The sequence below is a fragment of the Engystomops pustulosus genome, chromosome 1, assembly GCF_040894005.1.
Source record: "Engystomops pustulosus chromosome 1, aEngPut4.maternal, whole genome shotgun sequence".
Taxonomy (NCBI): domain Eukaryota; kingdom Metazoa; phylum Chordata; class Amphibia; order Anura; family Leptodactylidae; genus Engystomops; species Engystomops pustulosus.
The window spans coordinates 88,062,403-88,134,491 of NC_092411.1; positions in this window are offsets into that span (position 1 = coordinate 88,062,403).

A 72,089-nucleotide genomic window follows, 5' to 3' on the forward strand; every position below is an offset into this window, starting at 1 on the left:
TCCACAGCTCTGAGCCCTGTCGTGTCAAAGTTAATTCCAGGATGGCCCAAAAAGTCAGGGACCTGAGGGGTATAATTATCTGGGGCTACCCATGTGGGGTCAGTGGAAGCCCCAGACGCTTCTCCTGCAGAAGTCCCAGAAACTTCTCCTGCAGAAGTCCCAGGCACTTCTCCTGCAGAAGTCCCAGGCACTTCTCCTGCAGAAGTCCCAGGCACTTCTCCTGCAGAAGTCCCAGGCACTTCTCCTGCAGAAGTCCCTGGAACCCTACGGCGCCTTCTTGGGGGTCCTTCCAGGTCACTGGAAGATGAGCAGGAGGATGATGATAGGTAAAAGGGACCATCATCCCCACTAGCTGACTCGGTGTCAGAGGCAAGCATGTTATATGCCTCCAACACGGTGTACGTCTTCTGAGACATTGCACACAAAAAAAATAGAGAACTAGAAAAATTAGATAATGTGCACCAAACTACACGGATAAACCGTCTAGCAGGCACACAAAAAAAAAAATATAATGCACACCAAACTACACGGACAAGCCGCACAGATGGCACACACAAAAAATAATGTGCACTAAACTACACGGACAAGCCGCACAGATAGCACACAAAAAAAAAAAAAAGATAATGCACACCAAACTACACGGACAAGCCGCACAGATGGCACACACAAAAAATAATGTGCACTAAACTACACGGACAAGCCGCACAGATAGCACACAAAAAAAAAAAAGATAATGCGCACCAAACTACACGGACAAGCCGCACAGATGGCACACACCAAAAATAATGCGCACTAAACTACACGGACAAGCCGCACAGATAGCACACAAAAAATAATGCGCACTAAACTACACGGACAAGCCGCACAGATAGCACACAAAAAAAAAAAAGATAATGCACACCAAACCACACGGACCAGCCGCACAGATGGCACACAAAAAATAATGCGCACTAAACTACACGGACAAGCCGCGCAGATAGCACACAAAAAAAAATAATGCGCACTAAACTACACGGAGAAGCCGCACAGATAGCACACAAAAAAAATAATGCGCACTAAACTACACGGACAAGCCGCACAGATAGCACACAAAAAAAAAGATAATGCACACCAAACCACACGGACCAGCCGCACAGATGGCACACACAAAAAGTAGCTACGTACGGGCGCTCTGGAAAAAAATATTACCAGGCACCGAAAAAAAACCTATGTGCACCGCGCAAAAAGGCGCTACAAATGCACCTAGCTTGCCCTAAGACAAACTAACTACCGCTAAGACTGCTAAAGATTCTGTGCAGCGCTATTCACACGGCGCACTGAAAAGTGCGTCCAGTGCAGAACAACGCTAACACAGCGCACTGAAAAGTGCGTTTGGGTTCAGAAGGGACAGACAGGGAAAAACGGAAGACACGTGGGATCACACAAGGCGATCACACAGGGAACACACAGGACACAGGAAAAAACAGATAGGGATGGGAATTTGTAGGGAACAATAGGGATCAGATAAGGATCAGAACACTATTTATAGTGTAAAAGTGTATTTTGGTGCACACAGTAACGCTCTCTCCTCTCTCCAGCGATACCAAACCAAAATGGTGCCGCTGGAGGAAGAGGAAGGGGCTAAAACCACGTTTTTTAGCCCAAAATCGCTGTAATTGGCCAGTCAGGTTTGACTGGCCAATCACGGCGATCGGCGGGCGGGACCGATTTGATTGGTCGGGTGACGGAGACAGGAACTCCTCCTGCCTCTGTCACCCAATTCTCGTCCCGATGTCACCACGTCGCGAGACGTGGTGACAATTCTAAAATCCTATGCGCTCGCGCCGTAGCTGTACTGCGCTGAGCGCTAATCGTCGGAAGCTGCGCAGTACAGCTACGGCGCGGAGCGCTAAGGGGTTAAAGGGCATTAACCACCTGGATAAAAGACTGTATGCAAATAGGCCTGAGGGGCTCCATTAACAGAACCCCTCAGGCTTATTTGCATACCTGTTCTTCATCCTGGTGGTAGATGCCCTTTAAATCAGTGGATTTCATGAGTAGAACTCACAGATCTAAGGCACAGACAGAGTTTGAAATTCGTTTTTGAAAAGCAGTTTAAAAGCTGTGGGGGAGGAGCTTGACCCCATCACACATGCATTTACAATGAAACGCTTGTGATCAGAAACGAGGACCACATGTTTTGTATTGATTGCAAGTGTTTCATTGTAAACCTATGTATTCTTGGGCCAAGCTCCTCCCCTACAGCCCTTAAATTCCTTTTCAAAAGCTGCGTGTGAATTCAGTCCATAACAAGGAGATGTGTTGCACTATGTGTGAAAACAGTGGTCGCAGCAGCAGAGGGGTGATTATGAGTTTCTGTAGCAACTAAGGTGTCTATTATGATGTTCTGCAGCAGCAGAGGTGTGTAATTATGAGGTTCTGCAGTACCTGAAGTTTGTATTGTGACATTTTGCAGTAGCTGAGATCTGTATTATAAGGTACTGCAGCTAGTGAGGTGTATATTATAAGGTTCTGCAGCAGCTGAAATATGTGTTCGGGGGGGGGGTCTTTTCTTAAATCTTCTCTTTTGAGCAAACAGCCTAGAAACTGTCCTGATTATACAGCACGTAAACACCTGAATGCTATGTCATACACATATAAAAATCACTATTATTACAGATGTTGTAACACAGCGTGCTCAAAGGGCTTGAAAGAGCTACTATAGACTTACAGTAATTTGAAAAATTGTGACTATGGTTTCTGTAGCAAGTAAATGATATACAGTAAGTAAAACCGCTGATGGAGGCCACAAGAGGCAAGAGCAGCAGGGAAAAGAACACTTGACCATCTCCATTTACACCAATAAAAGGCACTCACAATTGTCCCTCAGGATGAAATTGATGGTACATTAAAATGCAATTGGCTTTCCAAGGGCATGACCATGCCACATACCTACTACTACAAACTGGTTAATATGTCCTTGTGGTTTGCTCTAGTCAATCTCCCTGCCTCAAACATTTTGTCCACAGCTATTAACTCTTTATATTTTCTTGTTAAATTGACTCAGTAATGTCTTATTTTACTGGCCATTGATCTTATACATTGACAGATGAAGAGTGCAAGTCATAAAAATATCTGCCGCATGTTGTTGTATACAGCCTTCATTTTGCTGCTATGATAAGTGTAAATAGAGCCTATATATATATATACACACTACAGGGGGTAGGCTGGCTATATACTAGAGGGGGGGCAGGCTGGCTATATACTACACGGGGGCAGGCTGGCTATATACTACAGTGGGGGGCTGCCTCTATACTACAAGGGAGCAGGTTGGCTATATAATATAGGGGGACAGGCTGGCTATATACTACAGGGAGACTGGCTGGCTATATACTATAGGGGGCAGATTGGCTGTATACTACAGCTGGTTGGCTGGCTATATACTACAGAGGGGGCTGTCAATATACCACAGGAGGGGCAAGCTGGCTATATACTACAGGGGGGCTTGCTGGCTATATACTACAGAGTAGGATGGCTGGCTAAATACTACAGGGAGGTGGCAGGCCATATACTATGGGGCTGGCTATACACTGACTAGCTATATACTAATGGAGGCTGCCTGAATAGCTATATAGTACTGAGGGCTGGCTGACAAGCTATATACTACTGGGGACTTGCTGGCTATATACTATTGGCAGCTGGCTAACTAGCTATATACTACTGGGGACTGGATAGCTATTTTCTATTGGGGGCTGGCTGGCTATATATGGGGGGGTAGGGTCCTAGCTGGTTATATACTATGGGGCTGGCTATATACTACTGAAGGCTGGCTGGCTATATACTGGGGGCAGGGGACTGGCTTGCTATATACTATGGGGCTGGCTATATACTTGGGACATATGCTGGCTATATACTGAGGGCATGGGCTACCGATATACTAGGGAAGTGTGCTGGGGCTACCAGATTAATGAGAGGGAAATTATATGGCACTATATATTATAGTACAGTGATGGCTAACCTATGGCACGGGTGCCAGAGGTGGCACTCAGAGCCCTTTCTGTGGGCACTCAGGCCATCACCAGAAATGACTCCAGGTATCTTCCTACAGTCCCAGACAGCCCAGGACTTGCTGTGCACAGAGCTATTTTAAAGTGACAGCGCTACCTGGGACTATTTTCTGCTTTATTGGTGTCCTCGGGCTGTTATCAATGAAAACTGTGACAGAGAAGGGAGTATAAATCGCAAATTAAATTTCTGTGTTGGCACTTTGCGATAAATAAGTGGGTCTTTGTTGGAGTTTGGGCACTCGGTCTCTAAAAGGTTTGCCATCACTGTTATAGTATATTGATGGGTCGCAGGGTATTATGTCTATATGCAGGGGCCCTAGCTATTATCTAAGGGACATTATATTAATACATTTTTTTTTAGGGGCGGTGTGTGGAGAGGTTCTCCAGAGGCCACAGTCACCAGGGTGGCAAATTCTGCAGAGATAAATCACGACTGGGACAAGTTGCCATGATGTTCTTTACCTGATGGACAAGAATTGTCAAAAGTAAAAACGGCAGCACTCCATTGTAGTAAAACAAATGATGTTTATTCCACCCTCTGCAACGTTTCAGCTATATCCCAGCCTTTGTCCAGCAATTTTTGATGTGTTACCTTCAAGTATAAATAGGTACAACATAGTGACATCAGATGAGCAGTTAACATATAAATACAAAAAAGCACAATCGCCATTTGTACACAGTTATTTCATATGTACTACAAAGACGTGCTTCAATTATCAGTGTCCATGGAAAATTTACAGATCATATAGTGACTTAGTACAGTGTAAAAACATCTTTATGTGTTGATTAGGCTATATAATCACCACTGGGAACCTGTGTGAAGACCTCCTCCTGGCCGAGGAACATGAAGAGATGCTAATCGCGTCTCCATGGCGTGAATGCGCATGCCGGTGAATGATCAGAGGTTCTACTGCGTATGTAGAACCTTCAAAGGGGCATCCAAAGGGGCCATCTTGGAAAAGGTGTGCCCTCTCTATTTGTAGACATCTAAGAAGGTGCCAAAGTAACGATCGGCAAAAAGGAAATGTAGTGATTTCTTTGTTTCGCTAGAAAGACTCCTGTCATGGATAATTCAATGTAGAAGGAAGCTAATGAGGAGGTGAAAAAAACAGCGTCACTTAGGGAAGATATCCAGGGTATGAGATACCAAAAGTAACTTAATAGTCACAAATAATGGGCCAAGCCTAAATAAAGAAAAGAGAAATCAATATAGGTATAGAGACAAACCCTATCATACATCATAATGGAATTCCACCAAACTGCATAGAGTGGTCACTCCCCCACTAGTGGAACTAACCGCAAATAAGCCCTAGTAACTAGTAAATACAGTTTAGCAAAGACAACTAGTTATAAAAGCCAATGCTGTATACTGCCTCAACTCTCTCGAACGCTTAAGCCACTTTTCACCTTCCTGACACGGCCCATTTTTTTTCAAATCTGCCCTGTGTCACTATACGTGGTTATAACTTCGGAACGCTTTAACATATCCAAGTGATTTTAAAATTGTTTTCTCGTGACACTTTGTACTTCATGTTAGTTGAAAAATTTTGGTGGTATTTTTTGCATTTATTTATGAGAAAATCAGATATTTGGTGAAAATTTGGAAAAATTCTTGATTTTCGAAATTCAAAGTGTTCTACTTTTTCCATACATAGTCATAACCGCAAAACTACTTAATAACTAACATTCACAGAATGTCTACTTTATGTGGACATGGTTTTTTATGCATTCTCTTATTTTTGTAGGATGTTATGGGGCTTTGATCGTTAGATGCGATTTTTCACATTTTCATAAAAAACGCAAAATCCTTCTATTGAGGGACCTGCTCAGGTTATAAATCACTTTGAAAGGCCTAAATAAAAGTAAAACCCCATAAATTCCCCCATTATAGAAACTACACCCCTCAACTTACGTAAAACAACTTTTATGAAGTTTGTTAACCCTTTTTACAGGGGTTAAAACAAATCGGATGCAATTTTGAAAGTAAAATTTTTTTGGCTAAATGAATGTGCTTTTCAAAAAATGTACAAATTTTCAGTGGATAAAATACCACAACGCTCCACAAAATTTGATTCCCAATCCCTTCCGCATATAGCAATACCCCATATGTGGTGGTAACCTGCTGTATGGGCACACGCCAGGGCATCGAAGGGAAGCTGCGCCATTCAGAGCAGATTATGCATTGTCACTTTTTATTGGCTATACAATCTTTATTTTTTTTTGGCAATTTGGACATATAAGGGCTTCTTTTTTGCAACATGAGATGCACTTTACAAATACTTCATTTTAGTCTGTCATCAGCTTATTGATGAGATTTTATTAACTCTTGAATGTATGGGTGAAAAGAAAATTGTCAATTTTGGTTTACTTTCTTTTCGTATTTTCTGGGGGTCGTACACCGTACACTAAAAAATCTATATTATCTTTATTCTACAGATCACTACGATTACGGTGATACCTCATTTATATAGTTTTTCATTTATTTTTTACAATTTTACTGGATAAAAACGAATACAGAGGAAATCTCATTTGTTTTTGCATTGCCATCTTTTCAGAGACGTAATTTTAATATTTTTTGGTTGACAGAGCTAGTTTAGGGCTTATTTTTTACTTGTTGAGTTGTTCTTTTCAATGGTACCATTTTGGTACATATAACTTTTTTTGATAACATTTTAGAACATTTTTGTGTAGAGATTTTATGAAAAATGTACATTTTTGGTGTGTTTTTCGGGTTTTGTTTTTACGGCGTTTACCGAGCGGGTCCAATAATGTTTCTGAGTTGTTGTATGGATTGTTACGGACGCGGCTTTATCAAATATGTGGGGTTTTTTTCACTTTATTGCATGTGTATAGGGAATATTTGTGTTTGGGGAACTTTACCTTTATTTAATTAATTATTTTTATTAAAAAATGTTTTTATGTAATGTTTTTAACTTTTTTTATTTACTTTTACAAGTTAGCTTGAACAAGCGATCCGCTGATCTCTTGTTCAAGCTCTTCTTCGCCTTACACAGTGTAATACAGATTTACATGTGTTACAGCCAGGTCCTGTCAGAAGGCAGGACCTGGCTCCCGGAGGAGGATCGTGTGCAAGCCCAGGGCTGCGATCGGAGCAGCGGTCCCCCGTATGACCCCAGTATGACCGCGGCATGTTAGGTGTTAACACCCGCGATCTGAGAAATCTCCGATCCCGGGTGTGAAAGGCAGATGTCGGCTATAATATATAGCCGACACCCGCAGCTTCAGGAGCCGGGGCCAAAATTTTGACGTAATAGTACTGCATTTTGCGGGAACGCACCTCCCGCGATGCAGTACTATTACGTCAAATGTCAGGAAGGGGTTAAAAAATAGATAAGAAAAATACATATCGAAAATGTCTTACAGAAATCAAACTTTTATTCAAAAAACAAAGAATGTATACAAAAGGGTCAGGAGGGGTCCATCACACAGTTTCCAAAGTGTATTTATAGTGACTTGGTGACACAGTGGCGTAAGTGATCTAAAAAGAAAAAGAAACATATGTTAATATCTTATGGTATCATTATAACACCAACACCTTCCAAACAAAGTAACAACAGGAGAAAGGAGAGACATTAGTAGTAAACATGTCTTCTAAAATTTTGACACCCCTCTTAAATAGAGGATTATCCTTTTGTCCTACTATACCGACTGATTGGTTTGGGACGAAATTGATATTGAGAATTTTTTCAGAAACATTAAACTAAAGATTTGGTTCTCTGAGAGACCGAACTTACCATGTGTAAGTAATGTTACAACTTCTACTATGTTAAAGTTAAACGATTTTGATTTGTATTTAAAGAGCAACTTCTCACCAATGGTTACTAATACTGCTATTGATGCATCCATAAAAGGTGTAAAGACAGGAGTGAGGAAATTAAAGCAGACGAATGAGAAACACATACTTAAACATGCTAACATTACCAGCCAAGAATGGCAGGCACTACAGAAACTTATACATGACGACGGCCTCACAATCAAACCCACTGATAAGGGGGGTGCAGTCGTCGTCATGGATACACAGACCTATCTGAGGCAGGTGGAGAGACAGTTGCAGGACACGCTGGTATATAGAAAAATTGGAAGTGATCCCAAATTTGGATAAAGCTAATGACACGGTTCTCATTGATGATTCTCTATATCCGGTTACACCAGTTCTTTATTTATTACCAAAAATTCATAAATGTTTGTCCAACCCACGTGGGAGACCCATAGTGGCAGGTATGGGCTCCATTTTGAATTCAATTGCCATTTTTATTGATAAGTTCCTCAGACCCTATGCTGTCAGTACTCCATCATACATTCGTGACACATCAGACTTTCTGATTAAACTTATAGACATTGGTACATTCTCTTGTGAGGATATTGTTTTGGCTTCTTTTGATATCACCAGCCTCTATACATCTATCAGTCATAAGAAAGGTCTGGCGGCAGTCAAGAAAAAACTTGATAAAACTAATCATTTGGAAGCTATTATTGCTTTGATCTTGGAACTACTTGGATTGGTGTTGACCTGTAATTATTTTCTTTTTCAGGACATATTATGTTCAGTTAAGAGGGAGAGCAATATTTTTATGAGTGACTTTGAGGAGATGTCGGTCTATGTGTACCACCACTTTGGGAATGTCCTACAGTGGTGGCGAAACATAGACGACAGCTTCCTCATTTGGAAAAGTACAGTTGATGAACTATTGCTATTTCAGATGGTTCTGAATTATATTGTTCACAATGTACAGTTTACACTGGTTTGGTCTAAAGAGTTGGTACAATTTTTGGATATAAATGTTAGGCTGGTAGATGGCTGTATTCAGACAGATCTTTTTTTAAAACCAACGGATAAAAATAATCTGGTGCATTTTAAGAGTAACCATCCTAGAAAAATAGTAAGGTCCCTGCCATACAGTCAATTTGTTAGGGTGAGGCGTATTGTATTGGAAGAAGCCTTACTAACAGCAAATTTTGATGCTCTTATGGGGAAATTTAGAACATGGGGTTACCCAGAGACTCTTAAGAGCATAAAACTAGAGCAGTGGGTCTTGAGAGGACTACACTTTTACACTCTAAAAACTCAGAAAATTGATGTAAAACATATCCGTTTGTCTCTATATACACAGAGTTAAGTGGTGAGTAAAATCATTTCATGAAATTGGCACATTTTAAAGGACGCTTTTCTGAATATTTCGGAGTTTAATTCTCCACCGCTATACTCATACCGATGCACATCTAGCCTTAAAGATAAAATGTTAGGGCAGATGTAGGGAAGTGTAAAAAATCAAGACAGACATTTCTTGCCCCCCAAAAGAAAGGTTGCTTCCCGTGCTTGAAGTGCATTCAGACCATGTCATTTACTTACTACAATGCCCTTGTAATCTTTGGTAGATAGGGGAAACAACACTAAACTTTAAAACCTGCATAAACCAACACTGGTACACCATTGGAGCTGGTAGAAAAGACCTTCCAGTTCCTAAACATTTTAAGGAATGTAAACATAGGGAAGGTCAACTGAGATTTCGTTTGATTGATAGAATTCCACCCTTAAGAATCGCAAAAAAAGTGGTGATCGCATAAAAATGCTCAAAAAGAGAGAATTGGAATGGATATATAGGTTGAATATCCTGAAACCCAATGGGTTGAATGTAGATTTCAAAACTAGTGGCGTTTTGTATGGACTGACTTGCCTTTTTGTTCTGCTCATAGCTTGCATTTTCTACTACTTGTAAGGTGTTGATGTTATAATGATACCATAAGATATTAATTAGAGATGAGCGAGTATACTCGTCCGAGCTTGATGCTCGTTCGAGTATTAAGGTACTCGAAACTGCTCGTTGCTCGGACGAGTATTTCCCCTGCTCGAGATCGAGCATTTAATTAAAAAAACACAGTGAAGAACAATGAAGAATAGAATAAAAACAGTGAACACAGTGAACACAGGATCATTTAAGTGAAAAACACAGTGAAAAACACAGTGAAGAATAGATTACAGATGTTCGGCACATCTGCTTACTTGTCGGGAGATACGCGCGGAACGGTGCGAACAAAATAGCATGTGAAGAACAATATATATGTGTGAAGAATACATTGCAGAACACGGTGAGCAGGACAGAGACAACGAGGAACAGCACAGAGACACCGGGGAGCAGCACAGAGACACCGGGGAGCAGCACGGAGACATGGGGCAGCGGCAGCATGAAGACATGGGGCAGCGGCAGCACGGAGACATGGGGCAGCGGCAGCATGGAGACATCAGGCAGCGGCACGGAGACATCGGGGCACGGAGACATCGGGGCACGGAGACATCGGGGAGCGGCGGGGAGCCGCACGGAGACATCGTTGCACGGAGACATCGGGGAGCGGCACGGAGCGGCACGGAGACATCAGGGCACGGAGACAGCGGGGCATGGAGACATCAGGGCACAGAGACAGCGGGGCACGGAGACAGCAGGGCACGGAGACATCGGGGCACGGAGACAGCGGGGCACGGAGACAGCGGGGCACGGAGACAGCGGGGCACGGAGACATCGGGGCACGGAGACAGCGGGGCACGGAGACAGCGGGGCACGGAGACATCGGGGCACGGAGACAGCGGGGCACAGAGACAGCGGGGCACGGAGACAGCGGGGCACAGAGACAGCGGGGCACGGAGACAGCGGGGCACGGAGACAGCGGGGCACGGAGACAGCGTATCTCCCGACAAGTAAGCAGATGTGCCGAACATCTGCAATCTATTCTTCACTGTGTTTTTCACTTAAATGATCCTATTCTTCACTGTTCTTCACATCTGCTAACTTGTCGGGAGATAATATACGCGCGGAACAGTGAAGAATAGATTGCAGATGTTTGCATACATCTGCTAACTTATCAGAAGACATTCTCTTTCAATTAATTAACACATTTTATTCCCGAACCATGGTCCCTTTGAAAAATGCTCGAGTCTCCCATTGACTTCAATGGGGCTCGTTATTCGAGACGAGCACTCGAGCATCTGGAAAAGTTCGTCTCGAATAACGAGCACTCGAGCATTTTAGTGCTCGCTCATCTCTAATATTAATATATGTTTCTTTTTCTTTTTAGATCACTTGTGCCACTGTGTCACCAAGTCAATAATAATAATACAAATTGAAATATTAGGAAACCATGTGATGGACCCCTCCTGACCGTTTTGTATACATTCTTTGTTTTTTGAATAAAAGTTTGTTTTCTTTAAGAAATTCTTTAAGAAATTTTTATTTGTGGTTAGTTCCACTAGTGGGGGAGAGACCACTCTATGCAGTCAGGTGGAATTCCATTATAACTGTACGATGAGGTTTGTCTCTATACCTATATCAATCTCAGTATACTATGGTAAGTCCTTTATTTGGTTACCCCCTTAATTTGTGGATTCTGATCCATTTTTTCTCTTTTCTTTATTTAGGCTTAGACCATTATTTGTGACTATTAAGTTACTTTTGGTATCTCATACCCTGGATATCTTCCCTAAGTGACGCTGTTTTTTCACCTCCTTATTAGTTTCCTTATACATTGAATTATCCATGACAGCATTCTTTCTAGCAATACATAAAATAAATGGCAACATTTCCTTTTTAGCGATTGTTAATTTATCACCTACTTAGATGTCTATGAATAGAGAGGGCATACCTTTTCCAAGATGGCCCCTTTGGATGTCTGTTAGCTAGTGCGCATGCTCTACATGTGCAGTAGAACCTCTGCTTGTGACGATAGTCACTGACATGCGCATTCGCGCCATGGAGACGCATTTAGCCTCTCTTCATGTTACTTGGCCAGGAAGAGGTCTCCACAAAGGTTCCCACACCGGTGATTATATAGCCTAATGAATACATAAAGATGTGCTTACACTTTAATATCTCACTATTCGATCTGTAAATTTTCCATGGATAATTGAAGCACGTCTTTGTAGTACATATGAAATAACTGTGTACAGATGGCAATTGTGCGTTTTTGTATTTATATGTTAACTGCTCATTTGATGATGTCACTATGTTGTTCCTATTTATACTTTAAGGTAACACCTCACAAATTGACAAAGGCTGGGATACAGTTCAAATGTTGCAAAGGGTAGAATAAACATCATTTGTTTCACTACAATGGAGTGTTCCGTTTTCTTCTGTTTTAACCTAAGGATTGTGCTGCTGTTTATTCCAATTCTTAGTTTATATATAGGCCCTATTTCCTTCATGGTAAGACTTTTTAGAGCTTGTTTGAAAAGATTTCCTCTGGTGTCGCAGTGTTCCCCTATGCAGTCCTTCCTACATACTTCCTCTATGCAGCATGCAGGAAATGGACAGGAAATCAGACCCTGGCGTGAGAAGGGATTATTCAGTTTTGCAGACATCGTAGACTATCAAGAAGATTTTGCTCTTTGACACCTTACAAGAAAAATTTCACCTCCTGCTCTCTGCCAACCTCCACTATATACACATTAGACACTTGTTGGAATCCTTGAATAGTACAGAGAAGGACTCAATACCCACTATGTTTGAACGTATTTGCAAAACTGCTACTCATACCTCAGGTATGACATACCTTTACATACCTTACGTTGTAATATCATAGGAATATTTTAATGCTTAATGGTTAGGTTTGATGCCTTTTACTATGTGACTAGAAAACACCAATGTCAAAGGCATACCCAACAATTCTTTATTGTTTTATTATTGTTCTATTAATAAATGAATAATTGATGTTTGATAACCCTTGTTATGTTTTTGGAAAAACTATAATAAAAATACAATTATAGAAAAAAAGAAAATATTGGGTTTACTACTATCATACAATTTACATTTAACAGTTTAAAGGTCAGTGACATTAGGTGTTTTTTTCAACTTGCACTGAGAAAAGTCCTCTTAATAAAATAAAGTAAAATATTAGTGTTGACCACGTATTTGCTCTATAAGTTTGTAAAGTAGTAAGATTGGCTATGTTACCCAAAAAGAATGAGGCTGCCTGCACATGCAACCATTTTGCAAGTTATTCCTAACTTCAAGGTATTCCAAGTCAGAAAATATTGGGTTTCCTACTGACAATTTACATTTAACAGTTTAAACGTAAGTGACATTGGGTGTTTTTTTTTAACTTGCACTGAGAACTTCATCGGCTGCTGAAACAAAGAAGTGGTAACATCTTTCTAAGTGCTTTCTGCTGTGAAATGTGCATTACTGTGCTTACTGACTTCTGTAGCTGGCCCATCAATATTTTATAGGGGCACAGGGTGCAGAGGTAGAGCGATTTCTTTAGGATCCTTGTTTATTCTTATAAAATTCTCTTATCTCTCTGCTACATTTCAAAATTTATTGTAATCCTTGGTAACATATTAAAGGTGCTTTTAATAATAATTATTTACATGAATATAATATATATATATAAGTAGTGATGGGTTTGTTAAGTAGGTCCAAATATCAGGGGGAAATTTAGTTCCTGACCCTGACTTGATCCCAAATATGAACCCCATCGGAATCAATGGGGAACTGAATTTTAACACCCAAAAATAGCAGTAAAATGGGGGGGAAGTAAGTCAGGGCCGGATTATAAGCTGGGCTCCTAGGGTGCACACCTCAAAGACCGGCCAAGCCTAGGTGTGCCTCACAGTGGAGCCCGCCAAGATCTTTCTGCATGCAGCACTCTTTTTAGGAGCTCCCCTGCAGGCACCAGCTGGATCTGGACTAATAGTAAGTATCCTTGACTACCAATGTTACTGGATAGCATGTGATTTTTATGATGTTTAACTTCTCACATGGCCTGTTATTTAGCCAATTTTAGGGCTGCAATTCTATTGTTTATTCAGCAGCTGTATATAGATGTACTACTGGGGGGGTTGGTGACAGTATATAGGGTGAGGGTGCTGTATATAGATGTATTACGGAGCAGGGTGAAGCGGCTATACATAGATGCATTATTGCGCTAGAAGACAGTATGGGTAGTGATGAGTGGACCCGACCAGCACTGTTCCTGGGAAAGGAAGCAGCTAGAATGGTATCGAAAGGCAGATAGAAATTTTAAATAATTTTACTTTTCAAGGCAGTGTGAAGAACTGTGTGTATAATCCCAGTATGGAGAGGCCAGGTAAAGTTAAAGTATTGGTCAATTACTTTGCAAAGAGTACCTCATGTTCCAACAGATTGTCTTCAACGTGCTCCACCTCTTTTGTGCAAAGCCCATCACCTGACCCCTGTTCAAAACAGCAAGGACATCTCAGCCACGGGTCATGGAGCTTTCACTAATACTCTCAGATAATAGGTGATATTTCTTGGTAATCCACCTACCCCTGCCCAAGTTGCAGGCATAGAGTTCCCAAATGCCCAAAAACATGTGTTGGAGGATGAAGACATGGGCAGTGGACCATCACAGGGCATCTACCATGATGAAGATGAAACAAAAGTGCCAACTTCAGCGGCTTTCTGCAATGTGGTGACTTACAGGGAGCATCAACAGAAAGCAGGACACAATAGCACTCTGTACACTCTGGATGTGCATAGTGCTATTGTGTCCTTGTTTCCTATATTATAGGACTACTTTGTGCCCCTGCTGTGTGCTCACTTTCTAAGGTTTGATATTGACAAGAATGGCAATTCTGAGGGATTGGTGGATGAAGATCTGAGGGATGACATTCTAGAGCCAACATGGATCAAAGCAATAATAATTCAGAGGAAGAGGTGGGGTGGTGGTCAGAAAAGTATCCAGCAGAAGTTGCAGAAAGGTGCAAAGGCATATCGGGCAGACCACACCCAAAGCATGGCCTGCTAGCACTCACCAGGGTCAGACTGGGGTACCTAGGGCCCACCAGTGAAATTGATTTTGGGGCCCTACCTACAAATATTTTGGGATCAGGAAATTTGTAGGCACTAGCGGGGTGGGGGATTGGGAAATAAAGGATAAATTAATTTCTCCTTCCCTCTTTGCTAGCGCTCGGTTTGTGTATAAAGTCTGCAGAGGTCACATCACGTCAGGTCATTAATGTTAGAGATAGTATTAGAATTTGCCAGGCTTTCTGCTGGTGGCTGGGCTTTGAGTAGGGATGTAAGTGTGTGGTCAAACATACCACTGGTTTAGAAGTGTAATCAAAGCGCATGGGGGCGTGCCATGGTCGATCGCATAAGTATTTCTATAAAAACAAATTCAATCAGTAACAAGCACTAGGTGTCTCGTGTTGTTTAAATGTTTTTGCATAGAAAAGCTGTGGCCATGATTCAGCCTCTAAACGTCCAAGCGGTACGTGTGACTGTACCTGAAGTGTTAACATACCAAACCAATCTACCAATTAGAAAATTTTAAAAACCTTTACATTCACTGATGACAATAACCTCACACTCCGGTGTCCCCATACCAAATAGACAAGTCACGCCGAGCTCTCAGCTTATGTAGTATTATATCCATAGGGGCAATGAGCCTCTAACACTAGAATGTCACTCAACAAAATACGGATTTGACATAGGCATAAGTGGGATCTTGTAACTCACACGTGACATGTTTCCCTCCTTTAAATCCAGAACCACCGTAAAATCTGGCAGCAGAATTTTCAGGCAGATGTCTTCAGCTCTTGGCAGCACATCCCTAACACTGCACTCCTAAAAATATTACTGTTACTTAAGGTATAATGTCACCCTGGATAACAGAAATGTTCCACACTTTGATGCTAAAGAATGTACAAAGGAAAACTCACTGTTCGCCTGCCTCCCCATAATAAAACCACTCTGTGCCTCATCCATATATATTAAAAAATTATATTGTGACCCCCAAATACATATCAATATTACTATAATATTATATACAGTGCCCCCTATAAAGAATGTGTTATGTAACACTCCCCTTATTCTTTTTATACACTGCCGCCACATCAATTATTTTTTTCAAAATGTACTACTAAATTTGAATATCGTGTCCTTATTATTATTATTAACACACAGATTAAAGGTATTTTTTTCCATGCTGCAGCAGCACAGGAAAAAGGATCACAAACATTTTATATACCGGTAGTATAATTTTTTTGCATTTTTCAAACTAGGCTCCTCCCAATTATACACACTCAGCCCCCTCAATTATATACACTTAACTCCCTCAATTATACATACTGGGGCCCCTCACTGAGCCCCCCATTGCATACACTGAGGACCCTGTTATATACACTGAGCCACCTTATTCCATACACTGAAGCCCCCCATTATATACACTGAACCTCCTAATAACATACACTGTGAGGCCCCCATTATATACACAAAGCCTCCCATTACATAAACCGAGCCCCCACATTATATGCACAGAGCCCCCTCATTATAAGCACAAAGCCCCCTCATTATATGCACTGAGCCCCCTCATTATATACACTGAGCCCCCTATTTATATACACTGAGCCTCTTCATTATATACACTGAGCCCCCTATTTATATACACTGAGCCCCCTATTTATATACACTGAGCCACCTTATTCCATACACTGAAGCCCCCCATTATATACACTGAACCTCCTAATAACATACACTGTGAGGCCCCCATTATATACACAAAGCCTCCCATTACATAAACCGAGCCCCCACATTATATGCACAGAGCCCCCTCATTATAAGCACAAAGCCCCCTCATTATATGCACTGAGCCCCCTCATTATATACACTGAGCCCCCTATTTATATACACTGAGCCTCTTCATTATATACACTGAGCCCTCTCTTTATATACACTGAGCCCCCCATTACATACTAGAAGCCCCCATCATATACTGTCTGAGCTCCTCATTAACCAAACATAATGGACCCCCACGGATTTCACACAATGACACCCTTTCTTTCTCCCCTCTCTGAACTATGGCTTAGAAAAAAAAACTGCCTACTCACCTGGGTCCTGTCTTCTGGCTGCTGCAGTCGGACAGGTAAGGGATGCGTGGCCGCACGGTGACGTCATGACACGGCCACGCATCGGGGGATGGTTCACATTGCACACACATAGTTGTGGCCTATTTTGGTTGGGCATGCCCAGGGCTGAGCACACAAAGGTTGGTCCAGAGGATCTCCCTGGCATGGCATCTTTCAAAAAATTTTCAGAAGGCAAAACATGTGTCAATTGCAAACAGTCCCTGAACTGAACAACAATTAACAACCACTTTTTTGACCAGACCACCGACAATCAAAACGTCTTGCAGTGGAAGAAACACCCGAGGCTCCATCTGCTGGTTTGATTGTTTAAGCTTCTCTTCCGGAGTGACAAGGCCACCTTTCCCACTACAAATGGAGGTTGTGAAACTTGCACCACTACAACCTTCACCAAGCCTGCCTACCCCATGCCAAGGTAGTGATCAGCTTTTTATCCTGCAAACAATGAAGAAAAAGCAGAAATTTGGCTCATCTCACCCACGAGCCCTGGTCCTGACTGGGACAGGTGCAAAATTGCTGGCCTTTGAAAAGCTACTATTACTGACAGCTTTAAAATTCTTATAGCGGTGGCTGTCCCAAAATATGTCATTTCCAGCCACCACTACTTTTCTGGGCACGCTATTTCTTGTGAGGAGGCTGCTACTGGACATTTTATTAAAGAGTAGTGGCTGAATTTTTCTCTCTAGGCTTATACTCGAGTCAATAGGTTTGCCCATTTTTTTTGTGGCAAACATTGGTACCTCGGCTTATACTCAAGTATATACGGCAATAAATGTTTCAGTAAATAAAAAGAAATGCAGCTACTGTCACTGCGATTTTGGACAATATGGGTATAGATATGCAGGTGCACTTAATACTGTAAGAGGCTATAAATAAAATCAGTACTGTGACTGACCTGTATCATAGCAACATATCAATATACACATGCTCGGGGCAAATATTAATTATCTCTGACTAGCATCCTCTCCCTAGCTCTGTCCTGACCATATGATGATAATGATGTATTTAGTACTGTCACCGCACTATAGGGATAAACGGATCCAGTGAACATGGACACTGCAATAAAGAAATACAGGGATATTGTATCATGATGGAAATGCAAATAGTAATAACAATGTTATGATATTGCAGTATGATGCTGGATATGCAAATTGTACTAACACTGCTCCTATAACACAGTAAGGAAACAAACTCCAAGGAAGGAAGCACTCCAAGATAAATAGTGAATATTTACTCCACCAGTGGTAAGTGCTACATTTCGGCTGACTCTATGCAGCCATTCTCAAGCATAGAGTCAGCCGAAACATAGCACTTACCACTGGTGGAGTAAATATTCACCATTTATCTTGGAGTGCTGCCTCCTTCCTTGGAGTTTGTATGCATATGGGATCCTGAGTCAGTTCCTTGAAGCCTGCATCCACATTGGACTTAATCCGATTATCCACAGTGCTGCTCCTTCTACCTATTTATATAACACAATATGGTATTATGCAGATATAAAAAAAAACTGGTACAATACAGCTAGAATGTATGTATGATGCAAAGAGTATGACCACTGGTAATATAACGGAGTACAGTATGATGAAGCTATTATAAATAATTGTACTACAGAGCTGGAAGGTATATACAGTGGGTAGGGAAAGTTTGCAGGCCTCTTCAAAACTTTCACTCTTTGTTTTATTGCAGCCAATTGCTAAAAACAAAAACATTCTTCTTTTTAGCTCCTTAAATGGGTTGCCCCATTTCAACAAGTAAATGCTATTGTTTGAGTAATGAAAAGTTATATGAATTTCCAATATACTTTCTGTATCAATCCCTCACATTTTTCTATTGCTGTCATTCGAAAGCTTCTATGTTTAACACCAGAGGACAGAAATCTGACCATGGTCACACAGGTGCGCGGCTCGTAAGTTTCATAGAGGGTAGAAATGTGTGAAGTAACAAGCCGTGCACCTGTGTGACCAGGGTCATATTTCTATCCACTGGAAGTAAACAATGAAGACTTCTATAGACACAGCAATCAGAGATTTAGAAAACCATATTATTATTCTTCATCATATAAACAATACATTAATTTTCCAAAGTGGGAACACCCCGTTAATGTACACCCTGCACTCCTCCTTGAGAGCAAAAAACATGAATGTAGATAGTTTTGCTAATTTATTAAACAAGAAAAACAGAAATATCACATGGTCAAAAGTATAAAAAACCCTTTGCTGTGACACTCATATTTAACTCACATGCTGCCCATTTCCTTCTGATCCACCTTGAGATGGTTCTACTCTTTTATTGGAGTCTAACTGTGTTTAATAAAGCTGATTGGATTTCATTAGGAAAGGCCTGTGTATACCTGTGTAAATAAGTGTGTATATAAGACCTTACAGCTCACAGTACATGTCGGAGCGCATGGAAATCATGAGTTTGAAGAAACTGCCCAAAATTGTGGCAAGGCAAAGATTTGGTCAATGTTGCAAAAGAATTTCTGAAGCACTCAAGGTTCCTGAGAGCACAGTGGCCTCCATAATCCTTAATTGGAAGAAGTTTGGGACGACCACAACCTGGCCTGGCCATTCAGCCACACTAAGAAATTTTGGGAGAAGAACCTTGGTGTGAGAGGTAAAGAAAAACCCCTAGATCACTGTGGCTGAGCTTCAGAGATGCAGTAGGGAGATGGGAATTCCACAAAGTCAACTATTACTGCAGCCCTCCACCAGTCAGGTCTTTATGGCAGAGTCTCCCTATTGAAATCTCTCTTCAGTGCAAGACATATGAAAGCCCGTATACATTAAAAAAAAAAAAAATCAGATGAAGGATTCCCAGACTATTGCAGGTACCTCCTTGCAAGTCGTTATGCCCGATAAAGAAACCAGAACTGAAAAATCAGGCACAGAGCCCTTCAGCTCATCTGAACCTCCATATGACTTGATTCAGTTAGAGAGAAAGGCACCTCCACGTGCTGCACTAGGGGAAAGAAGAGGCAGCCACCTTCTCCTCTTCTAATGACAGGTCCAGAAAAGTGCTTGAAAAGGGGAAGATCTTCCATTTGCTTCTTACTCTGCTGCTACAGCAAAGATGGTCGCCAAATATTCACTTCCGGTGGAGAACAGCCATCAAGCAATACCTCCAGCTGCGCAGCAGCTCGATCCACAGACACCCTGCTGGCTCTGGCCATATAGGACAATCTCTTGCATAGCACCCTGCAGCTCCCCTCCACACCCACTGCAACTGCAAGAGGAATGGATGGTGAGGGAACTCCCAATTGGAATTTTTCCAACCAGCTGGTACCTTACTGCAAAGTAGTGTTCCTTGCATGGCAAATCCGCTCTTCTAAATGGTCAGCCACATCACAGAACAAACAAAACCGCTTCCAAAGTTCCCCTGTGCTCACATCTGAAAGTGTGGGTGGGCTCCATGCATAATGTAAATATTTCTAAATTCTGAGAACTTCACCTACTATGTGAATGTTCAGTTCAGCTCATGCACAAATCTAAACCTCCTGGTACTAGAAGTAATACTGAAGGATGCTTGTATTATTAACACTGACAATGTAATTTCTATTACTACAACTATTAGCTAGTACTGTGGGATGCAACTACAACTTAAATTGACCCTGAAACTATAGCAACCGATGAGTAGCATGATCCAGTTCTTCACACTGCCCTAAAAAGGGCAATTTATTCTCTCTGTCCTTCACAGCCATCTCTCCTTATTTTCCCTGGAATTGCCAATTGTTATAATATTACAGATCTACTTTTTTTCCCTGCAGCAAACTTTCCCTAGCTCTCTCGTGGCTGTAATGGCTTATACAGCAGGATCACATGTCCCACTGGGCCAATGACAGCCATGCTCTGTGCGGGCAAAGCTGTGGTTGTTAAAGCACTAAAAACTGCTTGGTTGGCTGCTCAGCTTGGTACATTTCCCAAAGGCCCTCATGATTTATGACATTTTGACTTTGAATCCATGATTGCCGGACTCGTCCAACATGGTACAGACCCGAATTTGAATGGTCACTATTTATTAGGCATATTGAATAATATCATGTCACTAAGTGTTAGGCCATGCCTATGGTACTTACAGTGCACTTGTGAATTTGGAATTAAATTATAGCAATATTAGTGTTTTTTTAGTCAGTTGCATCTTTGGTACACAAAAATGTAAAAATGCACTTATGGCTGATGTGCTCTAACTGTGGGCTCACTCAAGTGATGCTGTGCTATACTGTGAACTAGACTATGTCGTGAAGGGCATATGATAATAAAATAAACTTTTCTTATTATGTGTCTCCAAGTTCCACAGAGCATTCAGAAGGAAACAGTGTATGAATATTTTAATTAAATCAAATTGTAAATGTGATGTTCATTTACATCAACTACTGCCCTATTTCAACCTTTATTAATGAACAGCTATTTTACTGCAGAACACTACTGTAATATAAATGCCATAGCTTTTCTTCATTAACGACTTTACTTATTTATATTCTTCTGTAATTTGGCTGAAAGAGCAACGTGTCATTGGGCACTTCTAGACAAATGAAATTTATCTGGACTTTAGAAATTTTATCAAAAGCATTTTCTACTATTATATGTGTATGTGTGTGTATGTGTGCGTGTGTATGTATGTATGTCCGCTAAAGAAATCTGCACCGTCGCTGTCACTGGAATGAGAGTGCCCGAGACAGACAGTCACTGGAAAGAGAGTGCCCAAGACAGGCAGTCAATGGAATGAGAGTGCCCGAGACAGACAATCACTGGAATGACAGTGCCCGAGACAGACAGTCACTGGAATGAGAGTGGCCAAGACAGACAGTCACTGGAATGAGAGACAGAGACAGTCTATAGATACATACTAAATATTTTTAATAACCCATTCTATTTTGTTACAGCTAAGAGCAGTTATTTACTATCTTGGGTAATGCCGGGAGCTACAGCTTGTAGTATATAATGCTTAAAGGGTTATTCCGGAAATATGAACATCTGACACTAAAACCAATAATGCTATAAATAAATGAATACAACAAAACTGAATGCCATTAATCACCAAAAAACTAGCTTGCTTTTATGCATCACAAAATTTTATGGGTTTTCTAAAGTAGGCAGAGTTATCTCCAAGATGGCCTGCATCTACAACTATAACTCCCATGATCCCTCAGTTCTCAGTAACAGCTCCTCCCTCTTATGCTCTGCTACGGGTGATAATCTAACTCTGTTACCATAGTAATGTTGTGTGTAACTGCCATCACTGCACATTACCCTATTGAGATGATCGTTCACCATAACACTGGCCATACTGGATGCACTGTAAGCAACCGATGACAGCCATATATAGCAACCTGCCCTGGCAGGTGCAAGACATGTGAAGTGGACATGTGACCAGCAGCAATTTTCTGTCCTGTGTCTCCTCTACAGGGACAAAATCAATGGACTGCTTATAGGGCAGTAGCATTACAATTCTTCATTATAGTCAAAGTCCTAGACCGGTTGTCAGGTTAGCAGGATTAAAGAGAGTCCCTGGCAGGGTAGTAGGAATGCAGAGACCCAGAGCTTCTGGAGAGGAATGTAATGTCTCAAAGCTGCTGGCGAGGAATGCAGAGTTCCAGAGCTGGTGGAAGGAAGACAGGAATGCAGGGTTCCAGACTTGCTTGCAGGGTAGCAGAGATACAGAGACCCAGAGCTGCAGGAGAGGAATACAGGGACCCCAAACTGCTGACAAGGAATGCAGAGTCCTAGAGCTGCTGGCAGGATAACAAGAGTGCAGAGTCTCAGAGATTCTCTTGAGGAATGCAGAGTTCCAGTTCACTGGAATGTATGTCCAAGAACCACAGGCAGGCTAGCAGGAATACAGAGACCCAGAGCTGCTGGCGAGAAAGTGTGTGTTATGTGTTGGAGATTTTTTTTCATAATTCTCTTTAAAAAAAAAAAAAAACACAGACGTGTGCAAACAGATACTTGTCAAGTTCTGGGGGCCTGACAATTTCTGGAAATCAAGTTCATACCGAGATCTGAGATGTGATTGGTGACTATAGGCAATGAGCATAAGATTGCATAGGGATACAAAGATAAGGGCAGATTTATCAGAAGTGCCTGAGGTAAAACTGTTGGGAACCTGACAATTTCTGGAAATCAAGTTCATACCAAGATCTACACATTCAGTGAATCGCAAAGTGAGCCCCTCTACAAATCAAGATTCTGTATTGATGACAGTAATAACTTGTACACCATTGATTCAATCTTACAGGGGAGGAAATTGTGCCCTTCTCTTTCTTCTCCATGTATTGTAGCCCACTTCTTCATATGTTGTGCCCCATCCTCTTCCTTCTACATATATTGTGCCCCTCCTTCATATTATCTAAAAAATACAAAGTTACTCACCGTTTCCCCAGTTCTCCTGCCGCAGCCCTACTGAAGCTGGAAGATATGAAGCTGGCAGCAGGTGCAATGTGATTGTATCACATTGCATCTTCTGGCATCTGATGCACACAGATGCAGCAGAGGCTCAATTATGATGTCAGGGGCATTACTACAGAGTTAGCAGCCACAGAAGCTGCTATTGGGTCCCCAGTGTTTAGGGGGCCCCGGCATCTAATCTGACACACTAAAGAATGGAGGAGGTGCAGTGTTGTATGCAGCTGCTTAGATAAGAAATGTCAGGGGAGAGGGAAGGGGCAGCAGAAGGAGAGGACTGGAGATCTCTCATCTGCAATTCCTGCCATGTAGATCCTGATTGTGGTCATCAGCTACTGGGAAAGATCTGTCTAAGTGTATAAATGTATATATCAGTGCATAAGTGTGTGCGCATGAGTGTATAAATATGTGACATATATGTATATTTTCTGAGGGGGTATTTTTACCAATTCTGCTATGGGGCCTTGCTTCTCCTATTCACACTCCTGGATGATGTGCAAAGTGGACAGCTCTCTGCATCATCATTATATGCGACTCTATCTGCATCAAATCTCCAGCTATAGCAAGACAGAGTCACTCCGGATCTGAGATGATTAGGAGATATGGTACACCAGGTGCCACTTGATCGACAGGCTCAGCACTTACCGTATATACTCAAGCCGACCTGAGTATATGCCAAAGTACCTAATTTTAACACAAAAAAATGGGAAAACCTATTGACTCGAGTATAAGCCTAGGGTGGGGAATGTATTGGTCACAGTCTCCAGTCAGTATAAAGCCAACCAGCCCATACCCCCCAGTATATAGCCTGTCAGCTCCTGCCCCCCACCCCAGTATATAGCCTGGTAGTCCCTGCCCCCCTGCCAGCCTGTTAGCCTGCCAGCCCCTGTAGTATATTGGTAGCTAGCCCCGAGTATATAGCCTGCCAGCCCCTGTTCCCCAGTATATAGCCTGCCAATCCCTGCCCCCCTGAAGTATATAGCCTGCCAGCCCCTGCCCCCAGTATATAGCCTGCAAGGCCCTGCAGTATATTACTAGCCAGCTTCCAGAGTATATGGCTTTCCAGCCCCGTAGTATATAGCCGCCAGCCCCTACAGTCTATAGACATCCAGCCCTATAGCCAGTCTTTAGCCTGCTAGCCCATGTATTATGTAGTCTGCCCATTCCCCAGTATATAGCCTGCCAGCCCCATAGTATATAGCCAGCCAGCCCCTGTATTATAAATCCTGCCAGCCCCTGTAGTATATAGCTTGCCAGCCCCTGTAGTATATAGCCTGCCCATCCCACCAGTATATAGCCTGCCAGCCCCCTAGTATATAGCCAGCCAGCTCATGTAGTATATCGCCTGCCCACCCCCCACCCCAGTATATACCCAGCCCATGCCCCCCAGTATCTAAAAAAATTAACACTCTATTCACCTAAAGGTCCTCTTCTTGCTTTTGATGCTCCGGGTCCTCTTCGGGTCCTTCCGCTCCTCTTCAGCTCCTTTTCATTCGGGTTGTTCAGCTCCTCTTCGGGTCTTCATGATCAGCCAGCACACAGAATGACATCAGCAGCTTGCCAATGTCATTGTTTGTGAGCCGCTGGCTACGCGAGGGGACCCAAAGAGGATCCAAACGAGAAGTGGAAGGACCCAAAGAGACAGTGAAGCATCGGAAGCAAGAAGAGGACCTTCGTAGGGCGTCAGAAAGGTAAGTACAGTGTTAATTTTTTTATATAAGTATAATCCGAGTTATTTACACATTTCCGTAACTACCTTTGCTCACAGAAATAATTATAAAATACTGCATATGATAGTGCCCATAGACTTCTGAAAAAAATAGTACAAGTTTTAAAAACGGTAAATGGATCAGTTAAAAATAAAGGTAATGTGAAAAAGTATGTATACAGGAATGTTTCAGAAAGGAATGAGTGAAAATCACTAAAGCCAGGAAGTGAAAAATATGGAGTTGTGTGCATAAGCTCTAATTATCAGCAGACAATGGAATAGAAGCATTGTCTGTGACAGAGAAGAGAAATCTTGGGAAATGTAGTCCTTTACACTTGCATTTCTACTTGCAGCAGTCCCTGGTAGCATTAATTCATTTGTGCTCCACAGAGGCTTGCAAGATAATAAATGGTTTTTCAGGTTTGATTTTGTAAAAAAAAAAATTAAGTCCATTTTGGATCTTAAGGGGTTTATATAGAAAATGATTGTTATCCGAGTCTTACTTATTCTAGCATTCTGTTGCATTTTTTCATTCCTATTGCTTATTAAAGAAATGATAACTCACAATATACATATTTTTCAGCTTTCCTACATAAATGTTTTCTATCATCACTATTTTTACTGTGGTCATATTGTTTTGGGGTTTTTTTAGGCTTCTGAATAATCAATAAAATATCTGGCAAGTTTCTTCAGATCCACAAGCCTCATATAAATAATATAGCAGTAACAGCAGATATAGTGAATAAAGCATGAGAACACTTACTTTAAAGCTGAATCAGTCAAACAAACAAAGTGCTCTTCAAATCACACAAATTTAAGGACTTGTCCAACTTTCTGTGAACCCCCTTAAAATCGAAATCCAAAGGAAGTAGCAAAATTGAAGAAGCTCTTATAAACATACAGTGCCACTTAGATTCTGCTCAGATCCCATATTATTCTTCTCTGACAGAGAGCACTGTATGCTGAAGTCCTCAGGGAAGCTACCTCCATATTAATGTTATGTCATGTGACTCAGTTATCAAGATATGTGAACAAATGGCAAAAAATATAGCTTTCAATAGTCCAAGCACAGAACTGGAAGCAGAACACATATGCATTGACATAACACATATGCATTCTTTTTATGTTTGTCCGTCTGTCTGTTTGTCTAAGTCTCGCACCCACAGATAACTGGTGTTAGCCATTGCAGCATCAATATATAATGTCTACTACTATCTGCCTGGAAATTCCCAGCAGAAAAAAGAACCAATTATTTGATTTAGGTTTTTTTGCTTTCAAAGTCTACAAAATAAATTTATACCATGGAGCACAGGCATTAGCTGATTTCGGGGAATGAGAAAGCTGAGTCCTTGGTTGCCCTTCCGGAGATCTCGGAAATTTTTTTTTTTATCCTACTTCCGCCATCTCAGTTTCTCTGTATCCAGCTCCGCTGCCTCTGTTAGTCCAGGTGGTTAAATTATTTATCACAATACATAGAGGATGCCAGTGTTGGAAGGCAGCTCCTAGATCTAGCTCGATCTAGCACAGCATAAACACAGCATAAACAAGTGTCTACGAAAGAGTGAAAATATCCCCAAATGCTGAATTTGCACAAAAATATCATTTAAAATAAAATAATAAAATGGTCTTCTAAACTGCAAGATACATTAAATTACAAAATACCCAAAAATAACAAAATAACACCCCACAAATAAGGTCACCCCATGAATAACCCAGAAGAGATATACAGTATAATATATTCAGCAATAACACATTTGGAATAAAAAATAATCAAAACAGAACCCTACATTTCTTACTAAAAAAACAAGATTAAAGTCTAAAGCAGTTAAAATCCATCAAGGAACCTCTGTAGATTTTTTTCTCTAACACAATTACGTGACAGAAAATTGGCAGTGGGAAAACATGTGAAAACAATTTTCTAGCTATGACCATTGGCTTGTAGTAGGGCATGTTAATTGTGTTTTTCATGGATTTGGGGGGCACTTTTATCTTTCCAGTAAAAAGACAATTTAATAAGGGTTTCAGCTACAACAAAGCAACTCCACCCTAATGAAAGCAATTAATAAGAACAACCTTTAAGCACCCCTAATTTATTTAAATACTAAGCTTCAGATTTATATTGTGGCTTTCCCAAAACACACATGCAATGGCCTTATTATTTTCTGTTTTTATTTCCTAAGAACATTTTTTATGCTAAAAAACATTGTTTCACCACTGACAGATCTATTAGCAGATCCTACTCATTTCCATTGGACTCATATTGATGCCAAAGGACAGGAAAAAAAATCAATACCGATCACCCTGTCGTTGCTCATGTGTAGACAGAAAGTCCCTGGAGTTCACAATGTTCTCCTGATCAGGCATCCTCAGGATCCGGATCCCATGTGTAGGGCACAGATAAAGACGGCTAAACTACAGTAATGGTAACATAACAGAATATAAAGGAATTGAGCACCAAACTTTTATGGGGACTATTAAAACCACATGTACTGATGAGTACTGCGTTGCTTCCTTCACTAGCCCTTGTAACAAATGGGAGTTGTAAGGTACGGCTAAGGATGTGCTGATATCTCCTCCTGGTTCTATCCCTCTGCTTTTATTAGCTTGTCTTTGGGGCACATGTAGCTTTCTTTGGGCGTGGCTTTTCCTTCTTCCTCCTTTAAAGTTTGTCATTGTCCAGTTTCCTGCAGTGTTCTCTGAGTTGCAAAAAATTGCAAAAAAGTCACAAATCATTACCAGCCTTTGGCAAACATAGGAAAGCTGTTTGGGACTTTTTGGTGACTTTTTTGCTACTTTTTTTTAAAAATCACTAAAGACCTTAATGCAGATGTTAAAAAGAAAAACTCCTAAGACAAATCTTACGAGTAGAAAATTAGAAAAACAAAGAAGAAAAAAACGAATTAGAAGCAAGGAGCTCAAATAATAATAAAAAAAATATACCCGTATATACTCGAGTATAAGCCGACCCAAGAATAAGCCGAGGCCCCCAATTTTATCACAAAAACCTGGGAAAACCTATTGACTCGAGTATAAGCCGAGGGTGGAAAATGCATTAGTCACAGCCTCCCCAGTATATAGCCTGCGGGACCCTGCCCCATAGTATATAGCAAGCACCTGCCCCACAGTATATAGCCTGCCGGACCCTGTCCCATAGTTTATAGCCAGCCCCCTGCCCCAGTATATAGCCAGCCCCCTACCCCAGTATATTATATCCAGCAGCGGGGGAAGCCAGAAAGGTGAGTTTTGATATATATATTTTTTACTCGAGTATAAGCCGAGTTTGGGTTTTCAGCACATTTTTTTGTGCTGAAAAACTAGGCTTATACTCGAGTATATATGGTACTTGTCTCCCTGTTTGCACATTGGGTAACAAAGGCAACATCAACCAGTTGTCTCCTATCACTATAGGTAAGTAGGGCAATTAGGCATGGACAGCTGGGATTTGGTTTAGTGTTAGGGCCCATTATCTTTATCTATCCATTACCAGGCCCTGCGAAACAATAGTAGCCCTTAACATGTAGTGCCATGTAATATAACCATCATTGTACTCTTTTTGTTTTTACTGTTGTAATTGGATGTCAGATATTGATGGATAGATTGATTCTAATAAAACCAAAAAATAAATTCTAGTTTTTCATATAATTTATATTTGGAATTGTGTTATTTTTAATTACTGAACTACATTTCGATTTCCATTTAAATGTTGTTAAATCTTATAATACTTCTTACTTTCTGCACTAGGTTTTTATGTTCCATGTTGTTATTTGAAAGAATCTGCCAAGTTTAACTTTGTATGATTTCCTATGAGACTTCATTAAGCTTCAGTTGGAGGACGGAGCTAGTGTTATTGCAGCACAATATATTAAAGTTCATTCTGGCATTGTATTTGCAATGTACAACGATTTTGAAAGCAGCAGAACAATTTTGTCGAGCCGTTCATTTGATAGAGAATTTAATTTGTAGTTATTTCTAGGCTTTCTAATCATTTTGTATACAAATTAGAACTAGTGAAGCCAGTTATTAAGAACCCTTGACCTTAATTTCCATAGGTTTTCCCAAAATATTTTTTGACATGTCAATAATGGGAATTTAACATGTGCAGGTGCAGCCAATGGTATCCCTACTGATTACAAGAAAGGGACAAATCTGGTGCCAATTATTAAAGTGGCCACACAACTCTTTGGAACCCAATTTATGTTGAAAATAGCAATTACATAAATGTTATGTATGCTGTACCTCCAATGAGGCAATGTAGTATTATTTTCTAAGGGGTAACCTCTGCTCTACTATTCTCAATAACATATAATGCTTTAGCCTTTCTTGTGTCAGAGAACTAAAAGAAACTTAAAGCTAAAAAAAAAAGATGGCAATGGTAAAAGAATTGTAGTGTAGCATGTGACACAGCCTAAAAATGATAGTGAGGCACAAGGTGCATCTCAGACTACCTTAGATTCCTAGGAGGCACAGTAGCTAAGCTGATGTCATAGATCGCAAACCCTGTTCTAAGGCGGTTGTGGCTAAAAGTCTAATTTAAAAAGGCCTGCAATGATTCAAGCTAAAATTAACTTCACATAGTAAGTCCTGATGTCCCTGACACTTTCAGGTAGTCAAAAATTGTACAGATTCTTTACCTAAGCATAAAAATTATGTATAAAACATGTATTGTTACATGTTTATGTGAAAACATCAATGCACACAAAATCTTAGATACAATGTAGTGATGGTGTTACAATATGGTCATCAGTACATATAAACAACATGTTTCCCTCTCTTATACTCTCACCTCCCATGAGGCAGTGTGATATTTTCTTCCCAGGATGTGCTGCTACCACCTCATTTCCCACAGCGATTGCTTGCCCTGTGTGCTGAAATCCATTAATCATCCCTTGAATATTGATTGTAGAAGAGAGTGTAAGGTAACAACAATCGATAATGTTCTGGTAACTAACAGTATAGAGGAGAGAACACTGCGAAATAAAGGATACAGCTGCATTTTAAAGCAGGCAAATACCTGAGATATTTATTTCCCCTTAAGCACATCCAATGTGCAGAGTAGAATAGAAAATGCTGAGATGTTTACTGTAACAGGAGATCTGCAGTCACTACGGTTCCTTATGGGGAGTCAGCTTTGAAAACCAACTCACTTACAAGCCAGACAACATCAAATTCTCTACCCCTCCTCAAGAATAACCTAAGAGATAGAATCCAGATCACATACTGTATGTAGCACTGACAACCAAGGCTTTGCAGAATACAGTATTTTCATAAATGGCGAAGTCATGCCTAAACATTAGCACAAGGTACTAGACACATTTTATTGTATGTGTACAAATATAGATATATCCCTCAACTAATCAGACTTCAATTAAAAAAAAATCTATAAAATATCATAACATGCTAACAAAACCTATAATAAACCCCTTCATGCCCAGGCCCTTTTTCAATTTAGCGGTTTTATTTTTCACTCCCCACATTCAAAAATCTGCTACTTTTTTATGTTTCTATGTAAACAGCTTCATATGGATTTGTTTTCTGGGTAATAAATTGCAATTCGCTGTGACCGTATTTAATTTTCCATGGCATGTATTGGGAACTGGGAAAAAAATTCCAAATGCAGTGAAATTGGTGAAAAAATGCTTTGCACCATTTTCTTGTGGAATTGTTTTTTTTTACACCTTTCACATTGCACCCCAATGACACATCTCCTTTATTATTTGTTACGATTACGTTGATACTAAATGTATATAGGTTTACTGTGTTTTAATACATTAAATACATATATACATATTAAATACATATTCTGGCGCTAATAACTTTTTATTGCTACCATTTTGAGGACTCTATGGCCTTTTGAAGACTTTTTAGAAGATTTTTTATATGTTGCAAAATGGCGAAAAAGTGCTGTTTCGGACATTCAGATGCTATTTTACAATACAGGAATAACTCATAACTTATTATAAGGCAATATCTAACATGCTTATAATTTTCACTGTTTATAATTATCAGATCTAGGGAAACAAATGATTTTGCATCATATTGATGTAAAATCTTGATTAAAGAATTGGCACTGTTGTATGTTTGGGGAGGAGGAACTCCATGCATCTTATATCAATATGATTCAAAGAATCCCATTCTCAGTAGTGAGGTTGGTCCCTGACACAGGACTTATCTTGGTTTGTGATAATGGATGGCCACAGGAAATGTGAATCTGGCCTAAGACAGAAACCACATACACATTAATGAATAATCATAAATATCATAAAGTCTACTAACATCCCCAGCCTTGTGTATAATTCCATAGAAGTAAATGAGGATGTGTGCTAGTTGCTGAAATAACAGCAAGCACATTGCCCCATTTACTTCCATGGACTCATACTCAAGGCTGTGGATGTTTGTCTTTTTTTATTGTAATCAGCATGTGAGTGGGACTAAGTCCCCAATGACAGACGGTCACAAACAAGGGACCATGTGCCTGCCTATCTCCCCTGCGAAGCAGACAGGGGAGATATGCTGCACATATGGTGGACATGACAGGCAATATCTCTCTTCTGGGACCAGGTGTTTGAGATGGCATCCGATGTGAGTAAAATTGCACTGCTCTCTATCCTCCCCGGCACCATACAGAAACAAAAAGCATTCTACTGAAGTTCTTTCTTATAGCAGCACGTGCAGTGATCCCTCACAGATGGTTCTCCGCATACCTCCCTCAATCTCAGAATGGACGCAGGAACTGATGCACATTTATTTTTCGCTGTCCATGGGATATCTGAATGTATTTGTCTGCTAATATTATAATGATTGTAATCCATCTCCATGTGATAGAATCACCAGGCTCTTTCCGTTCTGAATACTCCCACTATCCAGGGAACCCTGCTATTCCCCTGATTTCCTATATATGCCTTTTCTTTCTGCCAGGATGGACTCTGAAGCCTTATGGGCACTCAACATTTTCAAAATTCAATAAAATGGAATTAAATAAACAGACAGTTTTTATAGGTTCTTGGGACAAAGGAACCTACTGAGCATACCCTCATTCCAATAGCCATCAAGAGGATGTAACAAAAAGATGATCTGTGTACACGGGGGATGGTGCTATTCACAGGGATCTTTGTATAGTAAAACATATGGTATGCGAACACAATAGAAAATGGATTCTATTCCCTCACAATTCCTCCCTTTTGTGAATAATTTCAGGTACTGCTCAGGTGGTACATTGACATATGCTAATCACACATCCAGGACTTATCTGACCTCTTCACCTGCTTCCCTCATGAGCATCCTGAACATTATATCACAACACAATTCATGTAAATCCATTGTAAAGGGTAGAATCTCTACATCCTATTGGTGTATTTCCTTATACATGTCAGCCTACCAACCCCTGAGTACTATTAGACATGGTATGCGGCGCTCACACTGTAGTAGGAGTGGTAGGAGTGATAATGTCCATAGCAGCATCAAGCTACACAGATTCATGTTCAACAGTCTCTGGGTCCTGCGCCCTTCTTCAGCTGTCGCTGTCTCGTTGTAGTTTCTACACGTTTATATGTCACAGGTATTTTGGGATGACTCTTCAAAATATGACTCTTCAGGTTAGTCCCATCAGGACCATCTCATCACCTGGGTGCAGGTCCTCTGCTCTAGCTACTTTAGGTTCTGGAACTGAAACAGATACTTGGTTATGCACCTAAGAAAAAAAAATGTTTCTGCAGGTTTTGGACATCCCACCAATTCTCTATGACACCTCTGGACAACCTTAGGGAAGTATATGTTCATCCATGGAGAAATTCTAAACAACTATATTACTACCCCAACAGAAGTGGACTAACATATTCCTCAATCCCTGGCTGTGGTCTTTACAGTTGCTTTAGTTACAGGATAGGGTTCAGATTACCCAGAAAAGAGGTCCACACACATAAGTACATGTTCATAGCTACTTACCTTTGGTAGCTGTACTTAGCCAATCTGCAACCTCTGGAAGGGGTAAAGCGGCTTCGGCGTGTATATATGAGGGTTTTCACTACTCTCCCTACATTGTACTAAGCACATATAAACATACTTGTGTAAATGGACAGTAGCAAAAGTGAATGTAAGTGATACTCAATACTTATCCACCACGGAGCATATAGAGTCTTAGACTGGTGTCTCACCCTGTGGGTGCACTGAACCATCATAGGGTAAAGGGCCCTTGGCAGACATTGCTTGTCACCTTTTTGCCATAGTCCAGTGTTACTCCAGTCTTGCTTCCTCACCTGTGAAGCCTGTTTCTATATAGACAGGAGTATAGATAACCGTACTAGGACAGTGAGGGTCACGGACTGTACTGATCCAGGCTCCTTTCCCTAGGCTTTCTAGTAACCAGTATGGTCACTTCATGTGTTAGAGCTTTATAGGTTTTACCTTCTAGGATGGACCTTTATTGTAACACTAAGGCCTCTATCAGCTATTTCAAAGTCTCATAGTTGTTTATATACTTACTAGATCATGTCAGGAATCATAAGGAATCCCAAAAGACTCACATTCTTCCCCTCTGCCACTTTACACCCCTCCATCAGTGCCTTCACCTCCGCCACCTGTACAGACAGGTAGGTTAGGAGTAGTTCTGCTTTTGTTACCTCATGTTGTGTGACCACTGCATCTCTGATGTAGAATTAACCTCATTCCTGGTTTCTAAAGCCATCTACAAAATACTCAAAATGCAGATCAATGATATATTCAGTTTTGACATTACAAAAAGGTAACTGGTTCATTAATCATTAAGATAATAGAAAATTTTAAATACAACCGATCTACCTCATGTCTCCCCCCTTTGAATCTAGCGAAAGTAGTGGAGCTGGATTCAATGTAATACATCATAAAGAGGGCACATTATAACCAAGGTTTCTAGTCATGAAGAGGTGAAATAGTAACAGGATAATCCAAAACTACTACAGAAGCTTTTTATACGTAGGCAGCAGTAGGATACAAAACCAAGAAGGATCCAGGTTGTCATGTGACACACGATCAGCAGAGCTTCCGGCCTGTGTCCTCTCCTCTGAGGTGCTTGGCTTAAACTTAAATGAGAACAATAGAAAGTGAACAAAATACTCCAGAAAAACACAGTTTTGGGACCAATGCCGATGTATCAATGCTGTATTATTTTAAAACTATACAGTCATCCTGGGGGCACATACTGGGCAGAAACATCACTAGAGACAGTGACGTAGGAGGCTTCTAGGAGTGTTATAACTTCTGCCTAAAAAGCTCCTAATAATAATCTCCGTCATAGCTGCTGAATAGGACTAATAGTATGGGATCATAGGGAGGTTTTACTCCTGGTTAAAACAATAAAATTACAGATGTTGCACCGAATCAAACCCAAAATCTGCTTAGGGCCATGAGGGTTATCAGTCCTCAGTAATGAACACACATTCTCTTTGTTCCTTTCTTCTCTTAACATTCCATCACTTGTCTACCTCCTCCCCCCCCCCCCCCGCGTTCACTAAGACAAGGGGGGGGAGGCAGCCCCCTCCTTCTCCCTGTGGTGTCTGTAGTACTACGTGTCCAAGCATACCAGGAGAACAAAGAAAGAATCTAACACACCATTGTAACATCTAGTTCACTCCATCATCCTACACAGATTGCAAAAACTTTTGACCACACCCTTCAAACTTTAGGTGTATTATAAAGTTTTACACTACATGTCTGATGTTTTTAAACATACATCACAAGATTTCTCAGGTCCAAGCCTGCAATGAACAATGTCCACAATTGTGTGCTGTGCTTTCCTCACATCTGGTAACTCTGATGAAATACCATTAGCACTATACATCATATAGACAAAACACATATTTATACATTTGCCATAATCTGCAGGACTGTATAAAGGAATAAACTCATAGAACATCTACAGTATCTGGCAAGGGTCAGCTCAGGGAATCCAATTGGGACTGCACAACCGTCCAGGACCTCTCCCCACAGAAGACCAAAATCCGTAACAAATATGTTACTACCCGGGTTTTTGGACTTTGTAGTTCTGAGAGGTGACTCTTAGATAAGCAGGCACAGTCTCCCACATATATTCCCTTGGTACTATATCTTAGTTGTCTTCTAAAGTTACAATAATACAGCTAAATACAGCTAAATACAGCTGAGCGGACTGTGGGTGCAAATCCAAAGATCTTTAGGCAATACATCATTACCCATACCACTGCTCTATTAAAGTATATCCCTACAGGAGAAACATCTGAAGACTACGTCTTTGTTCTGTGCAGAGCCCGCACTTTTTCTAATCCAGTCTTGACCGGATATATTCCAGTGTGGGGGTTGGGTCTAGGTGCCACATTGCATGCACATGTCCAACGTTTTTGTCCGTTATCGTCATAACACTCAATGCACCCAAACTTTTCAACAACTATTTTATTCACCCCACGTGAAGCAGAGTGAATTTTAATCAAGAATGTAGACCTTCCGTGCTCCATTTCTCATTGCTTTTTGCACGTGAGTTTTCATATTTACACATGAAAACTAATGGCAGTACCTATTCTTGCTAAGTCTATATTTCTATGTTTAAAAAGATGAAATCAGAAATCTGTGTTTACATGTAAATAGGCAATCAGAACACTCCTTTCTCACTGGTTACAGCCTAGAAGCGTTGCTTCCCTGTTTGCACACATTAAATAAATGTTCCATTTAGCTAGTTTCAAAATCCTTGACACTAAGAGACAGGCGGTTCATTATTTCATATTCTGGCCTTCTGGATGCTCTTTATTTTGAATTAAACCTATAAAAGAAAGTAAGCTGAAGACTGTATAAAATATACCATGGCAAGAAAAAACGGAAGACTGTTTGACATAAATTGTTGAAATATGACAAAATAAGCTGCTCGAGGCTGTTAATTTTATACTGTGGTGCTCAGCATTTGAAGAGGCATAATAAAAGAGGCTGTTTCAGCCTAATTTAAAACTTTTATCAAACATTTATGACAGGGGAAGGATTTTTTTGGTTTGTTTTTATTTGATGATTCTAAAATTAGTGTATGACACTTTTGTCAGATATTAGGTTTTCTGTTCCAGGGATTCATAGAAAAGCGTTAATAAAAATAACTCACATTTTTTGAAGGTATGGAAATATGATTTTTGATTGAAATGATAAATGATGCTAAGAAGATCAAGACATAGCGTTATTTTCTCTTTTTGACTGTTTCGAAGACTACTGTTATTAGTACCCTACTTTGTCCACCCTAGACATGAATGATGTCCTGTTTAGACTCTTCATTTGGTGATTTCCACTTGTAATAAGCAAAACAATATTTGAAGAAGCGAAAACTCAGCAATCTGTAGTAAATTAGGTTGTTGTACAATTGTACTAGTTAAACTTTAGAACCTGATGCAATCCACAATACAACTGTATGCATCCAAAGATGGACGTTCTTCATGTATGAATTGTCATCACCATAACATAAAGTGACAGGGTGGTAGTATCTCCTTCCTTGAATAAATGTATGCTCTTCATTGTGTCCTGCAACCGAAGTATTCCCTTCTAAACATCAGCCATGCCATAGGTGAAATACAGTGAACTAATTGTAGAACAATCACCTAGCAATGTTCCCTTGTACTGAGCAGTACTGGTTCCACTACTATATTTAGTTCTATCAGTGTTTTAAGAAGACAGATGAAATTGAATTAAAGTTTGGAGAACCAGCTTGGAGGCTCAGAGGGTGATGGATGTGTCCCTGGCTGTCGTCCTCTGCGGGCGCACACAGAAGACTAGTCATGACAGTTATAGATTGTTGTAGACTTGCTCAATTTATGGGCGGTTTAATGCCCCTAATTTTCCCATGAGATGAGAAAAAATTGGAACGAATTGGATGGGGACAGGTGTTGAGTTTGCAGTTTCAGTCAGCATTTTTGACTATTGGATGTTAGAAAACACAGAATACATAAATGAATCTCAGTAGCCTCAACGCATAATTAATTTATTCACCAAATTGCACATTACAAGTGGATTTTCATAGGGTATTTCAACAATGGCAATGGTATTGGCAGTCTGAGACTCAAGACTACAGATATGGAAGTTGCCACAGTTCATAAATTAACTGCTGTTTCCACTGAAAATGACCATTGCCAAAACTACACTAGTCATTGTTATTAACAAAAATGCAGCATTTCAAAGATATAAGTTCAACCTGTCTCTATCAGTCTTGCTGTACACATTTTCAGTTGCCCCTAGACATGACCCTGTAATCCCGAGTCCCCGCCCACACCTTGGGATTTTGCACTGAGCAGCCTAGGGAGAGATAGGAGCCAAAACAGCGAAAACGTAAAGTAAAGGGTTAAAATGATCTTTAGTGTTTACATCACCAGGGGATAGAAATGTGAAAATTTTCTTTCGTGGGAAAACCCCTTTAATGGTAAAAGCAGATTCGATAAAGTTTGTTTGAAAACTGTGCCCATTTCCACAAGAACAGTTTTTACAGACTGGTGACGTTAATGTGCAAAAACAATATGAAGTTCATTATAAGCCAACGGTTCCTTATTTTTTAACTTCAAGGCAAATTCCTAGAACATAGAATTAAAATCTTTGCACTAAATTTACTTTTTCTTTGTGCTTGGCATGGAACTAGATTTCCAATAATTAGGGAAATAAACCAGTCCTAAATTTATAGACGTCAACAGAAAAATCAGAGGAACTGACCCCTTATCAAAGACTTTCCTCTTCATAATAATTTCCTTTCAAACCATTTTTAGGCTGTGTGTTTATAAAAATCAAGGCAGGCTTCATTATTTTAGTTGTTAATTACCCAGATCTCTTAGATCCTTTACCAGTCTATAGAACAGCTGGAGTGCTCTATGTTGTCGATTCTTGGCTTTCAGCATTTCAGTCTAATACTAATCTCTTCAGGTGCTATCAGCACTGGTCGTGTTAACCTGGGAGAGTCAGGAAGAAGGAAAGCTTTTTGGGAATAGAGATTGTTAATTATTGCTATTTATCAAAGGTAATGTAGAATAGCCAAATTTTGCATTTGCTAAGGGACTAGAAGATATGGACCCCACTAGGAACTGTCCAGCTTGTTAATTGTGCTAATTTATAAAGTGAGATTCTAAGTGAAATATGCATGAGATTTCATTAAACTTTGATGGCAATATTTCACTTAGGATCAAATTAGGCCCCTGGTGATTGCAGAGGAAAAATGTGCATTACGAATCTGAGAATAATGAGCAAATAAAGAATTTATAATTCAAGTCAGGTACAGTTCCACTAAAAGATTTATAAGCCACAGGACATGTTCTTTCTTCTGTGCCTTCTATTCTTCTTTATGTCCATCACTTTTACACATATATCTTTGTCTAGATTTCAGAACCTTAAAGGGACTTTGTAGTTGAAAAGCTCAAAATATTGTTTTTTTCTCTCAATGTATTTGACCCATTTCAATAATGTTAGGATTAATACAATGTATAATGCAAAAACATGGCTTCAAGAGGCTAATTAACTTCATATTAACCCCTTACCAACATGTCGGCTGCGGGAGGGAGGCTAACTGGTTTCTGCAGATTCATTACAATAAGCCAGTGGTTCATTGTAATGAATACTGTGCAAAAAGGCCATGTACATAAGTCTTGCAGTATATGGTGGGAACATTCTGACCAAAAGGGCAAAAAAATTAATTAAAAAAAGTTTTAAAAAATTTAAAAAACCTAAAAATTGTAATCACCCCCACCCCCCACCCCCCTTCAACTGATATCAATTTAAATAAACAGTAAAAATCATACACAAGTTAGGTATTGCCACAACCCAAAATGTCTGATCCATCAAAATATAATAACGGTTATTCCTGTTGTTTAACCCGGAAAGGAAAATAGTTCCCAAAGTTGAACACTCAGTGATCAAAAAGCTGTACAATTCAACAAATCATAACATTGAAAATCTTTTAAACAAAAAATGACGCCACACAGAAGTATGAAAAAGTTATTTGCACCAGAAGATGGCAAAACTAAGTATTTTTTTTATTTTTCTTGTACAGGAGGTTTTAATTTTTGTAAATGTTTGAAAACAATTTAAAACCTATACAAATCTGGTATCCCTCCGATCGCATCCACCCAAGAATCCAAACCCGTAAGAATACAACACAAACACGTTTTTTCACCATTTTCACTTTTACCGCTTCCCAGTACATGGCATGGAATACTACCACATATACCCGAGTATTTTTAACAAAAAAACTGGGAAAACCTATTGACCTGAGTACAAGCTTAGTATATAGCATGCCAACTCATGCCCCCAGTATATAGACAGAAGCTCTTGCTCCCAGTATAGCCAGCTCATGCCCCCAGTGTACAGCCAGGCCTTTGCCCCTCAGCATATAGCCTGCAGCCCCTGCCCCCCAGTATATAGCCTGCAGCCCCTATCCCCCAGTATATAGGCTGCAGCCCCTGCCCCCCCAGTATACAAGCTGCTGTCCCTGCCCCCCCAGTATATAGGCTCAAGCCCGTGCCTCCCAGTATACAGCCTGCAGCCCCTGCTTCCCCAGTATATAGCCTGCAGCTCCTGCTCTGCCAGTATATAGCCACTAGCCCCTGCCCCCCAGGTTATAGCCCGCAGCGCCTGCCCCCCAATATATAGCCTGCAGCCCCTGACCCCCAGTATATAGCTTGCAACCCAACTCCCCCCAGTATGTAGGCGGCAGCCCTGCCCACCTAGTATATATCCTACAGCATTTTCTCCCCAGTGTATAGCCTGCAACCACTGCCCCCAGTATAAAGCCTGTAGGAAAAAAACAAAATGTGTACTCTCCTTCAGACACCCCGTGGGCAGGTCCTCTTCTATCCATCAATGCTCCACCATGACGTCAGCCAAGGAACTGCCAGGGGGGGGGGGATGTCGGATAGTGAGTACACATTTTGTTTTTATTTCTTCACTCAAGTATAATACTCGAGTATTTATGGTAAATCAGTTTTTATGCATTGATCAGAGCCCATTAGTTTGCAAAACAACACAGAATTTTGTTGACACTCTGACTAATTCTTATGTCACCTTCAGTAGCAACAGCTTGCACCAATAGTTTTATTTGGTACAGGGTGTAAAACCAGTCTTATCTTAGCTTTCCTTTTAACTCAACATAACCTAAGTAATGTAATTATATGGATTGCTCCATTACCGGCTTAAAAAAGAAATAACATGATTTTGTGATTCTCATAAGTTGTCTATGCTACACGTGTCAAATGCTCATTTACATTATGTCAGGAGTTTTGATATCTTGCTATGTTATTGAATTGGATTTATTTTGTGAGAAATTTATCCAAATGTAAGCAATGAAATAAAAGACATCATGTGATGCTCAGAACTCAAAACAAGTACAGTAATGTAGGAATTATGGGTACATAAAAATGTGATTAAGTACCTTTCATTATGTCAAGTTATTTGGCATTTTTTCAGCCTTATAGAAAAGATCAGACAATCCCTTTAAGTTGTCCAGACAATGATCACCTTAGCAATTATTTCCTTCTCTAATACTTCTTTATACAATTGGCCTCATGAGTCAATTAAACCTCAGTCTCTGCCTCACCTATGTTACAATTTACCCTAGCACTCCAATATTTATTATTTATTATTATTTTATCTAAATGCAATGGTATTACATTTAAACAAATTGTGTATGTTTAATTAATTTCATTTTCCTAAGTGCAGATCATAAGTGCACTCTGAATTATACCAGATTGTAATAATATAGAATATGACCCTGCACTCTATCACCATCTTCACCATCATTGTCAACCTCTGCCATTGCTTTCAACTGATTTCATTATCATTAATTTATTATATTCATAGTATTACATTATCTATGTCTTAGAGTGATCATAAAGTGGATACAGAAAGTATTCAGACCCCTTTAAAGTTTTCACTCTTTGTTTCACTGCAGCCAATTGGTAAGATCTAAAAAGTTATTTTTTTTTATTATTAATGTAAACTCTGCATGCTGTCTTGACAGAAAAAAAGAAAAACTGAAATATCACATGGTCATAAGTATTTAGACCCTTTGATATGTATTAAGTAGAAGCACCTTTGAGCTGGTACTGCCATCAGTCTTCTTGGGAATGATGCAATAAGTTTTCCACACCTGGATTTGGTGGACAGCCTTTTTCAAGTCTTTCCAGAGATGCTCAATTGGGATTAGGTCATGGCCCTGGCTGGGCCAGTCAAGAATGGTCACAGAATTGTTCTGAAGCCACTGCTTTGTTATTTTAGCAGTCTGCTTAGTGTCATTGTCTTGTTGGAAGGGGGACCTTCGGGCCATTCTGAGGTCCAGAGCACCCTGGAAGAAGTTTTTATCCAGGATATCCCTGTACTTTGCCACATTTCTCTTTACTTTAATTGCAACCAGCCATCCTTTCCCTGCAGCTGTAAAACACCCCCATAGCATGATACTGCCACCACCTTGTTATACTGTTGGAATTGTTATTGGTCGTTGAGCAGTGCATGGTTTTCTCCATAACATTTAGTATTAACAACTTCATCTCATCAGACCAGAGAGTGATATTTCTATGTGCACTTTTTTTAATACAGTCTTTCATATCTCTACAGAGTTGCTTCCGTCGGCACACTCTGCCATAAAGTCTAGACTTGTGGAGGGCTTCTCCATAATGTATGTCTGGAGCTCATCTCACCAAGTCTCTTCTTCCATAATTGCTTAGTTTGGCTGGACGGCCAGGTTGAGGAAGAGTTGTGGTTGTCTAAAACTTCTTCTATTTAATAATAATAAAGGCCACTGTGCTCTTAGGAACCTTAGGAAAAAAGGAATTATTTTGTAACTTTTTCCAGATCTGCGCCTTGCCACAGGATATGAGTGGCAAGCCATAGGTATGAGGGGTTAAAATGATCTTTATTGTATAAACATAACTAGTAGATTTTCTTTCATGGGAAAATGCCCTTAATGACCACAAAAAATAGTTTGATCTTGCAAATTGGCTGCAATCAAACAAAACGTCAAAAATTTGACGTTTCCACAACAACTGTAAGTGCACATCTGAATTATACAAGAGGTGAACAAAAGAACACTATATGTATGTGCTGATCCATCACTAATCCTACCCTTTAAAAATGTTATTTGTGGCAATAAACAATCATTGGTCCCCTTTTCTTACATCTCCAACATTACCCCAAAATCCCACCATCTGCGTGAATTATGTCTATCACCATTCCTTCTGCCCACTCATCTAATGACCCCATGCTTTGTAGGTAGGAGAAACCAGCACATTCTCTTTCCTTATCTCGCCTGCTCTAACTAACTCTGCTGCTCGTTGCCACTGGTGATATCTCTCCAAAATGTATAAGTCTGTAAGTTAAAGGTAAGCTGAAAACCCATCTGTTTAGGATTGCCTACAACACACAGTAAATATCCCCTAACATTGCGTCTACCCTGTCATAGAGATTGTGAGCCCTCATGGACTGGGTCCTCCTTCAACTTGTTTCAGATGTCTGTAGCTTTTGTATTTTGTACTTTCATTTGTTCTTGTCCTAAGGTGATGTGTGAGAAACCCCTTATTGGTTGTGCAACACCAAGGAATTAAAGGTGCTCTATACATAAATAATAAAAATAATAATTAATTCAGTCATTTTCTTTTTTTTTCAACATGTCTTAATAGAACTGTGAGCATGAATTTTCTAGAAAACCCATTGAGGATGGAATAGAATGTTGTTTGTATTGCTAAGCACAATGCCCAGCCATTAAACACTAAAAGACATCCTCCTAGACAATTGCCTTCTAAAAGGCATCTGACAACAATATTGTTTGTGCAGCAATTTGCTGACGTTAAAACTATTTAAGCCAAGTCATTACTGAGCTATTGCTTTGTACTTATTGCCTGATAGTAATTTATTAGTTTCAAATGTATTTCGATGAAGATGATTTTACCTTCTGAAAGGAACTGTAGCCATCCAACAATTACAATCAATGCTTGGCTTCTTGATATAATAGGACATGTTCCTCCAATGATTGTCTGGCCTGGGTTAATGAGCTGTGCTGAAAATGCTCCCGTAGAGTTAACATTAGTCAAGAAGAAAGGAAACAGAAGATTATCAAACAAGAAAATATCTTGTCTACCCATCAGCATCCTTAACGACCAGGAAGCCTAGACATCTGGTGCAACTACTTCTCAATATAAGGTGTCAATAATACTTTCCCCATCAAATAACACAAATGCATTACTCTAATTTGTTTTCCAAAAAGCATGAAACGGCTCAATGATTATTTAGGATGTTCCAAGATGTCTCTTATGGCGTATATAGCATTTAAATCACTGTATTTGCAATAACTTGGGACTTTAATTAAGAAATCATGCTGTTTCTAATTCTATGTCAGTGTAAAATTATATAAAAAAAGAATCAATTAAACAGCAGGAAGCATTCAGAGTTCTAATTCTGATTTGGTTCAGAGAGCAGCCTATATCTGTGTTAAATTGTAAAATTAGAAAGCTCTCTTTAATGGTATCAGTCATACAAGCCTCCTCCTGGCAATGGGAAGTACATTTGGTTGGAATGTGTTGTCAGGTTTGATAATGTTTAATTATTGGTCTTTCCTTCACATGAATAAATGAATACTGTCCAGCCTATGTGATGGGTATGACTACATCAAGTACTAAAGATGCTCAGTGGATTTTATGCAGGAGGTATCTCAGTATCTCGGTACTGGAGGATTAAAACAAGGACAACTCTAAACAGAAAATGTGCGAGACTGTACATGTAAGAGTAGAAACTATGGGGCACATTTACTTACGCGTCCCGTTGACGCCGCCGATTCGGAATGTCTGACGAGGATTTCAAGGATTTCCTGCATGTGTCGCTTCCCCCGCTGAGGTCCGCCGGAGTTCACCTTCTTCTTTCCAATGCATGTGAGTGCTGATCTTGCGACACAATTTGGTTTTTAAACTCCGCGGGTTGTCCGACATCCATGCCCCAGAATTTGTGTCACATGAAAGCAGGCGCCAATGCGCCACAATTCAATTGTGTGTACCAAAAACCTGGGGCAATTCAGGGCAAATCTGAAAAAAATTGCAAAAACCGACGCAAATGCGTGCCAAGGGACCCTTAGTAAATGTGCCCCTGTCTTATAAAAGTTCATTTAATAATAAATGGTGTAATAGTAGTCGCACAATTGATTTGGAGCAAAACATCACAATTCCATTCAGCCCAACTTGTTTAGTATCCTTTCACAAAGAGAAAAAGAGAAGATTATGTGTGACATCAGTGCATGATTATCTTTCCTAGTGAGAAGATGATTTAATGTTGGGTTAGCGATGGGCTGCACTAGCGTGATGGCCATTCCATATCTCATGCTTCTAACAACCAAATGAGGAACAACTTAATCATCCTTCCTAGTGAACATATGAGCTAATGTTGGGTTAGTTATGGGCTGCACCAGCATGATGGCTGTTTCATCTCTCACGCTTCCAGCAACTAAATGAGGAAGGGCTTGAACCGAATGTCCAAGACTATGACTAATGAAGAGAAAGCCTGAACTGCATAGTCCTCTGTAGGCATGCCTGTAGTTGGCTAGGCTGAACATGTGATTCTACAGTACAAGAGCAGCGTCACATGTCCAGCCGCGATTACACATAGCAGAGCAAGGGAGAGCTTGTTACTCATCATAGGGTAGGTCATCTAGGTAGGCACTTGTGAAACAGCAGCAATTGCCCTGACCAGGACTCTTAGGTGTATAGAAGAAACTCCTATTATTAGGGACAGGTGGAAATCTGAAATCATTTCTGTTATAAGGGCACTCTGAAGAATTGTATCAGTGCAGTGATATTATTACTGGTTACAGAGGATTATTCAGCAATACTTGCAAAGAACAGACAGGAGTATTAGCATTTACTGCATCATCCAGCAAGATCTTGAAGGTTTTTTCACTCTATTGTATTCAGCCAGAGAAAAATCATATATCATCCTCATCAATCGTACCTTGATTACAAATTTGCTCCTGAGCATATTGGTCTTCAATATGTGGTTCAGAAGTGTTCTCATAAAATATTGTACTTTAATATGTGGATCATAAAAGTCATGCGTCAAGTAATACCTTGATTGTGAAGGTGCTGTCACAGTATTGCTTGGTACAGCAGGTCTTTTGAAATGAGGAAAGCAGAAATTAAGGGATAGCGATGTGGCCGTGGTGGTGGTGATAGAGCTGGTGCTGAAGGGAGAGAACATGTTCCGTCTCTGTCTGCTCCAAGTTCCTCTTGTGCAAGTAGGCACCAAGGTGTGTGGTGTGTATTAGTAGGCCCCAATAGGTCACACAAAGTTGAGGTATTGGTCAATTACATGGCAGACAGTGTATCAGCTTCTGTATGATTATCTTCACCACTCCCATCCTCAGTTGAAACTGCAGATCCATCTACCTCACCCCCTTCAAAGTAGCAAAGCCATTTTAATCATAAGTCATGGAGCATTCACTCATTCTGTATGATGACTCTCCTGTTCCTGCCTCAGACATAGAGTTGCAAGATTATTCCCAAGAGCTTTATTTGGAGGATAAGAGAGTGGGCAGTGGACTGTCAGAAGAGACCTATGATGAAAATGAAACACAACTCCCAACAGCTGTGGCTTTCTGTGATCTGCAGATGGAGAAGAAGGGCAGTAGTGAGAGCTCATGTTGGAAGAAGCGAGGGGCAATGATGAGGTCCTAGACCCAACATGGGTAGAAGATAGTGATACTTCAGACAAGAGGTGGTAGCCAAGAAACCATGGGCAGCCAGCAGAACAAGCCAAAGGGGGCCAAGGTGCATCATTAAGCCTGTAGCCACGTTGTCATCCTAGGACCCAGAACCTACACACTAATCCAGGTAACAAAAGCCATTCAGCAGGGTGTCTGCAACATGGCATTTTTCTCACAGAATGCAGAAGACAGAACAAGTGTCATTTGCAGGATGTGCTACTTGTCCATATAGCGTGGCCAAAGACTTAAAGGTAATCTACCACCAGATTATTGGTGGTAGACTGTCCTATAATGCATGGTTGTTACCTTTAGGGGATGATGCAGTCATTTTTAGCTTGATCCTGTGCTCCCGTAGTATGGAGAAAATAAGCTAGTAAAAATATGCAAAGTAGGAGCTGAGTGCCTCATGGCTCCTCTGTTCCTTAATTTAACAATGCCCCCCGGATCATTTGTTTTCTTTGCCGCGAACATTAAGCATGGCAAAGTGGCAACAACAGAGGGAACGTTTTGGCCGGGTCAAGTTGACGCACATCCCATCTATTGAGGATGTGCTCAACTTGGTGGTGTAAAGGTATACACAGAGGTATGCCGGAGCTGCTTCTTGAAGTGCGTGTGTTTGCCTTTTTTGGCATTCACACCCTACTGCGGCTCTTCTATTTTAACTGCAGAGGAACTTTGGCCTGCCCAGCCACCATCTCATATGTAATGTGATATCTAGGTTAAATTCCACATTATTTATGGTAGAAAGGGTGTGTAGGCAGCAGGCAATTGTGGAAATCCAGCTACAAAGTGCCCGGGTGAGTTGAAGTTGTGACCAGCAGCACTTCATCACCAATTACTTGGCCTCCATGACGGAAATTTGTTCAGTGCTGACTGCTTCCAATATGCCACTGATATGGTCAGCAATAGAGATGAGCGAGGACTAAAATGCTCGGGTGCTCGTTATTCGGTACAAACTTTTCCCGATGCTCGAGTGTTCGTACCGAATAACAAGCCCCATTAAAGTCAATGGGAGACCCGAGCATTTTTTTAATAAAATAGAACATTAAAAGAACAGTGCATAATAAAATATTCCAAAGTTTCCAGATGTTTTAATTGTTAGAATACATTGAAAAAACACTATTCTTCACTTTACAGGTGTTCGCGCGTGTCTCCCGCTAAGTTAGGAGATGTGTGCCGAACATCTGGATGTGAAGAATAGTGTTCTTTCAATGTGTCCTGCACTTAAATGCTCCGGTGTTCACTGTTGTAACTGTTTTTATTCTATTCTTCACTTTGCAGATGTTAGCGTGTGTCTCCCGATAATGTCGGAGATGTGCGCGCACATCAGCAATGTGAAGAATACTGTTATTTGAAAGTGTTCTGCACTTAAATGTTGGTGTTTTCACTGTTTTTAATGTTTTTATTCTATTCTTCACATTGCTGATGTGCGCGCACATCTCCGACATTATCGGAAGACACGCGCAAACACCTGCAATGTAAAGAATAGAATAAAAACTGTGAAAACTGTGAACACAGGAGCATTTAATTGCAGAACACATTGAATGAACACTATTCTTCACATTCCATATGTTCCGAATATCTCCGAACTTAGCGTGAGACAAGCGCGAACACCTGGAAAGTGAAGAATAATGTTTTTTCAATGTATTCTAACAATTAAAACATCTGGAAACATGTGGAATATTTTATTTTGCAATAAAAATACTTTTCTTCACTTTATTTTATTAATTTAATGCTCGATTTCGAGCAGCCAAGATACTCGTCTGAGTAACAAGCTAATACTCGACCGAGCAGTATACTCGGACGAGTATACTCGCTCATCTCTAGTCAGCACCGATGACACCATTGTCACCTCTACCATTCCCATCTTTCATCTGCTATAAAAAGCTCTTCAGATCATGACAGTAATTGTAATGGTGGCAGACTAGGTAGAAGAGGAGGAACAGGTTTGTTATTAAGACTGATGTTTTGCACACTAGTTTTAAGTGGGGCCTTTTACATGCCTTCTCTGCCAGAAAACTGGCAGAGAAGGCATAGTAACTGTCCCTCAAAAAGTTTAGCTATGACTAGATTTGCAGTTAGGTAAAGGTGCTATTGGAATTTTTATGGGTCTTATATTTAATGTATGGTACGTACTTTTCTCTTTCACTGTTAAATTTTCTTTTCTGCATTAAATAAGAATCAGTGAATTTTATAGTGGATTTGCTATAGGAAACATCTACAGCTCTTTCAATACTTATACAGTACAGTATAATACTTACACAGTATATGAAATATTAACACTAACTATAAAATATGATACCAAAGCTGTAAGACTCTAAATATATGCTGAGTAAAAAATATGCTTCAGATGATCGAAGACCTATTAAAGCAGAAAATAAATACATTACAATATAACAACCTTGGCTAGTTCTTCAGCCTAAGAAATGGAAACTACTATGCAATTAGTTATACAATTACCACGGCCCATTAAGACCATGCAGTTCATTATGAGGATATTTCACTTGTAGTTGAATCTTTTACAAGCATATGAACCCATACGATAAAGAAAAGATATATCTGATCCACCATAAACTTAGAAAATGCACCGCATGCTAGCTATAAATGGCAAGCACAGCAAAAAAAATATTTACTCTTTGCTGAGATTTTTGCAATTACGTTTAAGGAAACAAATATTATTTTGAACAAAGGCAGAATAGAAAACTATACAAGCTAGTATCTAAAAGTCTATTGCACCCTGAATAGTCTTACTTTATGTGAATTTGGTAAGAAATCTTTATTTTAGGCTCTTGGTAATAGTGAGTTTTTGAATGTATTTTTATGTTCCATTATTTTATCATCATTATTAAAGGGGGTTTACGGGTACAGATTGCTGCAGATGCTACATTTAGTATTGTTTGAAGGAACTGTAGAAAGTTCCTCCCCACCCAAAGATCTCTCAGCAATATCTATCCCAAGATGAAACTTTCTAGAAAGTCAAAGGCTTCTACAGTCTTCACTTGCTGCAATCTAGATATTAAAAAATAAAACCATTACATTAGCACTATGAGAATCTTCTAACATCAAAGCAGAAAGCGCACATAGCTGTTGTATTGTAACATTATAAGACCAAACCATACTTTCAATCCATTCTTTCTTTTCTATAATATCATATTTATCAAATTGCTTGTGTATGTCATAAAGTGTACGTTGTAATTTGTTCCTTTGTTCTCATTTTTGCATCTACAGCAAATGGTACCTGTTATAGAAAATCTCTTTTACTTCCAGATTTTTTGTAGTATATTGCTGAACATGTAGAAATATTTGATAATTCATGGTAGGCATGGTAGTGGGCAAGAGTTTTGTTGTTACATCTGTGCCAGCGTCTTTCGTTCTCAGTTCATGCTGAGAGGCTGATTTTCTATGTATTTCTCTTTGCTGTGTGAACAAGGCTTGACTTGCTGGGCTGTCTTGATTGATCACCACATCCTTCTCCTCTGCAGCTCAGCTCTGGAACAGCAATAGTTAACTAACTGAGATTGACAGAGCTCAGCCCTAATCAACAGTGGTTGAGTTTCTGTTAAAGGGGTATTCCAGGAATCAGCCTAATTCATATACAAATGGGTAAGTAAAATATAAGCTAATATGTAATTAGTTGTTATTTCAAATGTTGCTCCCCTTAGCAGAAAAATGCTGTGGACATTCACTGTAATGGAGAATTAAAATGCTACTGGCCCTTTAATCAGTCCGTTAATTTCCTCTGCGCAGAGCAGACACAGGACAGAAGATGGCCGCTGGTCACATGTCCACATCACATGTCCTGCACCTGCCAGGGCATATCATGTGATCACCACTATGTTTGGCTGTAGTCGGTTGCAGTGCATCCAGTATAACCAGTGTTTTGTTGATGTATCCTGTTCACAGTTATGATCTTTGCTTTTGTATTTGACCACAACGGTAGTTTTCTGTGAAATACTAACTGTACCATGTGCCACACCAGAAAGGCAGCAGAAGACTAGGGATATAAATAAGTGGCTCAAAAGGGATTTTTTATGTGAAATCTTGCCTCAAGCCTGTCCTACGAAATTACATTGGTGAAGAAAATGAAAATGTGGAGTCCCTATGGGTGGAGATAAGGGAAGGAAAAAATAATAATAAAATATTACTAGGGGCTTGTTATAAGGCTCCAAATATAATGGAGGCAGCAGAGGAACTGCTGATAAGTTAAACAGAAGCAGCCTCAAATACTCATCAAGGGGGACTTCAATTACTCTGATATAGACTGGGGGGATAAAAACTGCAAGTCCTTCAGGTAGCAGGTTTGTCCCTCGCCCCTTCTTTTCCAGTCCCCCCCTTCCTTCTTCACCCTTCATGCTCCTCTAGTCCCACCATCCCGATCCAACAATATTTTCAATATGACTGATGTGAAAATTGTAACCTATAATGTAAGAGGTATGTACGAGCCCTGCAAGCACCACCAAATTCTTAGGCTCCTAAAAAGGAACAAAGCAGATGTTATATTGATACAAGAGACCCACTTTAAAGTGGGGAAAATTTCTAAATTACCACAAAGGGACAACTTACAGTGGTTTCATAGCACTATCCCTACAGCTAGAGATGAGCGAGCACTAAAATGCTCGGGGGCTCGTTATTTGAGACAAACTTTTCCCGATGCTTGAGTGCTCGTCTCGAATAACGCGCCCCATTGAAGTCAATGGGAGACTCGAGCATTTTTCAAGGGGACCAAGGGTCTGCACAGGGAAGCTTGGCCAAACACCTTGAAACGTCAGAAAATGATGGAAACACCACAGAAATGGACAGGAAACAGCAGGGGCAGCATGCATGGATGCCTCTGAGGCTGCTTAATCGCACCATTATGCCAAAATTATGGGCAACAGCATGGTGATGACAGAGTGACTGAATGAGGCTAGATAGCATCTAAAACATCCAATAATTGACCCTGACACTATAGAAGATGGCATGCAGAGACACCGGCAGCGGCGGCAGGCTAGAGAGTGGCATGGCGACATACCCCAAATGGACTCAGGCTTCAAACCAATTAAAAAAATTCCTTTTGGCGAGATTAATGTGTAGCACTGTATGTATCAGTATTTTGCCTGGTTAAGGCGACAGAGAGGAACCAAAGGAGGTGAGCAAGAAGCGCTGAAATGATTTCCTATGTGAACAAAAGGTTGACGGTATATTTAGTCGATAACACAGCATGGTGGCGACATAGTGACCAAGTTCCATAACGTATCTAGTGAAACACCCGATAAATGAGCCTGACACAGCTCGTTTGATAAGGGGACGACATGTGGAGGCAGCCATGGAGACGACTTCCATGATTAAGAGCGACAGTATGGGGCATCCATATTGCGCTGCTATGATTGAAACTTCAGGTCTCCAGCATGGCGGCGACAGATGGACCGAGTTTCATTATGTATCTGGTGAAACACCTGAAAATTCTGCCTGACACAGCTTGTTTGATAAGGGGATGATGTGCTGCATATCCTCTCGTGCTCCAGCGTCTGGGGTATAGACAGTTGAAAGTTGCGCATGGAGACATTGGTGGACGCTGTGGAGGATAGTGGAGGCGAAATGGACAGGAAACAGCAGGGGCAGTATGCATGGATGCCTCTGAGGCTGCCTAATCTTGGGATGGAGCTGGTGGTCCGCTGCCAGGCGAGCTTTCGCATGTCCAAGCCCCTGTCTCTCGGCTCCTCCCCACCCAAAATGGGCCTGGGGGCCAGAAGTGTTTACTTTGAAAAAATTATAATTTTCAAAGCAGGCGTGGGCTAAAAAGAGCACTTCTAAGAACCTTTTGTATAAGATCAAGTGTAGTACTGTTCTTATAAGTAATTGGCTTGGTTATGGCGATTATTTAGGTTGAGCTTCTTTCACCTGGTGGAGAATGGAAATCCTGAGAAATCCAGGCTTTATTCATCTTGATAAGCATCAGCCTGTCGACAGGCATGTACGCTTATCAGTGATGAAGCCACCAGCTGCACTGAAAACCTGCTCAGTCAACACGCTTGCGGCAGGGCAGGCAAGAACCTCCAAGGAGTACAGCGCCAGTTCGTGCCACATGTCCAGCTTTGAAACCCAGTAGTTGTAGGGAGCTGTGTGATCATTTAGGACGATGGTATGGTCAGCTACGTACTCCCTCACCATCTTTCTGTAAAGATCAGCCCTACTCTGCCGAGACTGGGGACAGGTGACAGTGTCTTGCTGGGGTGACATAAAACTGGCAAAGGCGTTGTAAAGCGAACCCCTGCCAGTGCTGGACAAGCTGCCTGCTCGCCTACTCTCCCTCGCTACTTGTCCCGCAGAACTACGCACTCTGCCGCTAGCGCTGTCAGAAGGGAAATACTGTTTCAGCTTGTGCACCAGGGCCTGCTGGTATTCATGCATTCTCACACTCCTTTCCTCTCCAGGGATGAGAGTGGAAAGATTTTGCTTATACCGTAGGTCCAGGAGAGTGTTTTTTGTGTTTTTTTTTTGTTTTTCGGTTTTTTTAACAAAACGATCAGAAGAAATCACACAGCAACCACAGAAGATGATGATGATTGCTATGGCTAGTTTCTAACCTACACTGACAGCACACAACAGGATTTTGTGCTATGCCTGTGATGACTTTCAGTAAAAAAAAAAAAATCGGCAGACTGTGCCTAATTCAATCAAACCCCTAATAAATTGTCCCACTTAGGTGTTTGAGATGGATATGTGTGTCACTAAGAGCAAATAGAACATTCGCAAATCTCCCTGCAAATTCGTCACAATATGGTACTAGCTGCACTACTAATGCCAGCAAGCCCAGCCACAAGCAAAGAAAAAAAACATATTCTAGCCCTAACAAGGGCTGTTGGGTTCTTGTAGACTCACTCCTGCTTAACAGTAAGCTAATATAACACCAAACCAAAAAGTTAGCACAGAATTCAGTCGTGTCATTTGTTCGTAAATTTATGCGAACCCACTCTATTATACCTTAACAACACCTTAGAAGAGCACATGAGTGAAATCTGGTTCATAGAAATCTCGTTATACCGTTTAGTTAAAATTTAATTCATTTTATTTAATCATTACACTTATTTAAAAACAACAGTATGACAATATGATTTGTGAAATACAAGCAAAAATTAAATTATCCTTGGGAGTTCCACTGAAGCGTCCACACTCCACAGAAACACAGGAATATATCCAGGTTACTGTCCACATGTAAATTAATCAAAAAGGTATTATAAAGTGCCAGTGCCCTGATATCCATACATAGATTTATCACAAGAAATATTGTAAAGTGCCAGTGCAACAGTAAATGGCAGTACAACCTGACATAAATATATGGCTAAAGTTTTAAATGTTATGTGCCCTTTTTATATTTGTATTGAATGGCGAAAATGGCTTACCCATGTTCTGTTTGGTGTGGGCGCTGATACCCCACAGCGCCCACACCAAACAGAACATGGGTAAGCCAGTTTCGCCATTCCATGATTAAATAAAATGAATTAAATTTTAACTAAACGGTATAACGAGATTTCTATGAACCAGATTTCACTCATGTGCTCTTCTAAGGTGTTGTTAAGCTAATATAACAGCCTAACGCTATCCTTGCAGCAGCTCTCTCCCTAACGGCATCCAGACAGAGAATGATGCGAGCAGTGCAGGCAGGGGCTAGTCTATTCCAGGGTCACCTGATCAAGCCAGTCAACCACTGCTATCGACATGTAAGTGTACCACGTGATGCTGGGTGGAGTGCAGAGTCTCCTGGCTTGTGATTGGCTCTGTTTCTGGCCGCCAAAAATCAAAACGGCGGGAGATGCCATTTTCTCAAGCTGGCGAAATATTCGTCCGAGCAACGAGCAGTTTCGAGTACGCTAATGCTCGAACGAGCATCAAGCTCAGACGAGTGTGTTCGCTCATCTCTACCTACAGCCTTAAAAGGGGTCTCAATTATGTTACGCAAAAAGGATCCAAAAATGTCTGACCCTGAGGGCAAATACCTGTTCATTAAAGGACTTTGTCCTATTGCAAATGTATATTCACCTAATACGGCGCAAGTGCAGTGGCTTGTGAATACACTCCAGAATTTGTAACTGTTTAAAGAAGGACTATGGTTGTTAGGAAGGGATCTTAATATTTGCCTCGACCTAGCACTGGAACTTGTCATATAAACAACTAGTGTCCCTAAAGGATGAGATTAGCAGACTCCATCTGGTAGATGCTTGAGGACTAGTAAACCCCTCAGTAAAAGATTACACCTTCTTTTCTACTTCACACCAGTCTTACCATAGGTTGGACTACATTTTCATCTCAGTACCACAGGTGAAATGGCAAAACAGCCCAAATAGGCTCCATCTTACACTGCAACCATTCTCCGACAGAATTAGCCATATGTATTCCATCTCTTCCCAATCCAGATTGGATGTGGACATTAAACACTACATTATTAGAGGACCCAACACACTTAACCACAGTTAGAGAAAAATTACAAGAATACTTTACACTTACCAATAGAGAAGAGCTCTCGCTCCCATACATTTGGGAAATGCATAAAACAGTGGCGAGAGGAGAATTCATTTCAGTCACAGCATATATAAAGAAAAGACGCACCAGACTGCTTAATGGGATGCTGAACCATATCTCTGCTCTAGAAGCAGTGCACAAAAAGAGTAAAGCTGAATCTTTATTCCAAGAACTGTTAGACAGGCAGAATAAGGAAAAAAATCTATTGAATATACGCTCAGCAGAACTGCTACAAATATTGAAAAGCATATATACAATATTGAAAAGGCATATATACATTCCATATCCACACATAAGGGAACCACCACATCAGCGACTGAGAAAATAGCTACAGAGTTCCATAAATTCTATAGTGACTTGTACAACCTACCATATTAAGAAGCACAAACCCTGCTAAATGTTAGCTCCTTCTTTCACTGACGGAGATGGACAAACAATCCCATTACATTTGTTTACCCCAAAAGAATTAGGCAAAATACTAAGTAGCACCCCCATAATGGAAAAGAACCAGGTCCCAATGGACTACCAATAATATACTGCAAGAAACTGAAAGACATACTATTACCCCAATTCACAGATCTTTGCACTGCCATATTCACAGATGACACACTTCCCCCGCATACACTAGAAGCACATATCACAATACTCCTTAAAGAGGGAAAAGATCCGAGTTTGTGTAGTAGTTACCGCCCTATTTCGCTGCTAAATGTGGACGTGAAATGGTGGGCTAAAGTCATAGCCAGAACAATTAGCATATTATTGCCAAAAATTATCACACGTGAATAGACAGGATTTGTAACTGGGCACCATGGCAGGGATAACAACTGTAGAGTTATCAGGCTGATAGAATATGCTTGGAAAAATATGTTGCCGTTGGTCCTTCTCGGTACTGATGCTGAGAAGGCCTTCGACAGAGTGAGCTGGCTATATATGAGGCAAACCCTGCTGAAATTTGGTTTTCCAGAGCAATTTGTCAGAGCAATCGTGTCACTTTACTCTGCACCGAATGATAAGGTGAATGACACCCAGAGACTACACATGGCTAGAGAAACAGATGGTTGCAGATCCACCCTTGAAAAGGAATACTAAACAGATATATGAATACTTCCTTTCTTCTATATAAATAGCTCCCCCTTAGATCTCTAAATGGGAAAAGGATCTGGGAACAAAGTTCACTGAAAGTAAAATAAAAGGAATGTTGAAAGGAATGCATGGCTTCTGACTAAACTACTGACTAGGTGGTATAAAACCCCATATGTGCTACACAAATTGATAACACTATTCCAGAGGTGTGCTGGAGGTGTCAAGTTACGGAATGAGATATATACCATCTATGGTGGACTTGGCCAGAGATACAGAAATACTGGCTAATCCATAGTGTCAGAAATAAAAAAAAATTGTCTCCCGGCCTTAAAACTTGACCCAAAACTGATTTTAGTATGGATTCCAAACCACACACTCACACTACAAATAGATAACCTCCCGACATTCTTATTAACAGCAGCAAAACTATTAATCCCTAAAATCATTCAATCATTTAAATTATATGATTCTTCAGGAGAAAAGTAAAATATAAGCTGTTGTTTAATGGTAATCGCATTTTGATGTATCCAGGTATTGCAGGGGCCATAATTGAGACTAAGTTACTTAGAAGTCAATAAATACCTGATTCTGTGGATGAAGTGATAAAAATTAGTCAAGTGATGAAATTAGGTTATAAGATCAGATACCTGAGTTCTAACTAGGACTGAATAAAAATAGAATATCCTCATATGTACTATTGTTTTTAGGAGATGATGCTATTTTTTGCCCTCATTTATAATGATGTTTAATCATTATTATGATGAGCTTGGAAACAAAAAACAATAAACAATAAGTTTGAAAAAAAGTAAATTGTTGAAAATGTATTTTCAAGTAGATATCCAGTTAGAGATACCCACGGAAGAAGTAGATATGGCAGAATGTATGGATATAAAATCTCTAGACCCTTATGTATAACTTGCCTTTGAATATCAACTCTAAGTTCAACAGCTAAAGTTAAAGTCTAGGATATATATCCTTGTAGAGAAGGTGTCAGAATAACTCTGGTTAATATGGTTTTCTTACCAAAGTTACTATAAAATAGTTTTTTTAACTGTCCATTTTATTTTCTTTATTCATAATTTAAACACTATAAAATTTGGGAAAAATGTATTTTAAATAAACATATATTGAGTATATGCGATATGTGTTTAATATTTTTGTTGCACTGGATTCAGAAAGCTTTGCATTCTCAGTATTTAATAGTAGATTTTATATGAAGTGCAACAAAAATACGGGAAGCAGTTGAAGTGATTTCAAAAAGTTTTAAAATACACTTAACTTAGGACTCTGCATTGTGTCACTCTACGTAGTGGAACACTTTAACATATACAGGGGATTTTGAGATACAAATTTTGGATGATATCTTTTGAGGTTAGTTATAAAAAAAATGAAAATTTGGAAAAAATTTTGATAGATTCTACATTTTCAAAGATCTAAATTCTACTTTTGAAGCAGATAACCACCCAAATTAATTCAAAACTTACATTTCCCAAATGTCTGCTTTATGTTGGCATAGTTTTTTAAGAATCCATATATTTGACTAGAATGTTATGAGGCTTAGAATTTGGGGTCCATTTTTCAATTTTTAGGGGAAAATCGGCAAAACCTGTATTTAGAGGGCCCAGCTACTACACTACACCCCTCTACACTACACCCCTCAATGTATGAAAAAGCACTTTAAAGCAGTTTGTTAGCCCTTTAAATGTTTTATAAGGGTTAAAACCAAATGGAAGTGCAGCCTAAAAATTGAAATTGAAAATTTTTGGACAAAACATTCATTTTGGGCAGAAAATTAAACATTCACAATGGATTAAAAAAAGCTCCACAAAGTATGAAATCGAATTTCTTTTGAGTTTCCTGGTGGTAACTGCTATATGGGCGCTCGGCCAGACATAGAATGGAAGGAGATGCCATTCAGAGCAGATTTGCATTGTCAAATTGTACGGGCTATCATTTTTCTCTTTGGTAATGTGGATAAATAGGGGCTTAAAGCAAATCTACCACAAAGAGGGGCTCCAGGCTCCATTAACACCCTTGGAACACAGAGCCCCTCAGGCTCATTTCCATAATTTTAAATATCTTTTTTGGGTAAAAAGAAAGGTATGAGACGCTAAAAGAAGAGTGGATCCTGCTAAAAGGGGTACACACCAGTATGTCAGTGGGCTTGGTCTACAATCCTTGATCCTGGTGGTAGATGTCCTTTAATTTTTTGCCACATGAGATATACTTTTCTGGTATATAATTTTGGTGCATCTATAGCTAATTAATGAGATTTTATTAACTCTTTCTTGGTGGAGGAAATGAAAATCATCAATTTTTGGTAAGATTTTTTGCTTTTTTTGGTCATTCACAATACCATAAAAATAATACATTTTATTATATTATTTTTATTATATGTGTCACCATGATTATGAAAATACCTTATTTGTATCGATTTTCTGGAGAAAATATTGTTAATTTTAGCACTACCATCTTTTCAGAGGCATAACTTTTTATATTTTCGACTCACAAATCAGGTTAAGAACAGATCAAGAGAAGTTCTTCTTTATAGTGGTCTTAATTTGTGTTTTTTTCATGTATTTGTGTTTTGTATACTTGATTAAGTGTTTGTATGGGAATGTGTCATGGGGCTTGCTATGTTTTATTCATTTATTTTAAAAGTGTTGTAGACACATTTTCAGACAGTCAGGCCTGGAAGGAGTCTAACTACAGAAGAAATCGGGTTTCCGCAGGGCACTCGGCAGACCTTGGGGCTGCCCTGAAGAGGATTGGATTCCCCAGTAAGTGGCACAGTGAGTCTGATAACTAGGCAAAAGACCCAATCCCTAGGGAGAAGCCCCTAAGGGATTAACACCAGCAATCAGAGATATCTCCGACTTTGGGTGTTAGAGCATGGTGTTATACCCGCTGTTATACCCCCTGCTTCTGGTTTCGTTTGTGAGCTAGTGCCAGAAGCAGGACGTAATAGCATATCTATGTGAGGGAAGTACCTTCTCACACGCACATACTAATACATCTGGGTGTGGGAAGGGGTTAATCCCCGAAGCTTCAAAATTATTTGTTGGAGGCCAGTTGAATAGTTTTTAGTTGAAAATAATGTTTGAGGTTGTGTGATTATTATTTTAGATTCTTTCATGTGATGTACATAAGTTTGATGTACATAAGTTATGTAACAATAGGTTTAATTTTCTCTGTATGGGATTTTTATAACCTCCAATGAAAAGAAGAGATTATTGTCTATGTTATATGAGTATATGTTCTTGGTAGTTAAGTTGGAAAAACCAGGTATAAAGTAAAACGTGTAAATTGTCATCATACTTCATGGCAAATCTTAAAGAATTTATTTTCAGTCTTTTGTGTTTTATGAAAAATCATAGATTGAATTACACTCCTAATATTTTGAAGATAATAGGTATGCAAGAAAGTTAAAATATATACATTAATAATAAGGATTGTATTTATTGCAAGACTGATTATTGTTTAAAAATCAAACAACCCTACAGCTATAAAACAGCGACAAAGTGCATGTACTATGAATCTGAAAAAGATCCAATAACGCTGGCATACTTTTTGCAATAAAAAAAATTTCCGTTGCTTTTGATAGGTAAAATAAAGTAACCTCTTGAGATTGTGATACCTTTTAGTGGAATATAAGATGTTACAAGAAAGCTTTCAGGACAGCTTAGGTCCCTTATCAGGCACTGATAGGTCCCTTATCAGTAACAGGCTTACTGAAGTGACAGATCTTATACACCATGAACAGAGAAGTGATGTAAAAATGTAAACAAAAAGACATTAACAAGGTTTGGACAAAAAGTCCTTAACCCCTTAAGGATGTAGCCAGTGTATAGCTTAAGGCTCAGCCCCATTTTTTTGTATTCTGAACTTTTGAACACTGTTACTTATCAAAGCGATTATGAGATTTTTCCTCACATGTTGTACTTCTTTTTAGTGGTAAATTTTGGCCGATAAGTTTTGATTTTAATTACCAAGAAAAAGAAAAAATGATGAATTTCTTGAAAAATTTGCCATTTTTGAAATTCCAAATCATCTCATATTCGGTCAGATAGATTTACCGCCAAAAACAAAAGTTGCTGAATAACATTTTCAATATCTGTACTTTACATTTTCATAATTTTTTAAATGTCTGTTTTTGGGGATAATCAGAAACAACTCTTAGGAAGATTGTTAACCCCTTGAGATCTTCATAGTAGTTAAATTAAAATGGAGGTGAAATTTAGCATGGTCTAATTTAGCCCTAAAAGTTAAACATTTCCAAAAGATAAAAAGAGAAAACTTACAAATCTTACAATTTGTTATGCAATTGCTACTGAGTACAGAAACCCCCCACATGGGGCCAGGATTTTAGTTTCCTCATTCGCCCCTTTTGTAGGGTATAAAATTTTAGCCTTTTCATTATTGGAGCCATGTGACAGCATTTTTTTTGCGGGATGAGATGCTTTTCCAGTTTTACTATTTTGAGGTTGGTATCCCCTATTGTTGAAAATTTTTTGAGGGCAGAAGTATAAAAACATCAATTCTGTACTGGATTTTTTACTTTTTTTTCATGTTCACTGCCTAATAATCAATTTAGCTTTATTCTATGGGTCAATACGATTACAGGGATACCATACTTGAATATTTTTTCTTATATTTTACAAAATTTGCCAAATAAAACTGTGATGTGAGGAAAATCTATTATTTGTTCATCGCTGTCTCCCAAGTGGTATAACATTTTTACTTTTTTGGCTACAGAGCTGGTTGATGGGGTTTTTTTTGTGGGACATATTGGGACAGATTTATCAAGCTGTCTGAAAGTCAGAATATTTCTAGTTGCCCACGGCAACCAATCACAGCTCCCCTTTAAAATATTCATGAGCACTGGTAAAATGAAAGCTGAGCTGTGATTGGTTGCCATGGGCAACTAGAAATATTCTGACTTTCAGACAGCTTGATAAATCTGCCCCATTGTACTTTGCAACAGTATCAATTTGGAATACTTATGTTTTTTATCACTTTTTATTGCATTTCTTGTGGGATTAAATAGGTAAAAATCATAATTTTTAGCGTGTTTTAAAAAAATTTTTTTACTGCGTTCATTGTGCAGGTTCAATAATTATTTACTTTTATTCTACTGGTTGTTAAGGATCCAGTGATACTATATATGTGGGGTTTGTGTTATTTCCACCATGGGACATGGACAAGCAATAATCTGATTGTGCAAGCTTCTTATTGCTTGTTCATGATAATACCCTTCAATACTGATACATCATAGACACAATCTCACAGGCACTGCCCACAGACAGCCCTGGGGTCCTGATCTGACCTCAGGGATGCCATAGGAATGATAACCAGTCCTTAAAGATGGCGCAGGGGGAGGCCGATTGTGGGGCAGAGACCCCCAGAAGAGAGTTTAAATGTTGTGGTCACGCCGACCGTGGATGTTACTCGAGGATGTCAGCGGTAGATTACCGCTGACCCCTCGCAAATACCGATGCCGGCTTGGCTCTAGGGCAGAGCCGAACCAGCATCTGCTCAGGGCTGTACTAGTACAGCGCTGAGCGCGAATTGTGGGGGGTTTCCTGCGCCGTCGTACTAGTACTAGTGCTGAGTGCTAAGGGGTTAATTAATTACTTGGGCAGTGTGATGGTCTATTCCCTCCAAGTTAATGACCTTGAACTCTGGAGTCTCTGACCCCATGATCTCAGGATAACATCAAAAGGAAATTGCCCTCTGATACTAGAACCTTCATATCCAGAGTATTACAGCAAGGACTTTAGATGTGTTTGGCCACACGTAGATGTTTCTGTTCTATTTTTATTGTGTGGTGATGAGACCTCATCCGGGCTTTAAGTTGTCCTGTCTCTCCAATATTAAGGATATCTCCACAGTACATTTTGTGCACACAATCAGTTAGACCACATTAGAAATGGAACATGAAAATGAGGCCTGGATGTCATATTCCTCCTATATGTTGGGGATCTGTATCCTATCTGTGGTCAAAATCAGAGGACAGGTTTAGCAGCTCCTGACATTACAGGGGAAAGTTCTTTTTTGTTTGTTGGATGGTAGGAAGCTCCTGATCACAATATTCCTCAGGTTTGGGGGTTGTCTGTAGCAATGAAGGATCTTGGAACATTGTGGTGGTCATCTTTGTTGAGTATGTGGTGGAGTTTTCTTGAGGTTTTTGCAATGAAAAAGACTGAACAAAGCAGAACCACAATTGTTTCTGTGGTGCTTATTTTCCATTTAATGGAGACATCTATTACAAACATAGCTTTAGTATAGATCTGTGATAACCTTTAATTCTACATCATTCTCTTTAAATATGATGTATTATACTGTATGCATAGATCATTGTCTTTTTTTAAAAGATGCCAAATGGACTGAACTGCACTTAAATGGCAAGTACAAATAGTAGATTGCCAGTGGCTGCTGTATAATTGTATTAAGTGCATCTGAAGCCGAACAGCTTAGAAAAAGCAGCTGCAGAGTGGCGCACAAGTGGTCAATTAGCCAAATTAGGTTTAGTTATAGGGACAAGCAAATTTATGAAGACAGATTTTACTTCAGCTGACCATTAACAAGGATCCTAAAGGGGATCTCAAAGTTACTTCGAAAGTTAACGTCTATGTTAAGAAACAGATATTTGATAAGGGTTCAAATGTACAAAATGAATGAAAAAAAATAGGTCTAAGAATTCTTTGTGTTGTCTGGATCAACCACTGACAGGTTTCCTGTTACAAAAATGGGCTGCAAAGCTGAGCTGTCAGATCAAGTTGATAGCATAGCTCACCTAAGGCATTTTAATGCTAAGTTGATGAGTGGCACAGTAATAATTTGGTACAGGTGCACTGAATTAATGCTGAAAATTATTTGTAAATTCTATTGGGCATCTATAAATGGACATTAAAGTGATTTCTGTTATTGTGTTGCCAATATAAATCAATGGTTGATTCTTTTCAGTCCCCTGACCCTTGAGGATGCCACTGTGGGTGACGATACATGCTGGGTTTTTGTGCCAGCTCCCTAACTTGGATGGACCGCTTGCTTTTTCAAGTAATGGATAGTATTGTCCAGTGCCTTTACGGTCAATGGTGGATTGAGTATTAATGATATGTTGCGCTTTCTTCAGCACCTATACTATGTGAATAGTTTACGATCTCATGAATGCTGAGACAAAACACGGGCAATTGTTTATTCATCTACTTCTATGGTCATCCAGGTGGGGGAGCTGGACTGTGCTTTTCCTAGAAATGTGTTTTTGGTCAGTTTTCACCTTCTTAATTAATTTTATTCACTTTGTGTGAGGTCTTTTTTATTATTATTATTATTATTATTATTATTATTATTATTATTATTATTGAATAAAGAGAGTATCCATTAATACATGATATGTTTACTTGTTTATTATTGAATGTGGCTTTTTGTGGCATGTCGTAGGATTTCTCATTTACTTTGGGTAGTGATGATCCTATATTTGAATTGATTCTTTTCAGTATCACTAAACTCACTAGATGGGTATTATGAGAGGCAGGCGTTCCTATAACAATCATGTAATGATAATATACCTCCCAACTTTTGGGCGAGGGAAAGAGGGTCAAAAGGGCATTACAAGGACAAAAGCATTTCATAAATATAGAGGAACAAACAGCATACTACATAAAAGATCCTCACCCACTTACAATACACAGGACCACTTGCCCATTCCTCAATAACAATACATAGGATTACCTGCCTATCCACCACTTACAGTATACACGATCACCCTCCTGCTCCCACAGTAGTAGTATACCACCTACCCACAACCCAATCACAGTACCAGTGGAGTCTGTACCTTGTCTCCTTGCGTGTCTGCAGCAGGCTCCTCCATTAGATACAGAGCCATGCGGCCGTGCTGCCAAAAATAGGCCGTGTCTGCACTACTTCCTGGAGAGGTCAGGAGTAAGGAGCTTCCCTTCCCTTCACGTCCGTTTGCATAAGCCCTATTATTATTATTATTATTATTAACCGTGTCCTAACTTGTTTAGAGTTGTTACGTAAAGAAAAGTAATTCCTGCATAAGAATAATGTTAGAATATACATCATATAGTGCATATATATTGCTGTGGAGACCCGTAAAAGTGAGTTTGTTATAAAGATGGAGATTTATTATAAAGATGAAGATTATAAAGATGGAGAGGTTTATTCTCTAGACAATCTATAAAACCCAGCTGAAGGGAGCTAGGGTAGATTGCTGATAACAACATTTTAAAATATAAAATATCTTGTGTTCCAGTAAATCATTGCTTTTATACTTGTGAATTTTACAAAGCTATGTTTAGCTAATGTTACCCCATGTCAGCTCCCTGGCATCTTAAATTAGGTAATTTCATGACATAATTGAAAGCAATTTTCTCAGTATAAGTACAAAAATTTGTGTGGAATGCTAGAATTATTCTATTTCATTGCATCAAATACAACATTAGCAAGTTGACATTCAAAATTATAGCATCACAACCAAGTTCATGGATTGAACAGTAAGATGGGATTAAGTGGAACTGAATGACAGGAAGAAAACTTTTGATGTTTAAAAATCAACAAGGTAAATTCCTCGTGTGTATAACTTGATGTACATTTTGTTTAAAGTAAATCTAAAGCAAACAGTATAAAACATTTAGCTAAGGTACATCTGGAAAGCAGAAGGACAAAGAATGTGTGTACCAAGACTTAAAGGGATTTATTTTTTGATCACTTATTTTTTGATCAATATCAGAGTGAGATCTGAGACATGGTATCCATGGTGATCAGTAGTTTGTTTTCTTCCCTATCATAAAAAAATGAATAATAACTACATGTTGGACAAAACATTTTGGATAAGTCAGGCATAAAGCATAAAACATAATTAATAAAGGTTTTTTTTTCCATATAATATGTTATAAATATGTTGCATCTTCTTTAATTTAGCGAGTCAAAAGTGACCTTATATTCTTTATTTAAAAGGGTGGTAAAGTTTCATAAAATAAATGTTTTTGTTGTGAATAATGATGTGGTCATGTGATGTCACACAGGCGCACAGCTCGTTATAGCTATTCAGAGCTGTGTGTTATATCGAGCCGTGCACTTATGTGACTAAATCAAAAAAATTTGTACATGGGAACACAACCTCAATTACCATATTACCTGATGTGAGCAAGGGAACTTCCAAGAACTAAACAATCTCCCAAACTGCTCAGATGATCACTGACAATAATCTTTGTGAACTTGTAGTGTATACAACTAGCTGTTTTCCAAGCATGGAATATTGCTATCTCAGTAGCTAGAAAAATAGCAATAAAAGGGCTTTTTTAGCCTCAATTTATGAACCATCTTTAGGATAGGCCATTTATATGTGATTTCTGCTATATCAGATATGTGATACGTGACTCGTGACCCTGCATCCCTGTTATTCACCGGTTTTACAGAATAGTTGGACAATCTATCCATATGGCAGCGACCACCCATGTTCTATATAGGCACCACTCATATCACAATCAATTTCTTAGAAACAGATGACATTATTGTTTGGTCATATAAGCCAGTATGGTGGCCCAAGGCCATTTTCTCAGATGGCCTCATGGGTGGTGTACCCCTGATTTAACCATATGGGAAGTCTGCTCCGAAATATGTCCTGTAAGAATTTCAAATAAAATTTTTTACTGTGTCGCCATTGAAATATGAATTACAGTCAGTAATGAGAAGTGTGCAATCATTGTGACAGCACGGCACAACTTGGGTAACCGTCACAAAACTGCATCTAACAGCAGCTGAACACCATGTGACTCTTCTTGAAAACATAATTATCAAGCTGCCTGCTGCCTGGTTACATGGTTTCATGGTTACCAAGGCTGGAAACGGGCCAAGGTCCATCAAGTTCAAGTAATTAATTGTAAATTTGTTATGTTGATCCAGAGAAAAGTTAAACAAAACCCCAGTGAACCATTTACCATCATCTAATTCAGCTTGAAAGGAGGAAACAGTCCTAGCAGTGAAAGAAACATTTATTCTGTAGTGGCCAATGCTGTCTGTAATGTTTACACTGACCCTCCAAGTGTAAAAATTCTAGTAGTAAGGATTCAGTCCAATCTATCTTTACTGTCTTATGGTATATAAGTCTCTGAAGTTCACAAAATGGAAGAGCAACTAATTAAAAGGAACACTATCTAAAGTTTAGAAACCATAAGGCAGGATTCATGAAAATAATAAGACATGTTGATGTGGAACACCTCGGAAATCTACCTCTGTAAATTTCAGTCTGTAGATTTCCTTACATTGCAATCCAGATGATCACAACTCCACTGTGTCTAGAAATAGAAGACTATCCCTGATCGTCCAGCATCCAAATCCCAAAATCTGTTGTTCCAGCTTTGTGTCCCAAGTATGCAATGGTTCCTACATGAGGTTGGATGGATGCATAGTGCAAATCACTAGATGCCCTTGAAGTAGCCTAAAGAGACAAAACATGGGTCAGTGAAGATTGGGGTTTTTATGGAAAACAATACATTTTATTAGCAGCGCTTTTATGGCTCTGTTTGTGAGTATTTAAATAAAAGAATACTACACCCTGGTGATCTGCACCCTGCATCCATCACACCTCATCTAGGAATCATTAGAGACTTCAGTCTCAAGATGGAATAACGCCCATGGTGGAGCCACAATTATGGGACTTGAATGCTGGAGATATCTGGCATAGTCTTCTATTTGTAGCCATGATGGAGTGGTGGGATTTACTAAGGTGTAGTGTAAAAATGTACATTTTTAAGATTTGTATTTTTTTACTATCAAAATACTCTGGTATTTGCAAAGCAGCAGCATATATATATATATATATATATATATATATATATATATATATATATATATATATATATACATATACACAGGCTTGGGCTACTCAAAATCATCCCTGGTGAGCACTTGAGGCATTTGGAGACACAGATATATACTGTTCATACTGCAGTAGAACAATAAATACACACATACATTGTGGTTAGTCATCTAATAGGACTATTCCCTCCTTTCCTGTAAATTAAACCTCATTCCATAGAATTGCGCTGAATACATTAACACCTTAATTCTCCTTTGTGTAAAGATACACTAGAGCACTATGACTTAGTGCTCCATGAAGCACCTGTAAGTCATGGAGCTGATGCCAGCTTAGCTCACATACAGCTGACATCCACAAGTAACACCTGGGACCTTACAGGCACTGTGTCAGGCTATGTTATTGCTTAGGCTGATAGTTCTAATACCTTTCAATACCTCAGTATTGAAGGGTATTTTAATAAACAAGCAATCAGATGATTGCTTGTTCATGTCCCATAGTGCGAAAAATAAAACAGTTTAAAAATAAAAATAAATTATTAAATAAATCCCCATAACCCTTGATTACATATAAAGCTTTCATAAAATGACATAAATTCAAAATCAACAAACAAACAGGTCCTACAAACATGGTATGTAATAAAATTAAATCATTATGGAACCTGCACATTGACCGCCTTAAAAAAAATAATTAACCCACAAAAAAACTGATTTTTACTCATCAAGTCCCACATAAAATGCAATAAAAAGTGATCAAAAGAATGTATCTGTTTTAAAATGGCACGAGTGTAAAGTACAACATGTCCCACAAAATACAATCCCTCACCCAGCTCCATAAACAAAAAATATAAGTGTTGTGCCATTTGGACGAAAGCAATGAAAAATCAGTAGATTTTTCATCACACTTGGTTTTATTTGGCTTCAAACATGTGTAAGATTAAGGAACTAATTGTTTTTCTACACCCCCACAAAAAAAGTAAATATTTGTTTTTCAATAAGGCTTAGCCACCCCAAAATAGTGTAAGTGAAAAATGCATCACATCCTGCAAAAAATAGGATGGTAAAACAATTTTATAGCTCACAAAACGAAAAAAAAAACGCTCCTTCCCTTCTGTGTCTCACTGTGCGCCTATATAACAAGTAACGTCCACATGTGGGGTGTTCCGGAAAAATAGCATAACAAATCTTAAGATTTGACATGAAATACAACTTGTCACGAAAAAATTTTTTTCAAAATCACTTTGATAAATTAAAGAATAAAAATTATAACCATTTAAAAGTTACACATAATAGAGAACAAAAAAAAGGGCCTGAGCCTTAAATATCACAAAATGTCTGCATCCCTAAGGGTTCAAATTGTTTATATTGGACACTCCCTGAGGAATAAATTGATATGCGAAACATGCTTTGGGGAGCCGGCAGCACACATTTAATTATGGGTAAGATAATTTTGGAATACTCTGGCTGATCAGGATAAAAGAATTGTGGCTCAGTGGGTATATCTGCTATATTATAATGAATAATGCAGAATACTAAGAGGATGATGATGATTGGTATGCTATAATATTCCCTGGGCTTTTATCCTCTGACCAGTCATTTAACCCTGCATTGATTAATCCCCATGTTTTATGCTGTGCTGATCAACTGTGAAACTTTCTGCAATCATGGTGTCATTTTAATATGTTTGTGGATATCATTTTTAAAGATTATTAATAAATTTAAGAATATGTTTTATATAATGATGGTATAGTATATGACTGTGTTTTCTCTTTGAATATTTGTATATATAGACAGGACTGTTTCTTCCACTGGGCGGGCAGACAATTTCCCCAGGCGCCACCCGGTGGAGAAAGCTAGGGAGGAGCCAAACATCCCACCGACACATCAAAATATAAACTAATAACTCACCTTCTGGTGCTCCCCATGGCTCTCATGGTTCTCCCACTTTCTTCAGCATTAGTGCAGGTGGAGACAGTTCTCTGCGCTCTGCCCACATGCACACACTATGAAGCGGCACCTAATGATGTGAAGAAGAGGAGCTGCTGGGTAGTGTGCTGGGACTACCTATATACTGGGGAACAGTGTGCCGGTACCTATATACTGGGAGCAAGTGCTGGATACCTATATACTGGGGGCCAGTATGCCAAGCTATATCTATACTGGGGGCAAGTGTGCTGGGGCTACCTATAAACTGGGGGTCAGTGTGCTGTCTGGGTCTATACTGGTGGCATGTATTAAAGTTACCTACATACTGGGGGCCAGCGTGCTGGCTACCTATATACTGGGGAATAGGGGCAATGTACTGGGTCTACCTATAAACGGGGGTACACAAAAAGGGTATGGACTTCTAGAGGAACGTGAGGGAACACAAAAGTGTAAGAGACTCAAGTGTAGGTAAATAGAAAGGTGCTAAATAGAACAAGGTAAATTGCTAAGTAGAATGAGGAAGAAACAGGCATGTAGGTAGATTCTCCACGTTGTGGCTGAAAATTCGGTTGCACAGAAGATTCAGCAATGATTTATTCTTCATTTGGTGCGGGAGCGAAAATGAGGCTCAAACCTTTGTGCAATACCTAAACAGTAATAACTGGGGACTGAAATTTTCCTCTATGTGTGACTCAAAGTCAATCATCTTTTTGGATCTGGAAATATGTAAGGGGAACCAAAAAGAGATAAACACCAGGACACATTTTAAAAAAGTGAATGGTAACAGTTACCTGAACTACAAAAGTGCACACTATAAAAAATGGCTGAACAATATTCCCAATAGCCAATTTCGGAGGACCAGGAGGAACTGTAGCTCCACTAATGACTACAGGGACCAAGCGAAGATCATCCAAAACAGATTTCTAAGGGATAAGGGATACCCCAGAAATCTAGTTAAATCAGCATTTGAGAAATACCTGCTGACCCCGCGGAATGAGTGCCTACAACCCAAACAACCACCAACAAATTCTCTACAAAAGAACTGGAAATTTCTAAAAAATTATCCCTACCTGGTAGACATCCTAACAAAAGTCCCCACCATCACCTTTAGGAAGGCACTGACAATTAAAAACATCTTTGCCGCTAGTAGATTGGGAGCTAAAGAGAACAAAACAGAAAAATGAACATCTTCCAAAAGGAGCTTATAAGTGAAAACATAAAAAATATCTTTGTTGTACAACGATCAAGGATAAATGTACACATTTCTCCTCCAATACCACAAAGGACTCCTTTCTCATTAAACAAAGGATGACATGTAACTAGAGATGAGCGAGCACTAAAATGCTCGGGTACTCGTTATTCGAGACGAACTTTTCCCGATGCTCGAGTGCTCGTCTCGAATAACGAGCCCCATTGAAGTCAATGGGAGACTCGAGCATTTTTCAAGGGGACCAAGGCTCTGCACAGGGAAGCTTGGCCAAACACCTGGGAACCTCAGAAAAGGATGGAAACACCACGGAAATGGACAGGAAACAGCAGGGGCAGCATGCATGGATGCCTCTGAGGCTGCTTAATTGCACCATTTTGCCAAAATTATGGGCAACAGCATGGCCATGACAGAGTGACAGAATGAAGCTAGATAGCATCTAAAACATCCAATAATTGACCCTGACACTATAGGGGACGGCATGCAGAGGCAGCGGCAGCAGCGGCAGGCTAGAGAGTGGCATGGCGACATACCCTAAATGGACTCAGGCTTCAAACCAATGGGTGGCAGAGAGGAACCAAAGGAGGTGAGCAAGAAGCGCTCAAATAATATCGGTACATGATAAAAGTTTGCCAGTATATTTTGTGGATTACACAGCAGGGTGGCGACAAAGTTAACATGGAAGCCATGAAAACAACCCAAAATTCTGCCTGACACAGCTCGTTTGATAAGGGGACCATGTATGGAGGCAGTGAACTAGTAGTAGATTAAAGGTGCTGCAGTTAAAACTATGTTAGTTGGATCTTGGCATGGAGCTGGCGCTCCGCTGCCAGGCGAGCTTTCGCCAATCCAAGCCCCTGTCTCTAGGCTACTCCCCAAACAGCACTTCTAAGAACCTTTTGTATAAGATCAAGTGTAGTAGCGTTCTTATAAGTTTGGGATATGGCGGGTGAGGGGAATGTAAACAGATGCGCAAGAAGCGCATGATGCGCATGGAGCTGGCGCTCCGCTGCCAGGTGAGCTTTCGCCAATCCAAGCCCCTGTCTCTAGGCTACTCCCAAAACAGCACTTCTAAGAACCTTTTGTATAAGATCAAGTGTAGTAGCGTTCTTATAAGTTTGGGATATGGCGGGTGAGGGGAATGTAAACAGATGCGCAAGAAGCGCTGAAATAATATCGGTAAATGATAAAAGTTTGCCAGTATATTTTGTGGATTACACAGCAGGGTGGCGACAAAGTGAACAAGTTTGATGTGGAATGCCCTGTAATAGCTCTTGGGCGGTGTGCCTTTTATCGCCTAGGCTCAGCAGTTTGAGCACCGCCTGCTGTCGCTTAGCGACGGCACTGCTGCTGTGCCTAGAGCTACCGACTGATGGCGCCATGGCCACGGATGGTAATTCGGAGGAGGAGGAGGTGGAGGAGGGGTGGGAGGAGGAGGAGGTATACTAGGCCTTTGAGACCTGGACCGAGGTAGGCCCCGCAATTCTCTGCGTCGGCAGTATATGACCAGCCCCAGGGTCAGACTCGGTCCCAGCCTGCAGCAAGTTAAGTGTAGTAGCGTTCTTATAAGTTTGGGATATGGCGGGTGAGGGGAATGTAAACAGATGCGCAAGAAGCGCATGATGCGCATGGAGCTGGCGCTCCGCTGCCAGGCGAGCTTTCGCCAATCCAAGCCCCTGTCTCTAGGCTACTCCCCAAACAGCACTTCTAAGAACCTTTTGTATAAGATCAAGTGTAGTAGCGTTCTTATAAGTTTAGGATATGGCGGGTGAGGGGAATGTAAACAGATGCGCAAGAAGCGCTGAAATAATATTGGTAAATGATAAAAGTTTGCCAGTATATTTTGTGGATAACACAGCAGGGTGGCGACAAAGTTAACAACTTTGATGTGGAATCCATGAAAAGAACCCAAATTTCTACCTGACACACCTCGTTTGATAAGGGGACGATGTATGGAGGCAGCTATATGGACGACTTTTGGAGGTAGCAATGGAGACAACGTGTGGAGGCTGCTATGGAGACAATTTAATTTGGATAGTGCCTGTATGTGGCAGTCCAAAAAAGTTTTCAAACCAGAGGAGCAGGTAGGTGGCCCTCCAGAAAAATGAAATAGATTGAGTGCCTGTATGTGGCAGTCCAAAAAAGTTTTCAAACCAGAGGAGCAGGTAGGTGGCCCTCCAGAAAAATGAAATAGATTGAGTGCCTGTATGTGGCAGTCCAAAAAAGTTTTCAAACCAGAGGAGCAGGTAGGTGGCCCTCCAGAAAAATGAAATAGATTGAGTGCCTGTATGTGGCACTCCCAAAAATTGTTTAAAACAGAGGACCGGGTAGGTGGCCCTCCAGAAAAATTAAATGCATAAAGTACTATAGCTACAGCCAGTGGGCCCTGTCAAAAAATAGCCAGTTTCCTCTGCTTTAGTGTACAAAGAGGAGGAGAAGGAGGAAAATGAGGAGGAGGAGGAGTGCATAAATTATTCAGGTTGAGCTTCCTTCACCTGGTGGAGATTGGAAATTATGAGAAATCCAGGCTTTATTCATCTTAATAAGCGTCAGCCTACGCTTATCGGTGATGATGCCACCAGCTGCACTGAAAACCCGCTCGGACAACACGCTAGCGGCAGGGCAGGCAAGAACCTCCAAGGCGTACAGCGCCAGTTCGTGCCACATGTCCAGCTTTGAAACCCAGTAGTTGTAGGGAGCTGTGTGATCATTTAGGACGATGGTATGGTCAGCTACGTACTCCCTCACCATCTTTCTGTAAAGATCAGCCCTACTCTGCCGAGACTGGGGACAGGT